The 72,089-nt window shown below is 36.7% G+C and overlaps 3 protein-coding genes across 5 annotated transcripts in view; all 3 read right to left on the bottom strand.

Moving 5' to 3' along the window:
- The window catches only part of kita (KIT proto-oncogene, receptor tyrosine kinase a), a 23,514-nt gene extending 21,969 nt beyond the window's left edge, over positions 1 to 1,545 (bottom strand). For all 3 annotated transcript variants that reach the window (XM_016294259.1, XM_016294260.1, XM_016294261.1), the window contains exon 1: positions 1,369 to 1,545. In XM_016294259.1, the coding sequence (XP_016149745.1) occupies positions 1,369 to 1,423 (55 nt within the window). In that variant the 5' untranslated portion in view covers positions 1,424 to 1,545. The remainder of the gene's footprint in view (positions 1 to 1,368) is intronic.
- Positions 1,546 to 21,823: 20,278 nt separating this feature from the next.
- LOC107601905 (platelet-derived growth factor receptor alpha-like) lies at positions 21,824 to 45,472 on the bottom strand. The gene is made up of 29 exons (XM_016294258.1): positions 45,265 to 45,472; positions 42,672 to 42,750; positions 42,190 to 42,450; positions 41,837 to 42,088; positions 41,275 to 41,426; positions 39,830 to 39,992; positions 39,501 to 39,687; positions 38,714 to 38,829; positions 38,300 to 38,590; positions 37,900 to 38,166; positions 37,071 to 37,201; positions 36,777 to 36,945; positions 36,472 to 36,661; positions 36,236 to 36,351; positions 34,885 to 35,011; positions 34,511 to 34,707; positions 33,696 to 33,790; positions 32,406 to 32,538; positions 31,939 to 32,043; positions 31,591 to 31,701; positions 31,219 to 31,372; positions 29,882 to 30,042; positions 28,836 to 28,951; positions 26,953 to 27,075; positions 26,688 to 26,799; positions 26,463 to 26,562; positions 26,260 to 26,365; positions 24,282 to 24,520; positions 21,824 to 23,444 (listed from the first exon to the last, which is right to left on the bottom strand). Exons 2-29 carry the CDS (start codon positions 42,727 to 42,729, stop codon positions 23,300 to 23,302), a joined length of 4,377 nt encoding a protein of 1,458 aa, XP_016149744.1. The 5' UTR covers positions 42,730 to 42,750; positions 45,265 to 45,472; the 3' UTR covers positions 21,824 to 23,299.
- An 8,024-nt stretch (positions 45,473 to 53,496) lies between these two features.
- On the bottom strand, positions 53,497 to 55,034 carry LOC107601899 (GS homeobox 2-like). The gene is made up of 2 exons (XM_016294250.1): positions 54,561 to 55,034; positions 53,497 to 54,282 (listed from the first exon to the last, which is right to left on the bottom strand). Exons 1-2 carry the CDS (start codon positions 54,934 to 54,936, stop codon positions 53,942 to 53,944), a joined length of 717 nt encoding a protein of 238 aa, XP_016149736.1. The 5' UTR covers positions 54,937 to 55,034; the 3' UTR covers positions 53,497 to 53,941.
- Positions 55,035 to 72,089: the final 17,055 nt, after the last annotated feature.

The following is a 72,089-nucleotide window of genomic DNA, read 5'->3' as shown; positions in this document are numbered from 1 at the left end:
TTTAGAACATCCATAAGGGCTTATCTGAGCACTACAAAAGACCATCTGACATGTCCTTGAGGTGCCAGCAAACGCAGGGAAAAAGTCAGGTTGCAGCATGCAAAACAACTTCCTCTGGCTTTTAGGAAATTACATGGAATTGCCGAGCGTTAACATGCAGCCTAACTGCCCATGCTGATAGGATAATAATAGAAAAACAATTGCAAACGCAAACTCATATTAAGGCAATAAAAATGGCATGTTCCAACAAAGTTGGACCATTTCAGTACCCTCGTAGCCTATCTCTGACAAATTCTTTAGGTTGTTCCATGGAGCTCAATTTGTTTAGTGCCCAATCTTACAGATTTCTATCACATTGTTGTTGCTAGGCTAATTTATGCGTGAGGTCCTTAATCAAGCGTTAAAAGGTGTTTGACGTACGTTACTGATTCTATCGTAAAGTTCTCAAGCTGCGCACTGTTGTTATGGATGCCTCCTCAGATTAACGCGCTGCAACTGAAATTGTGATTCTTTCTGGTTACGAAAACAAGATGCTTTAGCAATTTTGTAACTAAATCTGTTTAATATATTCTGTAAAACCCGCAAAATTCGTTTCGAAACATTTTGGGGGGTTCAATCCGGGAGAGTCAACCCCGTCTCCCCATTATATCCTAACTCTATAAAGTCAATCATATCAGTCAAGTGCGTTTTTAACCATCCATACTCTTTCCATCAGGTCTCTCACTAATTCTATCTAAAGCTTCGTATTCCTCCACTTGTTGCGGAGACAGGCACTCGCCAGTCTGAGTGATAAATAATTGAGAGCAGCGCGCGAGATCGGCTTTACATTCTCACCTGCGGCGCTCCGGATCGATATCTTGTTTCAATGATAGGTTCCTGTAACCGCTTAAATTGCTGGTATGAGCCTCCGCGCGGTAAGTGAAGAGGATATGATTCGCTGGGATTATCAGTGGAAATTCTGCTGCATTAGGATACTTTATTTCGTGGAGTTCCGACCTGACAGAACGTACCCCGAAGCGCGAAAGCTCCTTATGGAGAGCTTCATTATGTGGAAAATTAAGAGAACACGCATGGAGTCGTCTAATGTTAACAGCCAAACTCTGCTTCTATAAAGAGCCTGCATAAATCTAGAGTAGTTCAAAGTAAGAAGCAACAGGCAGGCCACACACATTATTCCCTAAAGGCACTCCGTTTTGTTTTGAGTAATACATAAAGAATAATTAAACAACCCCACTGCCTGTCATCTATAGGTGCATAGCTACAGCAAGTGCAGTACATCCCTACACCTCAATGAAAAACTTTCTGGAATCTTTCCTCTAAGCACAGTGAGACCATGAAAGGACCAATACATTATAATAGTCGCCCTACCTGGTTGGACGATTAACTGCAACAAAACAGTAAACAGAACGCAGTGATATTCCATTGTTATAATTCCATCTAGCTCATGTGTGTTAGTCTGGGAGCTCGATAATACCGCGGAACGGTCGCCAGCGGAGCGATCACTCCCGTCTTAAAGGGCCAGCGTTGTTTTCTACCCTGTACTCTGCGCGCTGGTCATGTGGAACGACGAGCGAACCTGGGCGGGGACAGGGAGGCAACATCAACAGTAATAGCGCTAGTCATACCTGAGACGCTCAAACGAGGTTAAGAGTGCCACAGGGTGACACGTGGTTTGTTAGAAGAAACTATGGCTAAGAAAAGCGGTTATCAGTGGCCTTCAAATTCAATAAAAGCTGCCTCTAACAAGGCTGAACTGGCAATGGTAAATTCCTAACAAAAATATTTAAATTGTCACAGACTTGCATGGAATGTTATTAGAGCAGAAAAATATCAACTTTTGCGCTTTTCAACTGGATAAAGAAAGTTTCTAACAAGCATTTTACAAACAAATGACACATTATCTTATCTCAGAAGAGCAATAATGTTTACAGCGTGAGGTGACAGGTGACTCATTTAGGCAGGTGGTATGTCTGTTGTTTATTCCTTTTCATAAAAAACACTGATTTATTTCTCTGTTGTCACTAAATGTGACAAACACATTGTGGTATTTATTAGTTTTGGAAGCAGCAAGATGAGTCTCATCTGTGCAGTCTTGCTACTTTAATTTAGCCTGAGAATGAAAGAAAGGAGACACAACTGAGTGGGTGCATATGATCATTGTTTTATGTGTTTGTTTGTCATTAATGTCCGTGAGAGGCTTTATATCTCTACTAATCTGATAGGAGATCCTTTATTGTGAACAATATTTGTATTGGCTTTCTAAAACACCAGTATTGTTCCTGTGTGCTTTCATTATTGCTCATCTTGTCTTAGATGCTGATTCTAACATATGACCCAATACTTTATGATGACTGTGACACCCCTTGACCTCCCTTTTACCCATCATTCACCACTGTTTCCTGATTATTTAGTTGTCTTTGCTGTATTCCCATTTGTTCATATAATCTTGTGATTTGTCATCATTCCAGCCTCAGAGATAAACACATTCGTTGTTTTCTTTTCAATTCAATACTGAATTGTCAAATCTGAAATGAAACTGAAATGAAAAGTTCAATAAGGCAAATAAAACTGTTAGGGAAGTGAAATGTATTCTAGAATGAGGATTACACCAATAACAGAACAAAACATAAAAACATGCCACATGACAAAATGTTTTAAACTAAGGATTGACAGGAAATATGTTAAACAAGAAAACTAAAAATGACACAAACAGGTTATGCGGCAAAATGAACAGAAGAAGCTTTAACAGAAGATTGTTTCAGCTGTAATACAATCAAAATTGTACAATCAAAATGATTGCACTTTGTGATATTACAAATGTTACACTTTATATAGGACATACTGGTGAAATGCCAGACTTTGTGAGAAAAAATAAATGTGATTATCACTAGCAATAGGGAAATAACCGAGTAACCAGAACTCTTCCACATTCTGTGACAGCAAAGACCCAATAAAACTCGCTAATTGCATAATTGATATGCCATTGTAATTCAATATATTTCCATTGGTTGATAAGCAACACTACGCTAGACAGTTGCAAAGATATTTCCTAGCACATTAGACAACACCACACTATGTTCTCTAACATTTTCATCATGAACAACCCAAGTTAAGGTAACAACCCAGGCTGTTTACGTGTGGGTATATAGTTACTCCATACTAAACTATAGTCACTCCACTTTACTGAAACCATAATATTTACCTTCTTATAAAAAAAAAAATCACATGAATCCAAGACCATGTATGCTTGCTAAGGTAAATAAATGTTTCCTTGAACTCCCTTTCCTTTTCCTCCCTACATTTGCTTATTTATCTTTTATCAAACTGCTAATCACCTTCCTCTTTTCATTTTCGTTTTTTTATTTATTTTTTATTGTCAGTCATTTGGTCTCAGAATATTCATTTTCTCTTTTCTGAACACAAACTCCTCTGCCATCCTTTCCTTTCATTCTTTTTCAGAATTATACATTCTGAAATATTCTGTATTGCTTTCCAGTGACGATTCTGTTTAATTTCAATATTCAATTACTACAATTTGGTAGTCATTTTAAGCTCGAACTTGGTGAGCGGAGTAAAAAAAAAAGTAAACTTCTGGACCCAAAAATATCTCTTTGAAGTTTCTTCATGTTCATCCTTCATGCTTCATGTTGTTTCACCTAAAGCAATTTTTAGGGAAATAAGATAATGGCAGTTCCAATTGAGGTGTATTGCGGTGCCAAACAAAGCAAACATTAAGCAAAGCAGTCATTTCAGAGAATTCACATGGTCATTCCCAGGTTGCTTTTACTTGTTTTAAAGGTTTGATTGAATAAACCATAAAGAAAGTGGGTTAGATGCTGCAGGCTTTCTTATTAATACAACATATCTTTCAGGATCTTCTGGCATCCAAGAGGCCGATGGCTTGTGCCTGGTCATGCTTGTCAAACCTCATGAGATGACTTTAAGCTCCTGGGCTCCCTGATTCATCTAATTCCCATGAACACAGTGACTGTATTTGCTTATGACTGCTGTGTTGAACTATAAGACAAAGCCTGACAGAAAAACGAGTCCGGGGGGTTGAGGGGTAAAGGTACACATGTGATAGGAGTATGAATTTGCCTGTAGTTACATATTGTCCATAATGTTATCATTTATTGTGAACTACTTTGCATTTGAACAGATATCTACAGTATATACGGTAGCTCTAAGAAACATAGAAGGAGATATTTATTTAAATGTCTAAGTTGCTTTTTTCTATTCAATGAAAGTAGTGCATTTCAAGTCATACGAGTACTTTGTGTGAAGAACAGACCAAGAGTTAAGTTATTATTCCCTGAAAATTGAAAGCAGTGGCCACCAAACACGTTATAGGCCTACTATAAATAATAAAGTCTTGCACATTTTGAAACACATGAGAAAATAATATAACAACATAATTTCTGGAATAAATATCCCTTTGAAATGTTCAGTTCCGCTTGTTTTGTTGTTTTAGTTCTAATTGTTTGCCAACATCAATTTGATCAAAGCAATAAAGGTGTTTTCCTAATAGAAGAACAAGCTTTAGAAAGTTCTTCAAGTCATTGCCTCAAAGGCAACCATTGATCAGCTTCATCTCAGCTGTGAAAAAAAGCCTGAACCTCAACCGATGATCTGCGGCTTTAGATTTGCTCTCTCAGGCTATTTTGGGACAACTCCTAAAATTTTGTTCAAGAGCACACTTCTGTTTAAAATGAACTAACATAGCCTACAGCAAGGTTAAAGAGCACCTGTTTCAAAAGCCAAATGAGTGTCTGTATTTGTAGGAAACACACTTTTGTTTTGGCCTGCAAGATGCATTATATGAAAAGTCTGCAAAGAGGTGCAGTTAAAAAGTGCATATAGTATTTATCTTCCTCTCCATCTCTCTCAGCCATTTCAAGGTTTATTAGCTCTACAAGTATGCTTTTAATGTCAAACCACCCGTAATTGATTATCAACATTATTAGACAAATACTGTGCACATAAAATATGTAAAACTGATAGTTGACTCTTAATTCTACAGTGCCCCTAAAGTGACATCTGCAGAAAAACGTGGAACGAGTAGTGGAATAAGAATGGAAATAAATAAAGCTTTACTTAATTGCGAGAAAACTATGAGAGCATAAGAAACATAGTGAGTGGGTGGAAGATATTTCACATGAGCTCTAGTAAACTATATACATTAAAAGGAGATGCCACACACAGACATTTCTCTCGCTCATGCATTTCGCACACACAAATAGTTCCATTTTTTTCAGACGAGCTGCATCAGAAACAGGTGTAATACCAGTACTGGGTGTACATTACATTACTACATTGCTTGGCAAACGATTGGTATACGATTTGTCATTTTCTTAAAAAAAAAAAAAATATATATATATACGTCTTGCACTAGCTTTGCATGCATCACATAATCACGTTGGAAAGGTCACGCGTGGTTAGTTCTTCATCTGTTTACTTCAGTTCAAAAAGGTAGGGTATAGAGGACGAAAAACTCCATATCATTTGTTTCTCCAACTACAAAATCATCCGTCATTGTTGTTTTACCTTTTTTTGTAAAGGGCATTTGACTTTCTTATTTTTTTGTTTTAGAAAATGACCGATCATTTTGCTAGATAAGACCTTTATTTTCTCGACTGGGATCGTGTAGAGCCCTTTGAAGCTGCATCGAAACTGCAATTTGGACCTTCATCCCGTTGATTCCCATTGAAGTCCACTATATGGAAAAAAATCCTGAAATGTTTTTCTCAAAAACCTTAATTTCTTTTCAGCTGAAGAATGAAAGACATGAACATCTTGGATCACATGGGGGTGAGTAAATAACAGGAAATTGTTATTTTGGAAGTGAACTAATCCTTTAATTATAATGTTGCCACAAGTTTATATAAGAATCCACTCTTGTCTGTACATTGTTATTTTTTCCTTTTCTTGTATAATTACTGTAACAACATCTCATGGCTTATTGCTACACACAGACAGATCACAATCTAACATTCTCTCTAAATGAATAAAGATATATCATAAAGAATTATTTGTTTTCATAATATTAATTCCAGTTTGTACACTGGGTCGGTACTTCCGCCTATGTCACGCATGACCTTTCCAACATGACTACGTAATGCAGGAAGTCGAGCTAGTGCAAGATGAGCATTTGTGGTTAAAAAGTATAGAAATTTTAATTTTTTTTTTAGAAAATGACCGATCATTTTGCTAGATAAGACCTTTATTTTCTCGACTGGGATCGTGTAGAGCCCTTTGAAGCTGCATCGAAACTGCAATTTGGACCTTCATCCCGTTGATTCCCATTGAAGTCCACTATATGGAAAAAAATCTTAATTTCTTTTCAGCTGAAGAATGAAAGACATGAACATCTTGGATCACATGGGGGTGAGTAAATAACAGGAAATTGTTATTTTGGAAGTGAACTAATCCTTTAATTATAATGTTGCCACAAGTTTATATAAGAATCCACTCTTGTCTGTACATTGTTATTTTTTCCTTTTCTTGTATAATTACTGTAACAACATCTCATGGCTTATTGCTACACACAGACAGATCACAATCTAACATTCTCTCTAAATGAATAAAGATATATCATAAAGAATTATTTGTTTTCATAATATTAATTCCAGCTGTATCCATTTTTAATTAATTAAATGATAACCATCCACCTCTTATCAGTTCCAACAGTGCAGGTCTCATTTCATGTCTCCCTCTCACGAATAGCCAATAAATGGGGTCAGGTGGTTAGCCTCAAGTGGAACATGATCTCCATCTAAATTAAATCAGATCACTTCAAACTATTACCCTCCTCAGAATGTCCCATAAATATTCGCTCATAACACCACTCTTTGATCCACCACCCAAACTCTCCTCAAATCACTTACAATAATCAGACACTCAAGGTACAACATGTACAGCCAAGGGGAAGTGTTTCTTCTGTTTAGGTAACAGTGATCTGTCATATCAACATCAGGCCTTCAGGTCCACCTGCATACATTGCGGATAATGTTTCATGATAAACGACGCCATCCTTTAAGATCCATTAAAGACAACATTTAAGTGGCATCACAAGAGAGTGCAATAAAATATTTAACAGACAACTTCCTTGTCCGATGTGACCAAATTTAAAACTTGTTCAAACTTGGTTGTTCAGCTCCCTGCAAACGACAATCCCACATGTCTTTCTGCCTCATACATTCACACACCCCAGCAATCTCGGACAGAGGCCCCTCTGTATGTGTTTACAGAGCCACCCAACACCATGCGTGTCCGCAGGCAAAGTACAGAAAGAAAAACTATTTTTATGTGAGCTAGTAGCTCTCTATCAAATGACACATGACTATGAAACAGATGTGTGTGTGTGTGTGTGTGTGTGTGTGTGTGTGTGTGAACTCAAGTAAGAAGAGTGTGTGTTGCCTCTTTGTGCTATCTTTCCAGTTGATGGAACGTAGATAAGATCCATCTTTGGTACCCTGTCACATTCACATATCTCTCATACTGCATATAAATACATTCCATCACATACCCGTTAACTGTGCTTTCACAAAGAGTTTTTATTTATTTATTTATTTTTTAAATGAATGGACAGTGAAGAAAGATTAGGAGGAGAGAAAGCGTGAGAAAGATGAGATTCGAACCAAGGTCTTTGTCAGACCCATATAAGCTCAATTATTTTTGCCAGTGCTATCACCGTTTCCAAACCAGCCAGAAATGGAGAACCAGACTTCCAGAGCTTGTTAGGGTTCAGCCCAGCACATGTGATATAGTGAACATTTTCCCCAGGGCAAGTCTCCTGCCTGCTCCTGTCCACGAGGCAGACGACATGAAGACTCCTCATTGTTCACACCCTCTGCCCAAATGGGGGTTAAGATATTTGTGCTCCCCTCTTTCGTCTCGTCATACAAAATAAATGGGCTAATAAGCAGAGAAAGACAAAATGGTACGGCAGGGGTGGTGCTGACATGTATTTTTAGTTGAGGTTACTTGCGTAGAAGAATTTTGTGTGACATTTTTAAATGTTTCTGTGAGAAAAAGGCTTGCTGTGGTTTACGTATCTATTTAGCAGACAATGCTGTACAGAAAAACTCTAACAATATTTTAATGATTACAACCAACAAAACAATACAAACAAAATGTGAATTTTTTATATACATTTTATTTCACATTTTCTTTAAGGCATTTAAGATTATTCAGCTATAACTCAGTTCTAATAACAACAATAATGAAATAATAATATATGAAATAAGCCAAACACACTTTGTGACACTATACTTCTCTTTCTAACCATAAAATGCATTCCACTGTCACGCATTTATTTTTTTAAAGATTTCACACCGTTACTGTAATGTAACTTACAATGCATTATATAATTTAGAATCATTTTGCACGACAACTTGACCGACAGTATTTAAAAATGAGTCATTGCAAAAATAAATTTTTGTCTTGTTTTCCAATACAAACATTTCAGCATTTACCTGAGAAGCAAAATGTCATAAAATAGGTTGCGTTTTGGGGTAAGAAAAATAAACGGATGTTTCCCTTACCTTTATTTTTCTTAAGTTTAGGTCAACGCCTCTATGGCACGATAGAAACTTTACAGAGGTTTCACTTACTGTTTTTCTAATCTAATCAGAAACTAACAATTGTTTACTGAAAGAATATTATACAGTACCTGTAGCATGCAAGTAGTTTATTCAAGTGTTTATATTAGATCAGGAACTCAACGATAACAGAGACACTGCCATGATTTCTCATTTGATTCCATGAATCTCACTGGTAATGTGAAGCATAATTTGTTTGGAGCACTTCCTCCAATTCTGTATCTATTGCTAGCTTGTACGATACAGTTCTGTGTTTATTTTGGTGGTTATAAAGCTGTCACCATGTCCCTGATAAGGGCAGTTAACACGTCAGGTCTGCTGTGAGAGAAAAGAAGTTTAGTTTCACATGCACATACATCTGTATTGGAAGAGGTGTCAGTAGTATTCAATAAAGTCCCATTATAAGATCACTTATGTTGAGGTCAAACTTCACAAACTTTAAGTGTGAACACAGAATATTTTGTCAAATATCACTAAAGAACAAGAAGTCTTACTGATAAAGCGGTCTGGGCTATTATGCTCTTTTTCAGAGGTGTGACAAGCTTCTGCAGATATTAAATGTACAATTTCAACACCTTTCATGAATAGTGTTTGATAGGGAACACGCCATTTAAAAAAAAAAGCAAAATAAAAGTTTTTAGAGCTTTTTATTGGGTTCAGAATCTTGCTTTTCCTCTGAAGCCTTTTCCACAGACCTCAGTACATTACCACATTTGGTGAATATGTTTATTCAAAGCAACTTAATTTGCATTATAAATATTACATTAGTCTATGCATTCCCTGGGACACAAACCCACAGATCTAGCAACATGCACTAACACTAGATCTACAGAAATACTATTGAGCTATTGAGTACAGTTCACCAGTATCTAAATCGCTACTTTTATTTAAGTATTCTTTCAGCAAACTTATTCGGGATAAATTCTGGAATGTAATGCCCACTTTTCATGCTTCAGTAAAATCCCAATGGAAAAATCTAGACATTTTTTTCAAGCTTAATATAATTTTTCACTCTGAAATATAGACTATTAAAAAAAAAAGTTGGTAACTTAACTTCTTAAAATTAGTAAGTGCTTTAGGTATGATTAATAACAATTAATATGCCATTAATCTAGGTTAATTCATACATATAAAAGTGTTCATTGTTAGTGCATATTTGTTACATTTTATAAAAATAATCAATATTAACGATCTGAACCATATGGTAAAGTGTTACAGAGGAGTCTTGAGTGGTAAATTCTTGTCTGAATGCCACACTTACTATAGCAGCCTAAAAGAAAAGGACATTCCCTATTTTGTAGTCTGCATTGGAACATAATCTAACCTCTACACTGTTTTGACGGCTGCAATAACAACCAGATCTGAATTTGCTACGGTGGTGTGGTGGTTTCATCACAAGCCCAACTTTGATGAATCATGCCATTATACGTTGTCTCAAACAATAAGGGAGGCTAAATGGGAAAAGAGCTGCTGGGGGTCAATCGGTTAAGAGCTTCCAGCTCATCAGTGCATCGATTTACCATCCTCACCCACAGTTGTATTTAAATGAATATCAGCAGGGGTGTTGATGACAGTCTTTCATGATTGCTCGTGCATCATATCACGATGACAGAACAGCGAGAACTATGTCTTCAAATCCTCCCATTAACTTCAGTCACCAAAGAACTGTTGAAAGAGCTTTGTTTTACTGCATACATATAAAGAAATGCAAAAGAAAGATGATACATAGGAACAATTAATCGGGTTGGAGAGATAGTTGCGGATTTATTCACTCTTTTTGTTAATGTTCACCTCACCTTAATACTCTTCCTTTTTCTTCCTCTGTCTCTCACACATACATACAGTAGACGAAATGCAAAAGAGGAACTACTCTATTTCATATTATCACTTTATTAGGGTTAAACATTTACTCAACCCCCACACTCATGGCCACAAAAGATATTTTTATAGGAGCTTTTGAAAGTCAAAGTCTCATCAAATGGAATACAAAAATAACAGGTTCTGAACTCTAATTCCTCTGCCATAATTATAGTCAACAAACTATGGAAGCTTGTTTCCACCATGGGATTTAAAAAAATGACTTTTTATTTCACACTTCAGACATTTTTCTCATAATTTTGAGTTTCTATCTCACAATTCAGACTTGTTTGCAATTTTGAGAAAAAAAGGTATAAATTGAGGTATAAATTCTGAGAACAAAATTCTGAATTGTGAAAAAAAACCTTGCAAATTGTGAGAACCAAGATTAGAGTTGTGAGATAAAAAGTTAAACAAACATTTATTGCCTACTCTTTTAGGAATACTGTGCATGTAGACATTTTACTACTTATTTGCCACATATTTCACACACATAGTTGGGAAGCAAGAATAATAATATGCATGGAAAGTGCCACCCCAGACTCATGCCATATTGAGCTATAATGCAACTGTGTGATGCTTAAACTTACCGAATAATGTACTAAAAGAGCCTCAGAGCCACAGTGCAAGCCTTTTCAGTTAAATCAACCTACTAATGGCTTACTTATGGTTGTTTTTGAATATTAAACTACGATTGGAGAAAATAATTTATCATTACAAAAACTGCAAAGTTAAATTTAATTGAACTTAAAGCTTTAATTTATGCATAACAAATATTTTAGACTTGTACTCCACTTTCAGATTACCATGCAACAGATGGACAATGCTCATGTTTATTCAATAAATTAAAGAGAAGAAAATGGATTTTCCTTCAAATCCAGAGCTTCAGCCTTGCTGTCACAGCAGTTCTACAGATTCCATGCTTCTGCTTCCATGCAGTGAGGATTAGGGGAAAAACACACTGAAAACAATGAAAAAACTGTTAATCAGATAATCATTAATAAAAACCAAAGCCACTATGTGAGCTGTGAATCAATCACTTATTCACACACATTCTGGCTGATGACCCCGATAATTTTCAACATGCTCAATGATTCATGCATTCAGTAAAGCTAGCTCAACATGGTCCAAGCACAGATTTAAACAGAACTATCTGATAGCACAATTATTGTTTCCTTTGATTGTGTTTCCTTTCCAATGTGACTAAACTCTCCTATTTTTTTACAATTGCCATTCCCATCAGTTCCCATATGTGGGGGTGCAGAAAACAATTTCTCTGTTGTAAAACTGTGATGGTGATCTTTATGAGAAACGGAGTTCTCTCAACACCATGCTGAGTTTCTTTATCTGGCTTCAGTCAGACAGGGATGTCATTTCAAAACATGTCTACAAGCTACATATGCACGAGATGTGTAAATCACACATGCTTTCCTCAATACAATGCGTCTTCGCCAAGTGTTTTGACATTGAAATGACCAATGCTAAAGTGAATTAGGAAATCATATTTCCTAATTTAATTATGGATATGAAAAGAGTACAAAAAAGCGTTTCCTTCATAAAACATGTGAAATATTGTTTGGAAGGGTGAAGCTTCTTTCTGCAGCTGCAGAAGTTACCAATTTTGAGCATATCTGGCTAGTGAGGCTGTTTCAGATGAACAAAACTTATTTTTTAAAGCCAGACTGGAAATTGAAATTTGAAGAGAAGCAGTTTTGCCAAGAAAACAATATCTCTAAGAGAGTTGAAACATCTCAAAATATTTTGAAAGGCCTCAAAAAGAAGTAAATGATAAAAGGGGACAGAGAGGTCAACAGTTTAAAAAAGGTGAGAAAAGATTAAACTGAAGTTCACCTGCTTAGATCCCAATTTCATTTCATGGAAAGACTGGGCAGATGAAGATCTCACGGTAAGAACCCGGTTTGTTGTCTGAGATGAATGAGAGAAAAGAGGATGTGACGGATCAGAGGAAACCTCAGCGCCAAACTGCAAACTCATCTCAGCACAGGCAGATGCTAAAGCACTAGCATTGCTGCAATAGCTTGGTTCTAAGTTCTGACGCTATAGATGCCATTCTGCCTGTCTAATGCTAACAACTTTAGCATGCAAAATCATTTGTTTCTGTCTGTAGTGAATGTGAGCAACACACCAGAGAAATTTTAGGGATTGCAGTAGGGACAATAACATTTTAGATCCATTTGTTCATACACTTTTACTAAAATGCATACGATGTTGAAGACTGTGAAGCTAGGAATTCAAGACGATACAGTAGCAAATTAAAAATATATAGCAAACCTCAAATCCTTGATTATTTATATCATTGCAAAATATAATTTTTTTTTACTAGCGATATATATATATATATATAAACTCAAATACACATGACACATCCTTCACTGATTTTTTTTCAGTGTAGTATAGCTCCCAATTTAAAGTTGCATATACTGTATATATTTTATTCACATGCATACAGTACACTCGCGATACACAAGCGATATATAGCAAATTTAAACTTGATTGTTTATATCCTTGCAAAATGTAAACTATATTATTGTCCAGCACTAATCTGCTAAATGCGACTATAAGCCATAAAGAAATTTAAATTATTGTAATATATTATTACTCAGGTCATCCTTACCATTACTATACCACATGATTCACTATATCAAATGAGAACTTAAGAGTCACTCACATTGTAAAATGGCTATCATATATTAAAAAAAAGCAGACCACAAAAGATGATAAAGCGGCTGATGTACGTACGCGCGCGCACACGCACACATAAAGTGCTCTACTGCCTTCAGCTTCAGTCTGTGAGAACTCACATGATATTCATGCACACAAACGCACACATATAAACCAGAATGGGAGGAGCCTCAGGTCAATGTCCCAGAATGCAACAATAAGCCGCAGTGTTTGAGCAGCTCAAGCACTGTCTCTAGATAGATGGCTTGTGAAGCCAAAGGCCTGACTTCAGTGGTGTACTGAGAATACCTGCAAGCTCTTCCTCCTTTCCCTGAAACCACACATATGAGAGCTGGATGTGAAAGGATTATTTGTTATTGTTTTCTATGATTACTATATTTCGTTTACAGTGGATTTGCACGCCATGCTTTTACTCTCATGTTCTGCTTTGGGTTTGAGAAACCCCCAAGGTCACTGTCACTGATACTTTGTGACTTTTCAGAGTCTTATGATAACCGATTATGAACAAAATGGCAATTCACGAGTTCGCCTGCCCATACAGTACTGATGGTTAATGGTAAACCACCATGGTGAACTTGGCTTGCTGTCCTTAATGGAGGCTCGAACCCGAGGCTCGGCTTGAGCGCTGAGTTCAACCCCCCCACTGTGGTACTATCTAGCGGGAGAAAAACAGAAATTGAGGAGGAGATGGGGAGGCGGAGGGATGCTGGAAGAATTGACGCTGGGACGATGATGATTGATTGACAGGACTGAATGATTAGGCTCCTCCCAAACCTATGTTTGGAACTTAATTTTGATAACACACTTCAGTGGTCCTTCATGATTATTGACAAAACATTAATTTTCGGATGATACGATTCTCTGACTGTAAACACTTCAGTAATATAGATCTGACATTCTGACACAATCTCATTTGAACGCTAGGGTTCACATAAGCACAAGCACATTTTTGAAAGAAGTCTCTAATGCTCACCAAGGCTGCATTTATTTGATCAAAAATACAGTAAACCCGTAAGAAGGTGAGATTTGTACAAGGTAAAATAACTATTTTTGATTTTATTGTATTTGAAATGTGATTTATTCCTGTGATTAATTTTCAGCAGCCCTTCAGTTACTGACCCCAAACTTTATATTTATTGGTAAAAGAGTCGGAATGACCATCTGGTAACTTACATTACTTCTGATCCTTGACCTCAGTATGTAAAGTTCAGCAGAAGGGATGGGAAGAAGGCAGAAAAAGAAGCAGAAAAGTGCTGGGTAGTCTGCTCCAAGCATTTCAGGCTAACTGCTATGTGCTCATTTGTAATTATTATAATTGTAAAAGGGCATCTACAAAAAATAGAGAGAAATAATCCCCCTCATTTCATTATTGTCAGTGTTAAAACAGTATGAATAATGCTGGTCTTATGATGGTTTGAAACAATGTGAGAGAGAGTAATTAACGACAGAATAACAATTTTTGGGTGAACTATCCCTTTAAAAAAGTGGCAAGGTTACATAGGGACAATATGTGAGGATGTTTGAGAAAAATTGAGAGGGACAGAGAGGGACATAGATAAATAAAAAGAGAGACATGAGGAAACATGACAAAATGTAATTATATTCCCTAGGAACTAAACTCAAGTTTGACTTTATAGCCTTTGGCCTGGATTTGACATGAGGAATTCTTGCAGTTAACTGCTCTTTGCAAAAAGAGAAGAGTTTGTACTATGGGACGTCACTTTTGATCAGATTTAGACCTCATCAAACAAGGACAGCTAGTGGTAGACAATTGACCCCTTGACATGAAGTATTTGTAGAATCATATTGCATTGACCTTCATAGCTGTCTCACTGTGGAGGTCCACTAGTTTTTCCAATGTGGAAAATGTTCTTAACTTGTGAGGACACTTTGAGAAAGGTTATGATCACTTTTTGCTCAAAATGATTAGCCGTTTTGATGCATAGCCATACATAAAGCACTTTTTGAACACTATTTTTAATGAGTTTTTATTTAAAAACATTTCACCCATAAAGAAATCTAAAAAATCTGCAAAAATGTCAACAATTCTGTGTTTTTCTGTTAATATGGGGTGCTGTGTGTACATTAATGAGGAAAAAAAAATAACTGAAATGATTTTAGCAAATGGCTGCAATATAACAAAGAGTGAAAAATTTAAAGGGGTCTGAATACTTTCCGTACCCACTGTATATTTTTAAATCAATTACACTTGCTTAAGAAAAAAAAAGACTGTAGTCATATCAGAAGTTGTTTTATCAAAATATATTAATAACATTCACTTTTTCTTTTTACTCTTCTATTATTATATAAAGCAAGGCAGAAAAATCATCCTTTAGTGAGCAAAAGGAAAGGAAAGAATAACCTGAGTGAACTTCACTTGTTTGCAGCTGTAACCATGGCCAAATGTTGTCATTTTTTGGCTGTCAATGTGTCTTGTATCACTAAATTGTAATCAAAAATACCTTTGTAAAATTGAGATTCAAAAAGGAATTATTCCTTTTTACTCCCTGCATGTATATCTGTGTGTAAAGGAGAAGGAGTGTTTGTTTCTCAGCTTATGCTTTGCCTGTAGCACACATTCACATGACAGAGAAAAGCTTGATCTTAGATCATAAGACCCAATAGTTCCTTTATTAGTCTCTCTACCTACTTTTTTAGCTAAATTACAGCACAAAAAGAGAAAACCCCATGGTATTTGAGTGTAGATAAATGTGTTTTGTACTCATGTGTACATAATGCCTGCCTCCCATTTGTTTTACTTGTTCTTAAGGCAGTTGATTTGTTCACTTAACCAGGATGTCTAAAGATATGCACCAGGTGACAACCTGCTGAAAACTGGCCAAACATTTCTTACCTGCCAACATGTCGTATTGTGACTGGATTAGTGTAGAAAAAAAGGTTAATAATGTTTACTGAGCAATTATGGATTAATAGTATCAAGCATCCATAAGATTTGCTGTGAAAACAAGCCATCATTATAGTTAAAACAACATTTTGACTGACACAAAATGCCTTATTTTGGTAATTTGCTGGCAAATATCTCGAATAACAGAATATAAATATAAAGCATGTATGCCTACTGGAAGATATGACAAAATGTATGCAAAAAATCCAACTTTTGAACAGTTCTCCTAACTAATGTAAAAATGTAGATTAAACAAAATAATTTTTAGTAACAGGAGCCAGTTTATTATTTTGTGTGAAATGAACACGAATACTCTAAACATGTTGCTAGCAAAAGTTGTTTTGTTTACCTTAATTGGATACCCGAGTATTTGTTCACAACGTATCCAAATGTCCTCCCAACTTTCCATATTGAGTCATCTGAACAAACAATTTTACACTGAACAATATTGTGCAAGTTCCCAGCATTGCAGCTTGAAACAATTTTGTGGCAAGTACTATTAAGAAATTATCATTGTTTTACTTTTTACTGGCTTAATTTATGCTGCTGCTGCCACTGTTAGGTTGCAGTCATATGGATCAGAGTTCATATTTTTACTGAATCGCCATTTGTTCATCATCACCATCTGAAAAGTGTGAGGTATATGTGGATTTCATGGCATTTATCAATTAGCATAAATGTTTACCTTTAGTTTTAAGAGGCAGATAATACCTATATCCTGTAGTGGGCTTTGAAATGAAACCTAAAGATAAAAAGAGGATTGTAGATCCATGCATTGCTAAATTGCATAGCTTTTTTTTTTTTTTTACAGTGTGTGCATTACTAATGACACTATATAATTTGTGAGTGTAAATGTAAAAATGTACCACAGGTTCTGTCAAAATACCAGTTATTGTTAATCAATGATTTTTACAGAAGTAACAACAATAACAAAAAAGTACCAAAATATCCAGCAGTATTAACATAGATTTTTGACATGGTTCCTGTTTTAGGATGTTACTAGGTAATACTATCGTTTTTTAGACATTTACCTTGATATTTGGTGAACCATTTAGATACCAAAATAGGCTACATGAATGTTGTCACCATTCCATACAACCATTTTATCATCTTAATACTTTTTTAGGGAATTGTATGCAACTATGGTAAAGTTACCATATGTAAATTCCTAAACCTAAAGCTTATTTTCTCAAGCTTCAGATAAGACAGTGCTGAGGAAAGAGCTGCTTTCCCGCGCACCTTTGGTCAGTTTTCAATTTGTATTTTGTTGCGGCTGTTATTGTCTGAGTGATAAATCAATCAAGGTATCACTTACAGAAATGGCGTTTTAATCTAGATGCGATACCCTGTTCAAACAACAAGAGCGGTCTGAGCACCGGGCCATGGAGACGGGCTGGTAACGAGAGACGGGCTCCGGGGAGGTTGCGGGGTCCAAAGACGAATAACACAGCACAAAAGCCCATCCGAACCCTCTCTGAGCGATATTCTCTCGACCGAGCCAAGCGATGAGAGGTGATGAGAGAGCAGAGCTATTAAAGCGAGGATTCAGTTACACCTGAAAGACAGAGAGATTACTAATATGATTATCCTTCACATGCATCTGCAGCCAAATACATCATAAATTCAATTCTACCCCACTGCTTTCGCATAAAGCACAACAAACCAAACCAATATCTTATTTCACTTCATTGCTCTCTACGGATTGAGTTCAATTGCATGCTCTTCGATACGTGTTACACTTGCGAGAAAGCGCCAGGCATTGGCCTACAGTATTTTAATCAATCGATCCAAATATTCTTGCAGAGATTGTTTTCTTTTGTAGTTTTTCATTTTCAAACAACTGAACATGCAAATGCCTCATGAATATATGACAGCTGAGCTCAGTCCCCAAAAGTACCGCTGGCAGGTAAACACATATGGTGAGGTCATGTTTAAAAGACCTGTTGAACTCACTTGTTCACCCATTCATGCCATGAGTTTAGCTACGCTAAGTGAACTAGCTCAAGCTTTATTTTGAGCGATGATGTCATCCTTAGGCAGGTCTGGACTGGGAGGCAGGATGATTGTTGAATGATGGAACAATTAGGTGGGAATATAACTGTCATCAAGAAGATACTGTGAGAAAATGGTTATACACATAGTTGATTTTCACCACCACTTTAATGAGAGATGCATAGGTGTGGCTAATATGACTATTTTTGAGTGAAGTTATGATATTTGTTTATGTATCTGAGGAAGCTTTGCAGTTCGAGCATGAAAAATTCAGTAGACTGATGAGCCTCCATATCGGTCTTTAATTCCTAAATCTACAAGAATACCAAATATAATTATTATATACGGACTATATGAAAAGGAATGTATGAAGTTCTTTCCTGACACATTAGGGAAATGTCATAATTATGAGATAAAATTGAGATACGAAGTCATAGTCATGATATAAATAGTAGACATTTCGAGATACTAAGACATAATGAGTAGGGATGCACGATATATCGGCCACCATATCGGTATCGGCCAAAATTTTCATATCGGTGCATCCCTAATAATGAGATACAAAAAGATACAACTATGAGATACTAAGTCATAATTATGAGATAAAAATTGAAACCATGAGATTGTCATAATGACAAGTCAAAATAATGACATAAAATGTTAAAATTATGAAACTACGATAACTTTAAGATAAAATGTATAAATTATGAAATAAGAAAGCCATCATAATTATGGCTTTTTATGTCATAATCATGTCATTTTTTAAATTTGATCTCATAATTATGATTTAGTATCTGAATTTTTTTACTTTATATATCATAACTATGGCTTAGTATCTCACAATGTTGACATTTTATCTCATAATTATTTATAATTTTATCTCAACTTATGTCATAACTGTTTTTGTCATGATTTCAACATTTTGTAGAATTTCAACCTATGCTATAATTATGACTTTAGGCCTGTATCTCATCATCATCATCACTGTCATAATTTTAACTTTTTAAATCATAATTATGATTTACCAAACTATGATAGTTTTTATGTAGTCCATGGGCGTCCATTCTATTTGAAAACAAATCTCTATCTCTTTCTGGTCAATTCCCATACTCTCCTTCTCACACACGAGAACCACCTCATGCCTCTTTTACATAGAACTGTCAAGTGATACTATGCAGCTTTGTAGTTTGCATATGTAAGCACACATGCACAGGTTTTCTGGAAGCACCTCCCATTCCCTGGAAGGCAAAAGCAGAATGTTCTTTTCATATTACACCAGATAAAGACTCTGTACTGCACTGAGCCTCAGAAAAATCATTGATAATGAGAAGATTTTTTGGAATGTAGCATGATAATGCAGTAGTCTACTGTTCGTACAGTATATGTATAGTTAGGGTGAGGCAAATATTATGACCTCATGGTTGGAGTATCCTATTCAGTGTTTAACCAACTCACAATGCAAAAACGTGATTAAAGCTGAAATAAAAATGCACACAGGGCCCTTTAAAAACCAATGTCATCAGGCATCACGTATAGCACATTTCCTATCTAAAATGTGTGCAAGAGCTTGCTGCAAAGGGCCCTTTACGATGACCTTTACGGAAGTGCAGCCACTGGACACTTTCCACCAGACCATGAAAAACAATACATAATTCTCCTCACAGGCTATGCACTTTAAATAAAATCTGTTTGCACAAAATAATGAAGCAATAAACCATTTTACATAATAATAAAAACATTGTAAATAGTCTCCTGTCCTCTACATCTCAGTTGTAGGCTACATCACTATTTCCTGGGCCCCTCCAGAGATATCCTTTAAAGGGTTTTTCCCCAAGTAGGCCTAGGGATGACTAGGCTACTTTCAAACCACTCAACTTTTAAATAAACACCGTTTCACAGTACCCATATCGCATCTATCATACACCCTCTCGCGTTCTCTATCTTAATCCACACATTTGCATATCCTGTTGTTGTAAAACCAGAAACTCACTCAATGTTTAACTTTGGTATCACAAGGTAATGCAAAGGCGGCGCCACTAGAATTCCAGCTGTAACAACGTTTAAACAAACCACGCAAAGGACAGAGAAAAGTGCGCGCTGACACGCTCACGCACGCACACATTCACTTACAGGTGATGTTATTGCGCTCTTTAGTGGCCACATGATCTCACTACAACATCATTAGTAGAACTCCAAGACATTTGAACTTAACATTTGACTTACTTATACACCGCTTACATAATTTGCATCATATGTAGAGGAGACCGGGACAAGGTGTCACACTTTTTACTCATGGTGGATTTACAGTCAGTGTCTGTGTAGTAATCTTCAAAACGTCAATTTGTTTTATATATCTTTTATTTTTAAATTTTATTTATTTAATCATTTTCTTTAATCTTATTTTTTTTTATCGTGATTGTAAAGAAAAATTAAAAGTTACATAATTATGAAACGCAAAAAATGTACTGAACAGCAATATATATATATAATAAAATACCTACCTACCTGTTGGTTGTTTTGATCAACAAAGACAACATTTAGTAAATACTGTAGGATAAAATGACATATTCAGCTGACAGGCATTCTTTAAAAAGGTAAGTCTTGTCTGAATGCATATGCAGGTATGGTTTTATTGTGCTATAGCAATATTCCAGATATTGGAATTTTGTTTATGTGATATAATGCACCAAATATTCCTGAGTCAAGAATGTACTGTAAACTCTTGAGCAGGGGTGATTCTAGGATTTTTTAAATGGGGTGGCACGGGGGGGACCAAGAACCGGTGCGGGGGGCCCATGGGAAAAGTCATGTGTCACAAGTGGGATGACACCGTATCGAACCGTATCGTGCCGTACCATGCAGTGGAAAAGCGCCATTAGATAGCCATTGTAAACCATAACAGAATCCATTGGCATGTTGTGTTCTACAATGCAAATGTAGTAATGAAGGCCTCACCCTTACCCCAGCAGGGGCGATTCTAGGATTTTTTTAGTGGGGTGGCACAGGGGGGACCAAGAACCAGTCATGGGGGCCCATGGTAAAAGTCATGTCATGTGTCACAAGTGGGATGACATAAAAATGGCACTGCACAAGTGCCTGGACAACGCATCTCTCTTTTTATAAATAAAAACCATGGAACAGACAATAATTGTTCTCAACTTCTTTTATTGTCCAAACAGACTGTGTGTGTGTTCTGTCTTAGAATAGCTGTATTCTGCGGTTTTTGTACTGGCTATCAAACAATCGAACAAACTCATCCATGTCTTATTAAAACCCCACATTTGTGCATTTACCATGCGTTACTGCAGACTATTTGGGAAAGTGATTGTGCCTTTAAATAAGTGGGGGCTAAGCATATTTTGTGGGGGGTCGGTACCATCCCTTGCCACCCCTTTAGACACGCCCCTGCTCCTGAGTCATTTATCTTTTATCAGAGCATGATTTAATAAAAAAATTAAAATCAATCAACTACAGAGTTCATTAAATCTCATTTATTGAAATATAAATCTTTTCAATGTACATGGTCATAATGCATATTATAGTAAAAGAATAACATCTGTTAAAGGGAATAACTACCTAGAATTACACATATTGTACCATAGAATATACTTCATACCTCTCCTCTGTTTCCCCTCTTCCTGCACAAGAACATTCACTCTACTGTCTCTTTAGAAAACATTAACCTTCTTTTTTCCGCACAGACAAATTTTGAACATCTACACACACACACACAAAGCAGAACAAAGAAATGATAGAATAACATTAAAAAAAAGAGTTTTAAAAAGTGCAACAGTTTTAATATACATCTCCTCTCGACGTGCCTGTGAAACAGACCACAACAGAGGGTGAAGACGGGGGGCAGGCAGTGATATGCTGAAGTCCTGATATACAATGATACACATTTACAATGAACAGTGATGTATAACATCAAAGTAAAAATCTAAATGACGTGTCTCTAAGATGCTTCAAGACTACAGGATTTGGCTATCTGTACATCTACAGCGTGATTTTCAATTGCTTTGCTTTAGGGAGGTCACATAAATCTTCACAAGCAGCAAACTACCACGTCTGTCAGGGCATGATTATCTACATTATCTTATTTGGTTTAATGCTCACATATAAAATCTAATGCACAGGAAGGTAAAACTTGGAGCAGAATCTGAGGAAACAGAAAAAGGTACCGACTTTCAAACATGAGCAAGTAATTTAACTGAACTGCAAAGTCTTTCCTCATTACTAGACTGGCGTATAAACTTTGCAAACTATGACAGTGTGAAACTTCATGAAACAAGTCATTACATTTGAATCATCTTTTACAAAAGCATAGCTTTGAATATCAGTAATGCCTCAGACTGACATAACAGTTCAGCAAAAACTTTGGCCAGACATAAAGATGTTTTAAATAGAGTCATATCAGCATCTTATAAAGGTTGAAGTCACAAAAATACATGCGACTCACAGCTCAAAACACAGTTGCCATTTTCTTCATTTAGGACTACATAATTTCTCCCTACCCAACCCAGTATTCACAAATAACATATCCATACTATCCAAACAAAAACTATCCAGTACAAAAATAAATTTCAAACTGCCACACTTACTGAGATATTGACAATATATGATCAGTTACATTAAACCTATATGTGCTGTTTAGTTGGTGGACTAGATCCTGTAAAATTGTGGGAGTGAGGCGAAAAAAATGGGCCTGATTCAAAACAGAGGCCATGTTGACTCAGTTGTACTGGTTTTTAAATGTCTGTAGTGGTTTTTTGTAGCTCAGATGGATTCATTTAAAAGGTAGCAGTTGTGAAACCACTCAGGTCATTGATATGATTATAAATGACATGCTTATATTGCTGATCGGAATGCCCGTCAAAATAAAGTTCATACAATCCACTCAAACACATACACAAACACAATACAAACATACAGAAATGATATACAAAACAAATATGTCCTCCACTTCCCTTCCTCATTGGTCTTAGCTCCATTAGAGTCACTTAAACACTCACTGAGGCCCATCAAGAGCGCTCATGGAGTCATGTGGTCCACTGCTCATTCCTCCAGACCTGTAGAGGGCGAGGCCTATTCCAAAAACATCAATGACATTCACACATCAAAGTTTTTTTTTCTGAAGGCTCCAAGAAAGTGAGGTGAGGAAGATATGGCAGAAGGATGCAGAGAGAGATTTGTGAACTTGGAATGAATCAGAGGAATGTTTGTCTCTCTCTCTTTTCCTTGCTCACAGGAAACTGTCCTCCACCAGGTATCCTGAGTCCAAGCACATCTCGTCCAGGAAGGTGATGTCCTCCAGGGTCTCTCCCTCACGCTTCGTCATGGAGCTGCTAGAGCCTGTCTCTATTGCGCTTTCCTCCGACGTCTGAGAGCTACAGAGAAAAAGCGAAGACAATTTAGTAATTCAAAGACTCCCTGACCACGACTTTCAAGTAAGAACTTGTTAAAATTCAAATAAAAAAGCAAACACAAAAAAAAATGAATTTTTCAGAATAATATTTGTGTAAAATTATATATATATTGATATATTCATAATATATATCAAAATAGAAAACAGTTATTTCTAATTGTAATAATATTTCACAATATTTCTGTATTTACTGTTTTTATGAGAGACTTTCAAACACATATACAATATATATATATATATATATATATATATATACACACACACACATATATACACATACATACAGTATATATATGGAGTCTGTAAGATTTTGTAATGTGTTTGAAAAAAGTAAATACATAAATATTGTAAATTATTATTATTACAATTTAAAATAACTTTTCTATTTTGATATATTTCAAAATGCAGTTTATTCCTGTAATGGTAAAGCTGCATTTTCGGCAGCCATTACTCCAGCTTTCAGTGTCACTTGATCCTAATATTTGGTGCTGAATATTTCTAATTATCAATGTTGAATGTGCTGCTTAATATTTTTGGGGAAACTGTGATATATTTATTTCTGGATTGTTGTAACATTATAAATGTCTTTACTGTCACTTTTGTTGGATGGAATGAATCAGAGGAATGTTATCAATTTAATGCGTCCTTGCTGAATAAAAATATTAATTTCTTAAAAACAATAATAAAAATGTACTAACCCCAGATGTTTAAATAATACTGTATATGTCCAAAATCCTCTTGAATCATCATCCTAACACATCAGATTGAGAATGAGATGTATAATGGATTGGTGGGCTACCTGTGGCGGTTCCTCTTGCTGTAGTCTTCATTTGACAGCGGGTCGAGGTCCGGCAGAGGAATGATGTAGCCGCTGTCAGAGCTGAGTCTCTGTTCATCAAAGCCGCTCTCGCGGTCCTTCATTTTGCCCTGGTTCTTGTAGAGCACACCCATGTACGCATCATCATTGTCAATGCACTGCACCCGAGTCACAGCGGGGTGATCACTCTTCAGGAAGTCATGATTCACGCGTTCATAGCACTGCACACCAAGAGAAATATAAATACCATATAAAAAGTTATAAATGGATAATATTCAATTAATATTTAATACAAAAAATAATATAATGAAAATATGAAAGTTCAGCTGAGTATTACAGCATGTGCCCTAACAATATAATAAACCAAAATAGATAAAAGAGTTTATGAATAGGCTTTACGTTAAAAAGACTGTAGCTGTAAATGAAACGTTAATCTCAAATTAAGCTTGCAATTCACTGTTCTAAGGTAACGCATTGTACTGAAGGAAATGAGGGAGAAATTGAATAATTTCTGGCAGTTGTAAATAGCACTTCAACACCACCATAAACACTGCTCAACCCGAAGTTCTGCCCCATTTCTGCGAGCGTTCTGTGGTAACTTGAGGGCTTACTGGCCCATTTGCGAACCGCATTTCCCACCACACCCCTGCCCAAGGTGCTATAACAGGAGCTAGTTATTCCCTGGGCCATGTGACTCTGGGAAGCAGAGTTTTGAAGTACCACGTGTGGTGTCTGTTTAATAGAGCAATTATGGCTAGCTGGCGGACGCTAACCGTATGCTCCTGGTCATTAGCACTGCGGGGTTTTGCCTTGCTGGGGCGTTAGCCAGCTGGAGCACTGCTGTGCTAATCTCTGTTAGCAGTCTGGCTGTGTTGGCAATACACTTTGCCGAGGCCTCAAAGCCCAGATTGACACACTGCATTTAAGCTACAGGAAGTGGGAAGCCATTTCCACCATACTTTTATCTGGGCCATTTATTAGGGCATGGCGGGATATTTTATTATAGTTTAGAAAATGTTTCATTTTCTATTATAGTTTTCAATTTCATTTTAGGTGAGTATAAGTAGCATTTATTTCATTTGGTTCATTTTACTATTCTAAATGTAAATTTCATTTCAGTATAGTTTTATCTATTTAAGATGTATTTGTCCCTACATTTTTTTAAAATAAATATCAGTCAGTCAGATCCTGTCTATCCTGGAAGGAAATAATTACTATCATTTATCAGATTTTTTTTTTTATTAGTTTTTGTCCACACTGTCGTGGAGATTTATAGGTTCAGAGTTTTTTATATTTTGTGCCAGTTTGTATTTTTTTTTCTTCAAATGTTTTTATTTTATTTAGAGAATATTTTTATTTAAAAGAACTTATATTAAAATACTTTTTATTTATGTTATAATTATAGTACAAATATTTTAGTAAGAGAAATGTAAATAGTTTAAATAAATGACTGAAATTATTAATTATTGTGGTGGTGTCTATTTAAGATTTATTCACCCCTAAACATCTCATACAGAAAGCTATGTTTTTTTTTGGTATATATCAGTCAGATACCCCCTTCCTGTGGTGGTCCTTTTTGCCAAAATACATGAATTAGATGTTTTTGTGGAACAAATTAATTACTACATCAGATTTTTTTAACTTAGTTTTTGTAAAAATTGTAGTGCACATTTGACAATTTCATATCTTTTTTTTCCCCAAATCATTGTTTATAAAAACATTTTATATAAAATAAAAATACATTAAAAATACTTTTATTATGCTATAATTATAGCACAAACATTTTTATATAACACTGAGAAATTTAAATAGATTTAGTAAATAATTGTATTTATATATATATATATATTCTCCTGAAAAACAATTTCATCCCAAATAAAACTGAAACCATTTGATAGTGATAAACATAGAAAGCAAGAACAGAGAAACTTGAAATCGTGTGTTCATGTTGCAGGCTTACCCTCTTATATCCTGAGGGCAGCAGAGACGTCACCATATCACTCAGGCTGTGGAAAGATGGTCTCTTCTCTGGGTTACTGTTCCAACACTTCATCATAAGCTCATAGCTGCACATAGACAAACAAAAACACACTGATTAGACATCTGCACCAATTAAAGCCAAGCACAGCAACACAGTCACGCATACTTTGAGATGGAACGTACACATCACTGGAAGCATGCTCGGGTTTCACCATTCGGTATCCACTCTTGATCTTGTTGTAGAAGTTGGAATCCACAACCATACCTGGATAAGGAGTCCCTCCTACAGCAACAACAGAAACATAAGGTATTTTTGGTAACTAAAACATGGAATAAATAAAATGTGTTGGAAACGTTGGAAAGTTTGGAGATAACTTCTAAACAAATTGATGGTGACAAGAAACATACCAAGAGAGAAGATCTCCCATAATAAGATGCCATAAGACCAGACGTCACTAAGTGTAGTGTACAAGTTATCAAAGATACTCTCAGGGGCCATCCATTTTACTGGAAGGAAAGTCTGTGTGTGAGAGAGAGAGAAAAAAGTAGAAGTATTAGAGGACAGTAATTCCAGCTCTTCTTTCCAAAGAAGGTCACGTTAAAACACTGAAAATATCCATAATCTAAGACGAATAATCAAGAACACCGCATTATGACTAAGACAAGCACTCACACTTCCTTTGGAGACGTAGTTGTTATCATGCATGATGTCTCTGGCCAGTCCAAAGTCACAGATCTTCACTATCTTGCCTTGAGACAGCAGGACATTACGTGCAGCCAAGTCTCTGTGTACACACTGTGAGAAATAGAGAGAAAAAGACACAGAGAGAACTAAACGAGTGAGCGTGTGTTACAGAGACATTCAATTCGGTTTTAGTGGGCTGTATTATATAGAACGATTATTTATTTGAGATATCTCTGGATATCTGAAGTGGTAAAATATATTTATTTATCTTTTTCTATGTCTCTCCTCCCCATGTAGTCTAACCCAGTCTTTTCAAGCCTTTTTTTATGTCATGTACCCTTATAACTAGGGCTGCACAATTAATCGAATTTCTAATCGCAATTACAATTATGGATGCCACAATTACGTAATCGTTCAAAGCGGCAATTAATCGTTCAAAGTCCACTTATGTTATTCTGCAAGCTTAAGATATGTTTTAGTATAACATTATAATACCATTCATATTTTTTTTGTAATTTAAAGAAGAAATCAATCCGATGTATATTTGACATTTGAGGCTTAATACAATAGAAAAGCACTAAAAGTTTTTCAGTTAGAGTGTTTTCAGCTTTGTTTATTTTCATATAAAAATACGGCATGCAGTTGCATCAAACAATGGTATAAACATCATTCAATGTAAATTGTGATAATCGTGATTAATAATCGCAATTACAATTATGGATGCCACAATTACGTAATCGTTCAAAGCGGCAATTAATCGTTCAAAGTCCACTTATGTTATTCTGCAAGCTTAAGATATGTTTTAGTATAACATTATAATACCATTCATATTTTTTTTGTAATTTAAAGAAGAAATCAATCCGATGTATATTTGACATTTGAGGCTTAATACAATAGAAAAGCACTAAAAGTTTTTCAGTTAGAGTGTTTTCAGCTTTGTTTATTTTCATATAAAAATACGGCATGCAGTTGCATCAAACAATGGTATAAACATCATTCAATGTAAATTGTGATAATCGTAATTAATAATCGCAATTACAATTTCAAGGGAACAATCGACAATTATGATTTTTGTCATAATCGTGCAGCCCTACTTATAACCCCAACAAAAAACTAAAATACTCCATAATCAATGCATTATCAAAACAAATGTTCATTTTACATCTTTATACTGTACATCATGTATATCACTTTGTATTATCATTAATATTAAGACATTTTAAACCACTTAGTAAACCAAGTATCTACACAAATATACAAAAATGGCACACATAATACATTTTTCTTTTATTTATTTTCTCTTCTTTTTTTTAATTACAAGAAGTTTAATAAATCTGTTAAAAATTTTAATATTATTTTATTATTGACCTTGTAGAATCTGCTTAAGTACACCCTGGTTGGGAATCACAGCCTTTCCTCAGCTCAATCCCACCCTTGATATTCTTCAAGGGTGGTCTGGAAGTCCACTTTTGTAAGATGAGATTTAGTAAACCCCCTGTTACCAAATTTTAAACACAAGACGTCTAATTAATACTTACTATAACATAACATGAAACGATAACATAATTTCCAATGCTTGGCCTCTGTCCTGAGAGGCTTTATTTTACCAAGGAGGTTCTGCAAACCCTCAATCCTATGAATTTTAACCATATAGCCACAGTGCATACAGGCAACCATTTTCTCAAATATAGTAACCTGCCATCAGATCACCTCCTCCACAAAGACTTTCAGAATCACTTTAATGTTATGTCTCAGTGTTTTGTCTAAACTGCAGAACTGTATGTATAAGTGAGATCAAAAGTGGTTTATGCAAATGTTTATAGACAAAACCAACAGAGGCAGTTTTGCTGCACAAACAGGATTTAACTTACGTTCTTAGAGGCCAAGAACTCCATCCCTCGAGCCACCTGATAGGTGAAACTGAGGAGGTCCACTGCCGTCAGGCCCTCATTGGTGTCATCTGAGAGAAGGTTCTCAAGTTCACTCTCTGTTGTTCACACAAAAACATTCTGAATTAGCACTGAATGCTGAAAATGATCTTGTGTGTGTGTGTGTGTGTAAAGTCTGAGGAATGGCAGGCAGATGTATGCATTAAGACGTTTGTGCTACAATTACCCTCTGTAATTGTAGGGTGCACAGACTGCAGTGACATGGGTGGACCTCTGCTATCACTAGCTAGACATCAGTGTGTGTGTGTGTGTGTCCTATAACCACCAGCCAAGCCAAACCAGACTACAGTATGCCAAACCGACCTGAGTATGTGCAGCAAGCGAGGGACAGACCGAAAAATAAAGTGCCGAAGGGAAAAAATCAGGACAATAAAGAATGAGAAAACAGGAAAAGGAATGAGGTGGAGATGTGATTTAAGGATAGTTCACCCCAAAATAAAAAATTCTGTCATCATTTCCTTACCTTCATTTCATTCCAAACCCATTTGACTTTTCTTTTTCCATTAACCATGAGGAGAAAATAGTTTTTCATGCTCTTTTCAGTGCATTTATAATGAACTAGAGCTTTTGAATTTCAAATCTTGGCATTCTTTCCTCTGCTTGACAAGAGTTCATAATTTGTGAATGAATCAGTCTTTAGAATCGGACCTTTTCAATGAATCACTTGATTGAACTAACCCTGTAAAACCGGTTCCTCGTACAAAGCTGTCGAATGGCTTGCAATACAGAACACAAGCTAGTCTTAATTATACTTTTATGGTGCTTTTGCATTCATTTGTAAGGCTTGAAAGCTTCAGCGCTTCATTGTAACTGGAAGGAAAAGAGCAACCAGCACATTCTTCGAAATATCTGCTTTTGTGTTCCACAGAAGAATGAATGTCATGCCGGTTTGTAACGACATGAGGATGAGTAAATGATGACTGAATTGTAATTTTTGGGTAATTATCTATTTAAGAGAGTTTTCTCACCGTTGAACTGTCTGTGAGAGGGAGGATGGTCATAGTCTGATCTCTGGATGGGGGAGTATTTTGAGGATTCACTCATTTCCAGCATGGGGACGTACTGCATGGTGTCTGCCTGCTTCATGTCCATATAATCACCTTTCCCCTCAAAAGACAGGATGACGTAGCTGCACACACATAAATACAGAAATAGTAAGTCAGGGGAGAAAGTAATGCTGTGTAAGGTCACTCTAGCCAAATTAAAACACTCACACTATCTGTACTATCAGTCATGCTAACAAATCATTAAATAATTTTAGAGTAGGTCATCAGAAAGATCTGATGTGAAAGTGAAAGTAAAGAGATTAGATCACCAGTCATCTTAATGTGGCTTACTACATAGTAACCACTTGAGTATTTTCTGAAAAGTGGCAAAGGTTTGTTTTGTTTTATAACCTAGCCAGCAACTTAATTATGCTGCTTCCTAAAATGCACTATATTGCCAAAAGTATTGGGACACCCCTTCTAATGAACAGGTTTGACTACTTTAGTAATTTCCATGAGTACAAATCTTAATGTTTAAGCATATAATGATATTCTAGGGAACTGTGTGCTTCTAATTTTATAGCAACAGTTTGAACATGACCCTTTTCTTTTCTAACATGACAGTGCATCTCTGTATAAGGCAAGGTTAAAAAAGAAATGATTTATTCAGTCAGTGTGGAAGAACTTGACTGGTCTGCAGAAAGCCAAGTCCTAGTCCCTGCTGAACACCTCTGGTGTGACTTTAAATGCAGACCTTGAGCCAAAAACTCATCATCAAACACCAATGCCTTTTAGACACTTCCAAGACTGTTGCAACAGAGATGGAAATACAATTTTTAAATACATGAATTATGTTTCCATCTTTGTTGCCACAGTTTTGGAAGTGTTTTTTCTGTTCTAAAGAAGGGAGTGTCCCAATACATTTGGCAATATAGTGTATGTCATTTTGGCCAAATTTTAAGGAAGCTCTGCATATATCCTTCTTATAGCAGTGTTGTTATTGGTAACTAATACTAAAAATATTAGAAATGTTATAGTTAACTAAAGATAGCTGCCTTTATGAAAAGGCAACATTTGTAGGAAACTCACTCTCTACCTCTTTACTTGTCTGTTGTCTCTCTCCTCTCATAAATGACTTCACTTACTCAATTAGACTGAAATCCTGACAATATTAATCTTAAATCAGATTAAAGAGCAAGAAAAAAATTTCCTAACAACATATTTGGACCTAAAATGCCATTTTTATGTTTGATTTTTATGATTCACTCATTTGAATGAATTCTGTTTTTTTGTGTGTGTGGGTGTGTGTGTTGGCTGACCTCCTGCTACTCTCATCAGCTGGGTTGATGCCAAAGATGTCTAGCTCTTTCTTGCCCTTTTCTGTGTGGCGGCTGAGAAACCCATCTCTGTTCTTATGCAGGTAATTCACCAGGTCTCCATAGAAACAATACTCTGTGATAATGTAGATTGGTCCTGAGGGACAAAAAGAGAAAGAGTGAGAGCAGTGTTAATAAAACTGGTCTAATCTTATCAGAGACTTGTAAAATGTCTAAAAGCAGGCGGTTAAAGTTCTACATTGCACTTAACTCTGGCTGTTAAAACGCCACACTATAAACACCCACGAACCAAGAAGACACCACCCTAGAGACCAAGTGTTTGTGTTTGTTATCTGTGTGTTTGTGCATTTTCACCTGATTTGGTGCACGCTCCCAGAAGGTTGACAATGTTTAGGTGAGGGCCCAGGTGGGTCATAATTTTCAGCTCTGACATCAAAGCCTGTTTCTCACTGGAGCGTGCTGTCGCTGAGAAAGCAATCATATTAACCACTTAAATGCACTCTTAAAAATAAAGCTTCCATTAGGGGGTTTTCAAATGGATGCCAAAGAAGAACCATTTTGGGTTCCTCAAAGAACTTTTCAGTGAGTGGTTCTTAAAAAACCATTATATTCTTAGTGTGAAAAACATTTGAACAATCAAAAGAACCTCAGCTGCCATGCATTTTATACATGCAACTACTAGTTAAACTTCAGTTAACTCACGTTTAAGCATTTTCACTGCCACTTTCATCACAGGTTGAGAACGACTGAGTCCATAAGCAGTGCCTTCCACCACTTTCCCAAATGCTCCTGAGCCCAGGACACGACCTGCAACACACACACACACACACACACACATAGCCACAAACTTGAACTCATTTGCATAGCCAGAGGATGCCACTGAAATATTACCTAGTCTAAAAAAGCATGTAAACTCAAATCGTTTCCTGTAACTTTCAGTATTACCACAGTGGTTGTGTGTGCTCTGAGTCAAAAACCTCAATCAATCTGTACAGTCACCACACAAGGCTCCTAAATAAGATCTGCGCAGTAGATTGTGATGATGTCATATTAGGACGGGCTAACAAGATGACCACAATCCCATCAAGTACATAACCACAACAAAGTGAACCACACTGAATCCACAGGACAGGATCATGGTCGACTGATTCACTATAAATGTGACTCACCCAGTACAAGTGAATCCCGAGGGAACTCCCAGCGGGAGTCATATGGAAGTTGCATGGGGTCGACATAGATGTACTCGTGACCGTCCGGACTGACTGATTCAATCACACGCCATCTGATCTCATAACGTGGTTTCTGTAAAGAGGTGTACAAGGAGAGAGTAATTCTCATGTGGTTAGTAACAGAGCTTTCGGATACTGGAGGAAGGTCAGGCTGTTCCACACTCAGGCTGAGAGGGGAGAAGTGTCATTCACTCACAAGCAATATGACAAGATGTTCAATCGACAGTCTCATTTCAGCCCTCACAGATGCGAACATGACTGTGCTGATGCATCATGCTATTCATGCCTCAAATGTGTATGAGTGACTACAAGGCTGAATGTGAAAGAGTGAATTTGGTGATTTGTGAATGTGTGCGAGTAAGTGAATGACTGAGTAGTAAAGAGAGTGGGTGAGTAAGTGAGTTAATGGTTGAGTGAGTGAGTGAATTACTAAATTGGAGAGTAACTGAGTGAATGAGTGAGTGAATGAATGAATGAACAAATGAAGTGGCTGAGTGAAAGGGTGAATAAGTCAATGAGTAAATCTGACACTTTGCAAAAGTTTGGTAAGGTTTGTAATGTTTTTAAAACAAGTCTTATGCTCACCAATGCTTTATTTATTTGATCAAAATACTGTAAAAACAGTATCTAAGATAACTGCTTTCTTATTTAATATATTTCAAAATTGAAATTATTTCTGTGATAGCAAAGCTGAATTTTCAGCAGCCATTTCTCCAGTCTTCAGTGTCACATGATCCCTCAGAAATCATTTGGTGCTCAAGAAACATTTCTTATTATTATCAATGTTGGCAACAGTTGTGCCACGTCATAATTTTTTGGAAAAATATATTTTTGTAAAAAGAATATTTGAAAGAACAGAATTTATTTGGAAATTAAATTGTCACATTATAAATGTCTTAACTGTCGCTTTTGATCAATTGAATGATTCCTTGTTGAAAAATTCAGTTATTAGAAAAATCTTACTGATAAGTATGGATAAATGAACAAGCGTTTAAATGGGTGAGAAAGTTAGTGAGTAAATGTGAGTGAGTAAATGAGTTTGGAAATGATTGAATCGGTGAGTTAATGAGTAAATGCCAGTGAGTGAATGAGTGACTGAGTCAATGAGTTAGTATGAATAAATGAGTAAATGGGCAAGAGAATGAGTCAATGTAAATAAGTGAGTGAATGAGAGTAACTAAGTCAATGTAGTGAGTGAGTGAGTGAGTGGATGAATGAGTGAGTGAGTACCTGTTTCCAGATAATGACCAGCACAATGAGTGAGATGATGACAATGACCAGCAGCACCAGAACAGCAGCAGCCACAGTGAGCTCCGAGCGCGGACCTGAACACACCAGCAGCAGCAGCAATGAGGAAGAGGAGGGTGGAGATATGGAAAGATATGGTACAAAACTAAACTCTGACAACTGCCAAAACAAAACTTTTCTTAATGAGCTACAGCTTAACTTACATACCTAATAATGTCATCATAATAGTATAAATTATTTGAACTGCATCTCTCTCGTATGCTGTATTAATCAAGGTGCCCAGTGTGAGCAATTTATTTAAACGGTAACTTAGTGAAGCAAAACCCCTGCCAACAGAAACTAGTGTAAACACATATGGATTTGTTTCTAAAGACCATGGACGGTCCACCTGAGGAATCTATCACAGGAAAAAGACGTGGGGAGCCTGACAAGACAGGCACGGTTTACAAAATGAGGCTAACAGATGTAAAGACTACTAAAGTAGTGTTTGCTGAATTTAAAGAACCATGATGAACAGATAATCACACACAAACACATAAATACAGAGATGTTTCCTTACAATGACTGAAACCTAGCCTCCGTTCAGATCTACTGCCAGCAATTCACCCCTAAATAAACTGTACACCTGTGATTCAAATTAGTTGCAAATCAGCTTGAAACTTTGTTTGCTTTGTCTACCCAAGACAAACAGTGACACTAAAGAGATTCACAGCACTTCAAATCAATGGGCTGCTCAATAAAATCAACTCCTAAAATTAAAAAAGAAATCTCTAATGAGACAAACACGGGCCTCTTACCATTTGACACGAGTTTAATCTCTCGTGAAACAGCGCCCATGTCATTCCTGGCCAGACAGCGTACAGCAATTGTGCTCTCAAGATGGTGGAAGATGATGTGACTTTCAATGTTGTTGTCCACATCCATTTGCAGTTCCACTGTGATGTCCGTAGAGTTGATCGGAAGTGGCATCCACTGGGAGGAATCGTTGGCACAGCTGGTGGAAGAAGGAAAAGTGAGCTCAGCATAATGTCATTATGGTGACTTGACTTTAATCTCTAGGGATGAGACTGTGTCATCTACTTTGGACTGCTTTTATAGAAGGAAAGGGTGAAAAATGAGGACTGAATACCTGTAGGGTAGCAGAATGAAACAAAAAAAGAGGAATGCTTACTGTTTAATGTTTTTACAGATATACAAGTCCACATCAGGGGCGGGGGAGCCACCAGCAGTACACACCACTTCCTGACCTCCAGCAGAGCCGTGGTGGATATCCATCAGGTCCACAATCACAGGGGGAACTGTAAGAAGAGAAACCATTTTACTTTCTAATTTCACTGGCCCTACCAAATTGTTTCTTCAGCAAGGATGCATTACATTGATCTAAAGTGACAGTAAAGATATTGAGAATGTTACAATATATATATATATATATATATATGTATAAAATAAATGCTCGAAACTTTTGAACTTTCTATTCATCAAAGAATCCTGGAAATATGCATCATAGCTCACACAAAAATATTAAGCAGCACTGTTTTCAACACAGAAGCATTAGAAACATTTCTTGAGCATATTCGAATAATTTCTGAAGGATCATGTGACACTGCAAGAGTAATGGACGCTGAACATTCAGCTTTTGCCATCCCAGTAAAAAATTGCATTTTAAAATAAATTTAATTATAAAATACTTTAAAAAAATGTTTTAAATAATATTTCACAGTGGTTCACTATATTTTGATGAAATAAATGCAGCCTTAGTGAGTTTCTTTCATCTTTGAAATCATTTTACTGAACCAAAACTTTTTGACCAGAAGTTTATTTTTTAGCCTATGCATCAGAAAGATACTTCCTAAATATCTGAAATATAAATATTTTTATATTTTTCATGAATGTTTTATTTACAAAAATATATAATATACCACAAATAATTTATTAGTTTTTTTCATTTGATACAATATAGTGCAACACAAACAAATATAATGTCAAATTGAGGCTATGACTTCATACGCACAGTTTTGTTACAAAATGATGCAAAACATTGGTTTGTTTGATGCTTCATAAAACAGGTTTTATGACAGACGTTATAATTTAATATCTTATGTATCTTAGAGCCTTCATTTTTGAGCCTTTAATTGAGTTTGATGCAAAAAAATTCTGGATATTATCAGTCAATTTTTTTTACATAGTTAAGTACTGAAAACTACCATTTTGAAACAATACGCTTTAACTTGATATAATTACTTTCAGTATTTTCCACACTCCTGGTTAGGACAAATACAGTACATAAGAAAACCAACACTCATACTGTAAGCACATGTAGCTACACATTGCTTGACAAAGATCCTCCAGTTGACAACAAGAAAAACTTAAACAAATGTATGTAAAGAGTGGTTAAGAAAGATATAGAGGTGCACCGAGATAAACAAACATGAAGCAGAGGCAAAAGCAAACGCATGCAAATATAGGTAAACAAAGGTGTGACAAAAACAACCTGCAGCTACAGAAAAAAGAAAAGGTCCCACCTTTAACCTGAAGGTAGAAACTGTTGCTGGCAGTCTGGCTGCCTGTTTCAGCCCTGATGGTATAGTTCCCACTGTCCTCTGCTTTAGCCCTGATCAGGGTCAACACGCCTTGGTAACTGAACAAACAACACGACAGCTTTAAGGCAACACTTTTAAAAGAGATATTGATGTGATACATTTTTTTCTATTTAAGCACAAATATAAAATTTGATATTTGAAAAAGTTTTTTTAGTCACCTGGACTCATCGATTTTTAGGAGGTTGGTGGTGATCTCTGCAGCAACATCTCCCAGGACCGATCCATCCTTTAACCATGTGACTTTGGGGGCAGGGAAAGACTGTATGTCCACCCTGAACTCTCGCACCTCGTCCAGCCTAGTAGTCTCCACTGGACCAATCACTGGATTTATGTGCACAAACTCATGATCTGCACACAAAGACCAAAAGGGCAGATTAGGACTGCAACTGAATCACTGTGAGAATGTAATCATGTGTGCATTGAAAATCATGTGTATCTGTGTGAGTGTATGTGATCACTGTACCATAGACTGTAATAGTGAGCTGTTTGGTTTGGCTCTCATTGCTCTTAACATCAGTGATGGAGCAAGCATAGACGCCACTGTCTTTTGGTGAGGCATTAGTCACTGTCAGAGTATAATGGATCTCAAGATCTCGCTTATTCTCCTTTACTGTCTTTACTCCTCGACCCGCCTAAGAGAGAACGACAGAGGGAGAATATAAATATATTTAAAATATATTTATTTTGAATTCGTTTAATATTGATTTTGAGGAAATGTGATGTAAATGTGTTCTTTTTTATTCTGTTTCTGTCTCACCAGTTTCCCGGGGTATTTCCAGTGGTCCTCCAGTATCTCACTGTTTCTGGCTATACAGTCAACAGTGATGGTCTCACCTATCAGCAGAGCTTTCTTCTCTGCTCTCAGCTCGACTTGCACATCAGACCCTCCTGAAAGACAATATAATGAATGCATGTTAAGGTGGTTTAATGCATGGCAGGGAATTATTCAAATTCATTCTTTCACAAAATACAGTGAGAAACAATACATCTATGTCCCTACAAGACTAACACATCACACACATTACAGTAGGCATATGAATAACAACACAACAATAAAATACATAATATATAATAATTACAGTAATATATATATATATATATATATATATATATATATATATACTTAGTAAATGTACATTTATGTCTCTAACTCAATAGCAAAAACTTTTGTTGTTTTTTAAGCTTAAAAATGAGAAAAACATTTTTTTTTATTTTACCGTTAAAACAGACCAATTACAGGTAGAAGGCTATATACAAATGAGTTAACTACATTTAATCAGCCTTGTCATGTTTATTCAAGTAAAATATTTATAACATACTGTATATATATATCTTTTTTTTTCTTATATATTAAACACGATAATTAAATAATTGTACTTAGTGAATATAATTCCCGAATTAAGTTTCTTTTTCTGTCGCAATGACAAATGATTTTTTAACCCTAACCCTAAGCTTAAAAAACATGTTTTAAGGATATTTAGTTTAAGAATATGTTTATTTTTAACTGTAAAATAAAGTAAAGTACTGACAAACACAATAATTTCTGCATTGTCACCTGCCATTCACACAATCAAATTCATTCTCACCTGTCCAGCCGTGAACGATGTACTCTATGCTGTCATGCGTCTGTCCGTTAGTGAGGGCCCTGCAGACATACGTCCCAGCGCTAAAGAGGCCAATGAATCCTCTCTTGCTGTCATAAACACTAGGCAGAACCTGACTGGTCTCAATGTGAATCAGAGAGACGCTGGCACTGGGGTCCGTCACACGGCACGGAATCTCCATTTCTTCATGACTCGTCAGCACATGGTTTTCAAAAGGGGTCATGGATGGCACAAACGGCGTTTCTGGATCTGTGTATGTTTTTGGAAAGAAATTCAATATCAGTTTGCCACGTACAAAGGGCTTCATACTAACTATATAGTATATAATTTTTTTCAAACGTTACTGTGTCAATCTGGCTTGTGTAAAAAAACAAATCAGTACCTGGCACATAAATATAGATGGAGGTCTCTTCAGTGTTGTTGCTGGAGTCATAGTAGCAGATGTATTTTCCTGTATGGGCGGCCGTCGCATTGCCAGCAGTCACAGTGGAGATGAAGAGTCCTTTTTTTTCAGTGTCGAACTGATCGTGGAGATAAACAGGGCTGAACCAGGAAAGCTCGGCCTGACCTCGACATGTGAGTCGGAAAGTGGAGTGGAGAGACACTTCCATGCTGTCCCTCTGGGGCCACATGACTGGAGCCAGCACTGACTGTGGCAGCTCTGGGTACATGGCTGATCACGACATGAACAAGTATTTACATTTCTCATAAAAACTCATATATATTGCAGCTTTAGATTTGGGTTTCTGAATCATCGTGGGAACGTCATACATTTTGCTGTTTGATTTAATTATACCTTCAACTAGCAGTTTGAATGAAAATCTTGAAGTCCTGGAACCAGTGGATGCAACAATCTCATAGACGCCACTGTCCTCCTCTATGGGGTGACGGAGAACCAGAATATTCTCATACCTTTGTAAGAAAAAGACATGATCATTACAATTGTTTCAGTGGTATTATGAAACTGGTGACACTTATAATAAGGTTTAGATTGTTAACAGTGGTTAATTCATTAACTAGCATGAACTAACAATACTTCGTTCATGATAGCTGTACTTTATGACCACAATACAACAATATTTTGTTTTACAGCATTTATGAATCTAGGTCAATCTAGGTATATATATATATATATATATATATATATATATATACATAAATTGATGAATGAATATTTAACAATTAAAATTAACCTAAATAAATATCTTTAAATACATTTTACAGTATTTATTTAGGTTAATGTTCATTTTTAAATATTAAAAATATTTTTGTTATAACATTTATTTTGTCGCTAATTTTTTTAATAAAAAATACTTTTTACAGTATTTATCTATTTATGTTAAGTATTAAAAATAATTTTACAGCTTATTCATTTATTTAATATACTTTATTTGGGTATTCAAGTAAAATGTTCGCAATATCTTATTGAAGAAATATATCAGTACATTATGATACACTGTATTTCATAAAAATATGATCAATAATAACGTTTTTTTTTAAGATAAAACATTACTATTGTCAACAGAACGACTAATATTGGTTTATGAAATATGAAATTTCTATGTCTATTTTATGAATTCTACCTGAGGCCTTCCAGATGAGTGGTCTTGGTGGAGATGTAGCTGTCATCCAGCTGAAGGCCATCTTTAAACCACCTGACCTTTGGCTCAGGGTCAGCATCAATGTAAATAGTGAACTCTTTTTCCTCCAGAAGCGACACAACCACCACTGGCCCAATGCCATTAGATATTACTTCCACAAAAGAGCTCTCTAAAGGTCAGAAGAAAGAAAGAAAGAAAGAAAGAACATTGATTTATTGTCTACTCCACATCTGTTCAGCCCATCTCCGTTTACTGGTTTTAATGGTGAAAGCAGAGGTGTGTAGAGTCAAGTGAGAAAGAGAAGTGCACACCGTGGACTGTGATTCCCAGGATGAGAGATTTGGTTTGTCCAGTGAATTGGTTGGTAACAGCACACTCATAGCGCCCAGTGTCTGCCACAGAGGCTTTTGGGATGTTGAGGATGTACTGAACCTTGTCTGGGAAAGTTAACTTCATTGGAACAGCATCTCTGGCCTAAATAGTGTAATAACGAGGAGAGAAAAATAAAGAGCAGTATTACACACATTGTGTTTATTATAGATACACATGTGGAATGATGACAGCATGACAGGGATCAATTGCAATTTTTCTTTTCTTTCTTTACTTTTTTTCTTTTTCTTTTTAAAATTCTATTTCATTAACTCTACTTTTCTATGCAAAGATGTACTTTAGTGTCTAAAACATGTCTATGTCCATATTTCAGCCTGCTGGAGATAAATCAGCTCTACACGAGTCTTTTAAAGTGCCGTACTCATCACAAACAAACACAGAAGAACCCAGAACGGCTCCGGTCCAGACAAGGTCTTGGAGCGTCTCTACACAATTACACGCTGCTTTAAAAAAAATCTGCACATCTTTCCACCAAACACACATAAAAACTAACTAACTGGCATGGATTTTTTTCCCACAACCAAATAAACACATTGTCAAATACACACAGAAATGACAACTAAAACTAACTATAACTAAATAACCAACAAACTAGCATCTTTTGATTTGGAATTCACGTTTGCAAATGCACAAAAAAACAAGACAAAACACCTAACTTACTAACATCTTTTGATTTGAAACTCATTGTTCATAAACCATACAAAAACTACATCAGCCAACTATCTACCTAACACCAAAATTACATCAACTAAAACGAACTACCTAACTAACCAACAAACTGACTTGCATCTTTTGATTTGAAACTCATTGTTCATCAATCTTACAATCAGCTAACTATCTACCTAACACAACCATTACATCAACTAAAACTAATTACCTAACAAACAAACAAATTGACTTACTAATATCTTTTGATTTGGAATTGACATTAATCATCAAACACACAAAAAATATGACCTAAAACTATCTATCAGGCATCTGTTATTTTAGAAAAACCCTTCATTAAACATGGTAGTACAGGCAGACCTCTGTGGTCTTGTGAATCCCAAACACAAGACCACAGAGGGCTCACAGAGGTGAGAAACGTACATCTGTCTTCAACACTCACAGGACATTCGGGTCATAGGTCAAAGTACATAGTAAATTAGTCTCACTCCTTTCCTTTGATGTTTCTACCTTAACTTTTGTAAATTTTTGCATTTCCCTCCAACCAACTATATAAAGAACGAGAGAATACTGCCCCAGAATATGCCTCTGCACCACACCAAAAGTCTTCAGTTATGTTTCAAAAATTTGTTTAGTTTATATTAGTGAAGTACAAAACAGAGAAGGAAAGAGCGAAACACAAAACAGATGAGGGTCTTGCCTGTTTCTGGGGATGCAGCCACTGCTGGTGGAAAGCCTTCCCAGTAGGCGTCTCACAGGTAAGATTGACAGCATCCCCCTCTTTCACATCCTCCATACTGGCACTCAGCTTTATGTTGAAGCTCTTCTCTTCATCATCATCATCTTTGACATCTTCAATACAACACAAATCATTCATAACACATGAACGATGCTGCAATTAAACTCATTTTGCTTACTAGTCTTCTAATTCAAATAAAAACATGTGTGAGTGAAATCAGGGTCAGTTGCTCGATGTCCAAAACCAATGCAGATACACCCAATCACTCTTTTTCTCTTGCTTGATGTTTAAGCTGTGCCTTAAAAAAAAAGGCTATGAATGTTCTTCTCATGAGTAACTTGTAGAGTATGATGATCCAATATGAAGCAAGTGTGCGTCAGATCTCACACCTGCAGCCCACCCCAACTCAAAATGTCCTAATGACCTAATGTTTCACTTTTCTTTGTCAAAAACAATCAATTATACTGTTTGAAATTTTAATAAAACCCTCTAAATGTTTAATTATTTGTGTTGCGTTACTTACCCGTGTCATTTGTCACATTATAAACGATGCTCTGCACTGCTTTGCCATTCACACTCGTCTCGCAAACATAGTGACCTGCTGATAATACACCGAAAAAGCCGATTCTGTGGTCGTAAAGTATAGAAACTTCATCCCCACTCTGCAGGTTTCTGAGAATCACTTGAGAATGTGGGTTTGTAGCGCGGCAGGGGATAGTTGTGCCTATCTCATCTGTCTCAACAGCAGGTTCAGACACGAATGGAACCTCAGGATCTGTGGAACAAGAAGTGGGAGTCCGTTTTACAAATGCAACATGTACTAATTATTTTATATATATATATATATATATTTAGTAGTCCTGAACAATAATGTACCTAGAACAAAAATGTAGATATCAGTGTCTTTTTCATGTTGATCCTCATAAAAACAGGTGTAGTATCCTGTGTTAGAGGCCTCAGCATCAGTGATCACCAAAGTGCTGTGATTAAATCCGGACTGCACTTCACTGTTGGGCGGTAAAGGCTCGACCCATGTCACTCTCCTCTCTCCGGAGCAAGTGATGGTGAACTCAGAATGAGGTTTGAGAATAAATTCCTTTTGATCTGAATTAATAACCGGCCAAGGTTTTGAAACATCTGCAGGGAAATATTTAATGTATTTGATTAATTATAGCTTATACCTTTAAATTACAGTGGCACATATACATTTACATGAAATGAAAAAAAAAAAATCAAAATAAATAAATACTACTAAAAATGTTTAAAAACGAAAAAGAAACAACTATACATACACACAAATATATATATATGTGCATACATATATATACATTTTTCTCGATTTTTTTACTTCCACATACCTGAAAATACCCCTAGTAAGACAATCCCCAAAACGAGATGTGTCTCCAGGAGCCTCATGGTCACTTAGATCGTGCTCAGCTGAAAGGGGAGAAAATATGAAAATCGATTATACAAACAGACAGAAAATGAAAATGACAAAGAAAAAAACCCAAACATGTAAAACAGCCAATTTCTGTGTCAGTTCTGAGTTGTACTGTAGCTATTGATCTCTTGTGGTTAATCCAGTATAAAAGATGAACCTCTATTCAGTAATAGCTCAGGTAGCCTAGGGAGACCATTGAATAATCGGCAGCAGAAAGTTTTGGAAAGGTTCAGTGCCAAGACATAAAGGGTCTTTAAAGAGTCTGGACGCGGTTCAGTCAGTAAAGACGCCAGACTCTTTGTCGGCGGAGCGCTTGGATAGTTCGCTTCGGCTTTGTTTGACCACCAGGTGGAGACACAGTACACATTTTCCCGAGGAGACGACCGCATCGAGTACAATCAACGGATACGGGTTTTCAATGTTCCACACGTAGAAAACATGGTATTTTCGGGCTACATTCGTACAGCTGTGACATTTTAAATCCTGAAACATAAGTAGGCATATACAGCAAAACATAAGATATAACAACAGCTCACATGGATACAAATCAGTAGGCCTATTAAGATTACTGCGCCTATCTCTTGACTACTCAATAATATTAATATATCTAGGCCTATGTGCGGGCAATGTGTGGGATTAACTGTTTCCTTTATTTTAAATCTACATTTTTTTCGCGGTATAAATTCATTTGTTAAATTAAATTTGGTCAGCTGAATTTAAATTGGCATTCAAACTTTTCAGAATTTTGAGATTACAGTGCGTAAATTAGATTACAGTCCTGCAGCACACTTTGTTGCATTCTGTCTTTGTTTCTTTTGATTTCAAAAGTCTCGTCACTGGTTTAAGCGCTTGTTTTGGTACATTTCTAATCAGACATTCCGCGCGCGCGTGTTTTATCTCTGTCTGTCTGATCCTCGGACCCCTGGGTTCCATCAGCGCTTCAGCAGACAGTCAATGCCACTTAATTTGAAGTGGTCGGCTCTGTTAAAACTCAGTTATCCTGAAGAAATGCACCAATTATTTAATTTAGTCCTCTTCAAAAAAAAAAAATTATTATAAAAAAAAAATAATTTAAATAAATAAAACCAAGGTAATTAACCGATGAAATCATGTCCAGTTATTTTGTAAGATAAGTAGTTCCGCAAGGTCTACTTCAAAGTGAAGGAAACAACTCTTTTTACAGCCAAGAGAAGACTGCAGCTCTGCCGTTTGCCCATGTCAGCCCTCTCAAGCTAATTATCCTTGGTGAATCCGGGGGTGTTGAGTAAGACTGTAATTAGTCGACCCCTTTCTATGCTGCAATTTGGGAATCCATTGGATTGCCGTGGGAATCAATTGTGGAATGACAGACGAGTGCGCTTTTGGTACCGCTCATCTGTCCAGCGGTGACTGGAGCGCTCATTTCGGCCCGCACTTTTCTCCGCGCACCCCCATCGCCAGGCGCCCACACACAGATGCGCAATTGGCTGCCAAACACAACCGATCCGCTGCGCTTGACACTTTCGGCCAACAGCTGAACGAGGGGTGCCCTCCAACACCCAGTTAGCTACTTCACGCGTAAAAGCGATTTCCATGGGAATAAAAGAAAGCGGTCTAAAGACAGTCTGTCGAGGTGAAGTTGTTGAGTACAGTTGTAGTCGCTGCAGAGAAAAATATATTTTTTCTTTAATTTCATCCAGTTTCAGCCTTATTTTAGTCAAAGCAAAGCAACACGGTCTCCTTGATCCTTGGTAAATAGTACCTAAATTACATTAAGTTAATCCATATGTGAGAGAAGTTCCCCATTCATGCAGATTCCTCATCGACTCGGACTTCAGCGGAGAAGGCGGTAAAAAAGTTTTCTAAACTCCTCAATCGTGCTTTGACTCCATCGCTCCGCAAAAAACAAATCTCCATTCCGCAGACTAACCCAACGCATGGTATTCCAGTATGGTTATGGGCATCCCATTTAAATCTTGATGGGTAAACAAGTCTACAAATCTAGTCCGAAATGTGTTTGCCATTAGATGCCAGTACTGCGCCTCTCCCCGGGCTGAGACACCCCCAGCTGCGCGCCTGCGGCTCCAACTGAGATCCAGCACAACCAGGCTTTGACTTTACTGGTGATAATGCGATTCCGTTGGAAAAGAGTCCATAATCCTGCCCGATGCAAAAGTGTCAAGAAGCAAAGTTGAAAAAAATCCATTAATTTTTTTCTGAGACGAAAACGAATGATTGACGTGTCCATTGTGAGCGTTGATGGAAAAATATTAAAATCCCCGTGTCATTTAAAAGTAAAACAATTTAGCGAGTTGATATAAAGGCCAAATTGTATTTTTTTTTTACTGAAAACTAATTAATAAAAAAAAATGCAATTGTTAAAAAAGAAATAAAAGAACATCTTTAATTAGTCTAATCCTGAATAAGTGCAATTATGCTGAGAGGTTCAAATGTTTTTGAACGTCTGAGGGAAACTTTGCATGAAAGAAAATACAAAAGAAACTAATTAAACTCATTTAAACATACAATACCTTTTTAATCCCTTTTGGTTGTTCCCTTTGATAAAAGAACAGCCACAGTGAATGGCAAAGTTCTTGTAAAATACTCTAATCAGCCCAATGGTCCTCAGTTGTAAAGCAGTAGTAATCCTCTCCCTTGTGCTGCGCTACTCCGTCCTGCTCCACGGCTACTCACACAAATGCGCCTCTGCAACAGCAACCTGTAATTGATTCAATGTTACAGTCCATCCTTCCCAGAGAACTAATCATCTGGCTCAAAGTAAATAACTCTCAGAAACGGCCCCTCCTCTGCCCCATGCGGCCTTTCAAAATAAGAGTCCTTTTTTGAGTCACACTGCAGCTCCGAAGAGGAGTCAGATTTCTCCGTGCTCTGCAGTTCTGAAGGAGGTGCATGAAAAGAGGTTGAGCAGGGAAGAAAAGGACCATATGTTTTTTGTAAGTCCAAGAGGGGCCCTTTTGGAATAAAGGGATCTTTTTGTGGGGACAATGAAGTCAAGTGACCCATTAAAAGTGTTTTTATAGAGGCTTAGGTAGGAAAGAAATCAAAGAATTGGGAATGCACAATTACATTCAGTTACTCGATTAACCTTGTCATTACGCTCCATTCTTCACGTTCAGCTTTTAGTTGATTGCGCTTTTCAGTTGTAGTTGTTGCTGCTGCAGTAGCTATGTGCACTTTGTTTTATGCATATTAATTTAAGACGACTTTCATTTGTGGTTCTCCTGTGATTTCTGCAAGGACGTTCAACGTTTCAGTTTATTCAGGCTTCATTTCTAATTGTACGCCACTATGTATATATATATATATATGTCAATAATATCTGGGATTTTCAGATAATATTTTTTTTGAAGAGTGCAGTGTGATCGTGAAATGGTTCATTCAGTAGAGAAATTGCAAAATTGGGGGTCCACCAAAAGCACGAGCTGACACATGCAAGGGGGCGCTCTAACATAAGAAACAAATTCAACCGGTTTCTCTCCCTGTATATAATTTATTACAGCTTACTTTTAAACAAACGTTTAACAAAAAATACAGTAACACATTACCACTCGTGAAAATTTATATAGGGTTCATCTGTATTCGATATCTGAAAGTTGTGGAAAAGTCCCACAAAGACAAAGTTGCCAGTAACTCTTCTCCTGTTTTTGCCCTTCGGCTTTTCTTTAAGACATACCAGACTGAGATAATGGCTCATTATGAATTAGTACTCTACGCGTCCCTGCACACGGTGATTCGACGCTCTCTGTGCAGATGACTGACCCGGTATGTGGTGAGTGAAGCCCCGGGGCAGGCTTGGCCCCCCACTAGCCCTCTCCGTTCTTCCTGCAGCCGGTCCAGAGGAGCCCGCCTTGCAGCTCACCCTCGCAGAGAAACACACATCTCCAGTTGCCCAGCACAATTATTTCCACATGTTCGTGCCGCCCGGCCGCTCAAAAGAACAGAGTCCTTTGTTCTGGAAACAAAAGACTCTAATCTCTGAGACTAAAACTGAAGCCTTCAGAAACAGCGCGGGATACCTTGATCGGTGCTTTAGTTTGGAATCGTTTAAATGCATTGAAGTGAGCAAAAGATTGGCAACCAATACGCGCAATTATGCGGGTCTAATTCGACTGACTGTAGTTCGTTATTGTTTGCTTAAGATGCATGCATTAAAAGTATTTTAATTTCAGACTTATGCAGACATGTGGACTTTACCAAATGGAGGTATTTGATATGAGAATATTCTGAATCACTTTATATGATCAACACAGCTGAAGTCAGGATATATGCACTTTTCAACCAACCGTAAAAACAAACAAAAAACATCTGCAGTTAATTTTTCCAGTTTTCTAATTGACTTGTAATTTTTATTTAATAAAATCATTAAATACATACTGCAATTTGTATGTAAATTCAGCGATAATTCAGTGAAATCATTTCAGTTCAAAAGAATGTCCAGTATGGGACGAATGCGCGAGCGGGAGGGAGAATCTCTCTCAGCTACGGGACACCAGGACTTTAGTCTATGTCCTCTCAGTATGTCTGACGCCAAGATGAAGAAATCGTTTTCACAGGAACATGCACATCCAGCGAGAGTTTTATCTGTAATGTCTGAGTGAAGAAATGCGGTGTGAGTTTTAAGTCTAGTCTCTCTTCAGAGAGATATAACCACATGGTGGCGTATAGGTCCGTCGGTGGGACAGCCTGTATCCATCTCTCTCCTGTCATTACAGTTCAAACCTATTAAGTAAGAGAGAGAAAGAGAATCGGAGAGAGCGAATTAAAGCCCCCTGGGAGTAATAAAAATGGAATCGAAGTACAAACCACATCAAAACAAATGGATTTAACTTTATTAGCACTATAACGACTTATAAATATAGGGTGCAATAACAGCAAAGATTTGAGGTTTGACATTTTGACATGCATACGTTGTTTCACAGAAAAAATAAGAAAAACACAGACTTGTAATTTTTAGCACATTCTGCTTTCACTATGTTACAACGTTGTCAACTGATTTTACACAGTAACCAGCAGTAACGAAGGTTCAGTTCCACTTTGGTGTTAATTTTCAGTCTCAGAAACATAAAAATCATTAACCGTGAAAATATGCAAAGCTTATGAAGAACAGAAAATGCCTTTAGAAGGATTCATTAGATCAAAATGGAGAGAAAAAAAGATACTTTATGCATTCCAACTCCAAAAGAAAAAGCTTTCTCTGTTATCTGTGCTGATATGGAGTCAACCTTTTTGAATGGTCAGTTGTCACTGGCTCTGACGCGCTGTTTTCACACACGCGCTGTCCAGCGTGCTGAAGCTCGCCGTTTTCTTCTTTATCGGCTATATATCTGTGGGCGTGGGGCCGGGCAGAAGCGCTACTGCTCTGCGCGGAGGAAAAATGTATAATGAATGCTGCTGGTGAACCTTGAACGCAAACACTGAGTCAGTAAAGGCGCTTAGCACAGGAGCGTGTAAAATGTTAAAGTAAATACTTAGGACACGCTTTCTCGGTGGGCGTTGGTTGCCTAGAAATCTGAAATGTCAAGGCAAAAGTGAAACAATTATTTTACTTTTTTTTTCTTCTCTCAAATTATTGGGTGAGGGAATTGCCCTGTTATTTTCTGTCGTTATGGGTCAATAAAAGTAACCCTCTTGTTTTTGTCCAGATTTTCATGGTCATCTGTTTTTTTCCCTCCCAAAAGTGTGGGTTAGAGTTCCAGATCCTCAACACTGTTTAGTTTAAAAGGAAAACTATGAGCTGAAGAGTGATAGCTGTTGGTCTTTAGGCCAATTTAAATGCAGCTTAGTTTGCAACAGGATATTCTAAGGACACGCATCAAATTTCGTAAAGTTTCGCCTATAGGTGGCGCTATAACCGAAAATGCATGCTGATTACAGCAACTTTTCGATCGCGGAAGTTGAAATTGTAGCATTTCTTTGCAGCAAGTACTATCATAGCATAAGTCAATGAAACATATTAAACATAAAATAATTTGATAAATACCCAAAATGACTGCCAACAGCTGATCAAAATTCAGCAGCCGATTATTTAAATTACAAACGACCTATAGTATTTACTATTAAACAGCAACTTGACATCTTTACTATTTAAAATGCCCCCGCTATTCCATTCTCCATAGGGCCTCATATTTCATGTATTGACTAATTGTACTGTACTGACTATTACAACTAATCACTAAAAGTGGCAAACGCACAAGATATTCTTCAAATATGTATGCTTTTTAGTAGGGGTGCTCCGATTGATCGGCTACCGATCACTATCGGCCGATAATCACGTTGGGATGATTGATCGGGGGTCTCTAAAAGGCCGATCTCAAAAAAGCAATCTCAAGCTGATGACGCTGCCGTGAGAGGTTTGGCACGACATGCAGTGGCACCGTCTCAGTCTCTGTCTGGGGCGGGTGAAATAATTATAATGCTGAAGGTGAGGTACTCACTCGGCCCGGCAGTGCGTTCAGGAGCGGTGAGTCTGCAGCAGTGCAGAGATCGTTTCCGCACCGAGTCTATTTTATAATAGCCCTGAATTAAAGTAACAGCACATTGTTTGCAGTAAATATGAACATGGATTGACACGCAAATGTAGTAATTACACCATAAATGCATATTATTAAAGTCTACTGTGTTTCACAGTCAACACATATGGCTTTTTGGCTAGGTTTAAAGGGAAAGAGCACTTTTAGATAAAGAAGGCAATAATAGATGGCACTGGTGGAGGTAGGAAAACAAAGTTCTTTATGAACTGCAGGATTGCTTGTAAAAGATTTAAATGCAAAAGGAAAGGCAGTAGAGCTGACTATTTCTGTCAATGGTAAGTTTATGATAACGTAAGAAAAGTAGTTTAAATATTTTGCCAATTGCTTGGTCAACTTAATGTATAAATCTAGAAGTAAATGCAAAAGTAAAAAGCATTGAATAATGTGTTGCTTATATTTATTGTGTTTAAACATTTATTACTGTACTGTGTAAAAAAATAATTGCAATGCTGAAAAAGCATTTTCAGTGACAATGTTTGGATTTGAAATCAAAATAATGGATAAATGTTGTGTTTGTGGTAAACAGCCATGGATCAGTAGTCTGTGTGAAAGCTGCTGCCCCACTCACAAGAGTCACCTAAGAGGGGAAGTCCCCCCACTTTCAAAATGAAATTCAGGCCCTGAATAAATGTCTAAAAATCCTGATTGGAGTATCACTATAAATAGTTATAAATGATAAAAAGAAGGCTTTAAAAAGATCGGTATCGGTGATCGGTATGGCAGATACTGCTTTCTGTGATCGGCGATCAGTGATCGGCCTCAAAAATCCTGATTGAAGCACCCCTACTTTTTAGTATAAAATTCAGACTGAATTGAAGCTCATATTTTGGTCTTGCTCTTGATTGATCAAATCTTTACACTCTAAGTCAGTAAAATAGGGCACAATGTTCATAAAGGAATTTCTGTGTTGATTTTTCACACGTGATGTCAGTATGTTGAATCATTATGCAATGTTTTTAAATATCGTTCATTCAGGATTAGTGTTATGGCATCAAAGGGGATCAAATTAGTGTTTTGTACCTCAAAGGGGATCTTGTTAAAAATATTTTTTCCCCCTGCAGAGGAATTTCTGTGTTGATTTTTCACACGTGATGTCAGTATGTTGAATCATCATGCAATGTTTTGAAATATCGTTCATTCAGGATTAGTGTTATGGCATCAAAGGGGATCAAATTAGTGTTTTGTACCTCAAAGGGGATCTTGTTAAAAATATTTTTTCCCCCTGCATTTCCAAAAGCCGAGGCCTGCAGTTTATGTGCTTTGGCTCCTCTTGTGTTTGTTCTTGCAGAAATAATTCCTTAAAATAGATGTTCAAAGTACTCAATACTTGTTTAGAGAGACAAAATACAACATTTACAAATGATTACAATGATAGGCATTGATACATTTCTGCATTCATTCTGATTATTTACAGCCCTCAAGTATGCTTTCCAACCCTTATATAATCAACAAACAGTCAGTAGAGAGAAAGGAAAGACATTTTATTTGTTTATTCTCCAATCATCTATCTATCTATCTATCTATCTATCTATCTATCTATCTATCTATCTATCTATCTATCTATCTATCTATCTATCTATCTATCTATCTATCTATCTATCTATCTATCTATCTATGTTTTAAGTCCTTGAGCTGGCCAAAGTAATGAATAATATTCTGTCCTCTAACATTGTGTGACGGATATAATATAATCATATATTATCTCATTCAATGCTGACCTCTTTTTACAACGGCTGTACATTCTCATCCAGCAAAGCCACTAAGCACACTTGTTAATACTGTGGGCACGCTCGGGAGCGCAACAATGGGACGCCTTAAAGAGGAGCTGACACGTCTCAGAAAGGGCCCATTCTAGAGAGCCCGACAAAAGCACTCGGGACATATTGTGTGATGACCGAGTTCCCACTAAATTAAGTCACCATGGACAGCACTGATGGGACACGTGTCTAGAATTCACAGTTCCATCATCTTTGAAACAATCGGTTTTGGACGGAAAGCCCAAACGCTGTTCTCGAGCTCAAGAGTTCACGTTAACGACGTTTTTCAGCATTTCACTTCGCAGTTTAAACTATTAAAAAAGCGGTTTCCGCGACTGAAGACAAAACAGGTTTCGGAGGCATTCATTGCCCGAGTGCCCCACTTCTCTCAAGGCGAAAGCAGCTGCAAGCACTTAAAAGGGGCTTCTATTAATTGCTCTTTGTCATGCATAATTGCCCATTTTGCGACAGTGCGTATAATCTTTTAAAAGCTGAGCCGTACTTTGTTTCCATGTAATATTTGGTTTTAAGCATCGGATTCTCTAATATATCTGGTGTTCAACTGCACCACCCGTCCAATTGATATTACATGCCATAACACCAAAAAGAAAGCTTGCATTACCTTGCCTCACAACCTGAATGTGAAGCTTAATACAATTTTCTAAAGAGTACAGAACAGGCTAACTGCCTACCTAAATAAACAGCTAAAAAAATTCATGTACAACCAAGAAGACCTAGATTTGTTTCTAGGTTTGTTTATTTTTTAGTAACTCTGTTCAAATTAACGTGTCATTTTAAAGTTTTCAAGTTCCAAACTCGAGACTTAAATCTGATATTAATAAAGTGACAAGTATCTGGGGTCAACCGTGTCACGTCTGAAAAACCGGAGTCAGTTCTGAAACGGCTGAAAACTCTTTTGTCGGGGGGTCTTTCTCTCTCACACCTGCGAGGGGTGAAGTCTAATTCGATTAATAAGAAATTCAATATATATTCATTAGGTGCCTTCCCTCGATAATATATGATCGTGAAGCGAGACGTGAAAGGAGGCCATTTATTCCCCCTCTGAAAGGACCTGCGTGGGACCAAAATTTCACCTGCTTCCCCTCTCAATTAGGAATGTATCCCGAACTCTGACGGAACACGAGTTAAATTAAGCGTTCGCTAATTTCCTATCACCCCTCCTACGTAATCCCTCAATTTTCAGCATGCCCCCTCAATTTGGCCCAAGTTGAAAGGTTCAAATAGTGCCTAATGAAACAGTGACTAAATCGTTTTCTCGCGCGCGGAGGAACCCTGTAGACGTCTCGTGAAAGGCCTTGAGCTCGCCGCCGTCGGGGGTCCGCCGGCTAAATGCGAATTCCTGGCAGGACAATCTAACCTGTCAAAGCCTTTGGCCAGCTCTGCGTAGCTTTTTTCCCTCGCTCGTATTGAAGGAATTGCTACATAAGCAACCAACGTGGGACAAAAACTGCAATTAAACTCCTTTCGGATTAATTTAACAGGGGGACAACCGTCTCTTGAAAAGCACACACAGAATAGGGTCGACGTATAATTGACTATCACCTGGCTCGTGAGATACAAATCCTCTCTTATAAGCCTTTTGTGGCCTGTGCACTAGTAGGGAATATACGAGAAGAACACTGGAAAATAAGTGAAAATGCATCTCATATGTTTAACTGATCCTTAAACACCAAGTGAGACTGCGCAGTTAAATTAAAGCTCTGAATAAGCACCCTTAAGGTAACAATTAACTAATAAAAATTCAAAAACTAAAATAAACTGCATGTAGGCTAACAAATAAGTTTCACATATAGTGTTACACTTCAGGAGGCTTTTAAGGAAGGAGTTTCTCCTGTTCTCTTTGAAAAGGATTCAAGGGGTCTGAAGGCTCTGAAGTGTTTTCTTAATAAAACAAATGCGGATGGCGTCTTGCTAATACACATTTAAAACAATTTGTCACGTGTTTATACTATGATACAACAAACTCTGAACTTAAGTTTGTCTCCCAAAGTCCTATTCAAAAAAAAAAAGAAAAAAAGATGGGGTTGAACTGGACTGTATTTTACATTTGAGAAGGCTAGAAAATACCAATGTCTCAAACCTGGAAAAGTTTTTATCCCAACCCAACTTTCTCCATCCTTATCATAGGTAAAACTTATCAATGAAACATTGTTTTACTATCTATCTATCTATCTATCTATCTATCTATCTATCTATCTATCTATCTATCTATCTATCTATCTATCTATCTATCTATCTATCTATCTATCATTTCATTATGTGGCCATATTAATGTTTATGTATTTTCATTTGTGAAATATTTAAACAGGTGCCTTGCTCCAGTATAGGAAAATTAATACAGAACTCATATGAATTTCAGAACTCAAAGTGTAGTTAGAGAAGTAATTTTATTTAAATAAATACAAATATACACATTTTCTTTAATATGCACATAAAATTCAGGTGAAAAAAAAATCACAGTTTCTCAGTAGTCTAGGACAGGTTGGAATAACAGTCTGCGTATTTACAATATCACACAGGGAGTGTTTTATCTTCTCTATATATCCAACATTTATTCGTCAAAGAACAGGGAAGACGGCATGGATTATCCGTGGTCGTTTCAAAAACGTTTTCACTTAAACTGTAAAAACGTATTTTACTTGCATCTATTATTTCACAGTTTGTCATACGGATAAGACAAATAACTGACTTGAGTGTCAGGGTAAAACAATACTTTAAGAGGAAAGAGGGAGGAATTGGTAGTCGCTAAACTTCCATACACTTCGGGCTATGGAAATATGGAAGACAGTGTCCCATAAATTCAGCCGTTTCAACGGATCCGTACGTTTAAACGTGCCATGCAGGGTACCAAACTTAAGTCTATGATGTTCGCGACGCCCCTAGATAGGTGAAGTCTCCTTCTCCTCTGTTGCTGACACAGGTGACAGAGATTCTTCGTCTTCCGAGCGCGGATAGTGTGAGTGGCTGCCCGAGCATTTGCATCCTGCGTGAGCGCTCCGCTGCGTACCTTTGCCTTCTTTCTTGTGTTTAACGCGGCGGTTTTGGAACCATATTTTCACCTGTTTCTCTGACAGGTTTAAATATGTGGCTATTTCGATCCTGCGTAAGCGGGAGAGGTACATGTTAGATGAGAATTCGCGCTCCAACTCAAGCAGCTGAGTGCTGGTGAAGGCAGTGCGCATCCGTTTGCCGTTCTGTATGTGGCTGTTGTCAGACGCACCTGGAGGAGAAAAAATAAAGAAACTCTTAAAATCACGTCAGTGCCAACCAAATTTGCGAAATAATTCAACGAATGCCATTAATATATCATTCGGTGTATTTGAGAAGTAAATGTGCCAAAACATCAACATGATTATTAAAATATAAAGTCGATAAAAAGTAAAATAAAACAAGGTAAAATGCGTGAAGACTGACTTTTGAATTATATAAACTGCCAAATAGTCAAGCGTCTCGTCATAAGGAGTAACAGGTGTACAGCTTGCGCGCGCACTCACTCACCTAGAGACAGACAGTGATACCTCCGAGGGTCAGTGACGCTGTAGCTTGTGGGCGGGTGTCCGTGTCCCGGGTGCGCTAACGCGGGGCTCTGTTGGTGTGCTACCCTCTGACAGAAAGCCGCGTCACCAGCGGAGAAGCCCTGTCCCTTCAGCAGTGGGATTCCGCCGCGGGGAGAGTGGATATGCGAGGTTACGCAAATCGGACAGACACAGAAGGTGCCGGTCTTCCGGGACGGGCAAACGGGCGCAGTGACGCTCATCACTCCGGGAGAGTGCATGCCAATGGGGATGAGAAAGTCCTGTCCCGTGTGCTCGCTGAGAGCCGGGCGAGCGGGATCCTTGATAATCAAAGAGTCTACGTAGAAAGACCTCGACATGATCGCTTCTGTCTGCGTGTGATGCTGATGGTGTCAGTGATACCACACTGATGGCGTTGCTCCAAGGACTTGCGCAGTACACAGTGGTCTTAACACTGTTCTAGAGCCCTCGGGAGCTGGCTTATGTTTGATAGTTCAACAAAAGGGACCCCGGAGAGGGCCGGCCCTAACGTCACCCACGTGCGCTCACGGCCTAGGGGCTTTAGTACCTCTGGTGTCCCGAGACACGTGATGCCCATGAGAGCCTCCAATCAAATATTTTCCCATACAGTCTTGTTAGCTCGCGTGTGTGCGATCCTTGACAGGCAAAGTGGCACAACAGCTCTGACAAGTGCGCCTACTGAGATATCAACAATTATCCCTTTATAATTCTGGTCTAATATACTGTATTATTATTTAGATTTCCAAATGATATTGAAGAAAGGCAGGCCTATATATTTCTCACATAAACTGAGCTTGTCTGTGTCAACATGAAAGTAACGTTCTTCATTTTAGATGGCAAATTACACCTCAGTATAGAAATAACTCAAGAGATTATTGGCCAAAAGCCATGTCTATAAGAATGTAACAATCGCCCCTCATCCATGGTTCTTTTATGTTTACATACTGTATTAGAGCTTCCTTGACCTAACCTTAAATTTAATAGACGAGGCATCCACATATTTGTATGTTTACAACTAACAATATGCTACATGAACATTTCCCCCCGTCTATTCAACTGTATTTATTTATTACTATCAGGGCTGGAAATGGGGCGGAGTCCGGGGAGTGAATTTCGAGGGGGGTGTTTCACTTCCAAATGGTTCGGTTTATTTGGAAATTAAAGTGATTTCTATATTTTATCCATTCAAAAGACTACGAAAGCGATCCCAGTTCTGCACATAAACGTAGCGCAGTGTTTATGGTTCGCTTCTCCATCGCTGCGCGTCCTGCTCCACACAGAACAGATCATCAAAGCGGACTGATTTTTGTCATTCATTGTAACAAAGTATTGGCTAGAGACGATGTCAATAATAGATTCAGTGTGCAGTGTAGAGATCTTTATTAATTAAAATGGAAGTTTGTGAGATAGCGATGAACTAAGGAGGGCAACAGCTTTTTAATGATCATAAAGAGAGTTTGCAAATGTGAAATTGAATTTATACAACAGTTTTATACATTTTTGATTTTATACAAAAGTTAATATTAAGTGACTTACATTTTAGGAACACTGTTGTCTATTTTGCTCTATTTCGTCAACAAAAATATAGTTCAAAAACAAAGTCACAGCTGCGCCGCTGCGCATCTATAGTCTTTGGAACAGCGCTGTTTCGTTTTTGACTGAATCTTTGCTTTTGAGCAAATCTAGTGAGTCAATGATTCAATGACCCATTCATAAAGAGAGTCACTTGCTTCGATCCTAAATGAATCAGCCAATACTATAGTAATTTATAGTAAATACTATAGTGTTTTTGAACCATACTATAGTAAAGTACTTGAATTAATTTGTTGTGGTAATTCTATAGTTGCTGTGGTAATATAACAACTGTAGTAATATAAACAAATTACTTTATGCAATACTGTTTTCTACAACTAGCGTATATTATACTACAATACACTACAGTTTACTGCAATAAAAACTAAAGTATACTACAGTACTTATTTCAGTTTATCAGTTCACTATAGTTAATACTACAGTATGCTGTAGCATTCATTAACAAAGTGTTTTAAATACTACAGTATAATACACTTTACTATAGTATGGTTCAAAAACACCAAAACTGATTTTTTTCATGTGGGTTTGAATGAATCGATTGAATGAATGATTCAGTAACAAAGACAGTGACTTGCTGCCACCTAGTGGCGGTTTCAGTTTCATTTTTAAAGTATAAATAGAGTCATTTAAATAATTTAAATTTCTATATTCAAGACATTATATTTAAAAATTAATCTAATAACATTGTTATTATGAGATGCATTAATCCCACCTCTGAATCTTGTCAAAAATTCTATAAATATGCCTTGATGCCACATTTGTACTCTTCTGTGCAAAGACGAATTGCTTATGCTGATTTCATTTGACTGGTAACTTATTCTTCCTGATTGTATCTTAATATTATAATTGAATTTATTGTTTAATTAAAACTTTTGATAAAAGTTTATAAACCTAAATTTTTTGGCACAAAAGATGACATACCCAAGTTGGAGTGAAAGTAATGCTGTCAATCTATACGCGCCTGTGTATGTAGGCTGCAATTATCTAAGCTCACACTCAATTACAGGGCTGACACCTGAGCTTTTCAATAACATGCAAAACAGTAAAATCAGCTCTCCGGCTTTATTATGGATGTTAAGATAGAATTGAAAGTCTACTAATGATGATTGAGGCCAAAGTTCAAGCGCCGTAATGACGATTTCATATCAGCATGTAGTGCTAGTATCATCAAGAGAAGACGCTGCCGGGTGCTTTGCTTTCATATGCATTTAATTGCTGAAATCAGCGGCAAGTCTCATTCTTAAACGAGGTAGAATATGACTTGGGCTGAATTGGGGAGGCGAAAAAACAAACACATCTGTCATTCTGGCTGTAATTGTTGTAATGGAGGAAACATGGCGTATGAGACATGAGAGAAGAGGGTGAGAGAGACAGAGATGAATGACAACCCATGCGGAATGATTCACGGCGCGCGCCCTTCATACCGTCCATTCTTCAATATTATTTTTTCCCTCCATAATTCTTCACGATACAATGTCATTGTCTATTAAGTAATCCAACAAATGAGCACCTTTATGAGTCTGTAATGAGCTCTAATTGCCACGACTAGCCGGGCCACGTGGAAGGATTTAAGACTTAAGCCGTCGGGTACTGTGCACACAGTGTTACCTAGCCATTACTTTCATAATTCAAGGGGAAAATTAGACCATTTAAGGAAAAGATTCCTTTGATTCCTTTCATTCTGCTCCGGGTGATAGGAATACATCTTTTTCTGCTTGGGTTAAGACGGAAAGTCTAACAGACGTGTAGGGCCTGTTTCAAAGAGAAGTGATTGTGGTTGAATAACGCAGATATTGGGGATAACATGTTGCAAATACACTAATCAGTATTTAAACACATTTCAGTCGTCCTTTATAGTGTTGGCCAGTTAGTGCCTATACGAAGCCTGGGTTCTAGCTTAAATCAACTGCAAGTTTACATTGCAGTTCATTACAGTTTAGACAAGTATTGAGTAAAATAAATCCTTAACCTCTTCTATTCTCCTCAGGTCTTCGTTACGCTATAAATAGGTTACAACATCGTGTTTGGTATTGGAACTAAGGCAAATGATATAGTCAAGAACATCTAAAGAAAAATAATGTTTTGTTTTTTTTTTACCATTCGGTATTATTTTTTTTATAAGGCCTATTTCACATTTTGCCCCTTACTATGTGCTACAGCAAAGGCCACATGGGGAAAAAAGCCCACTGGATGTAATTTTCTGCCAAAGCACTAAAACTACATAACTTTCATAAACACCTGTTTAATACTTCCACAAACTCTTTTGCATAAGTGGAGGTGAATGGATTTGTTGTGATGGTGGTTGTGCAAAAAGAGTCCAAACTGACTGCTCTAGTCACAATGGAGTTTATTTTTTGACATACAAGTGTATGAATACTCACTGTATGAATAAAGTTGTTATAAAATAGCCTTTATGAGCTATTATGAAGGGCAAAAATCAAATAAACCAAGAGTAATTGACAGCGTCTGCTGAACTTTTCCAAAATTCTGTAACATTTCGTTAGCATTATTGAATAAAATATTTTTTTCTATATGCCAAGATGAGTCTTGAAGGTTTATTCTATTTGTATTCTATTTGTATTCCTGTTGTAATCTAATTAAAAATGCATGCATTTTTAATGGATTTCAATTCAAGGATCAGATGTGGGTGCAGTTCCATAGGAATATAATTCGTTTATGTGAGTTAATGTGCAACTACTGGGAGAGACTAAATAATAAAAAAGCCGTTATTATTAGCATTTATATTATATTTACATCAAATGCGAGTAGCCTATCTCTAATGTGTTGAAAATGAACACAGTTGTCAGCGTATATGGTGGCAAAAGCTCTCGCCTTTAGTTCCGTGCAATATTGCACTATAAGCGGTCCATAACTGCCGTATTGCATAAGTGTCATTCATTTGTGTCAACGTCTCCTCACAAAAGTTGCATTGTGGCGCAAGGGGCCAGCCTGCGGCCCATCCCGACTGATACAGTGGGTGATTCCCCCCATTCCCAGTAACTAAGCAACACACGGTGAATACTGAAAACTGAAAAGAAACACTCGGGTTTTCAATATAGTCTTCAATAGCAAGGGGGAAATGAACAATGATCCCGCAGACAACATAATGCGGCGCAGTGACTTTTCATTGCCAATTATCTCCTTCATCTGAATAGCAGCTGCAGGGCCTGCTCTTCATTTCATCGTTTTGGGGGCTGAGTGGGGGGCTTAAATTCAATTGCCTGTGTGTGTCAAAATCTAATTTATGTCTTAATGACAGATACGATTTTTATGAAAAGGAGCCAGAGCCACACACATAGGAATTTCTACAGCAAATTGGAACTGTTGCTTATTCCCAACGTTTTTCTTTACGGATAAACGACAAGATATATTTAGAGAGTTTATTTCTCAATAAACACACAAAGAATGGGTGAGACCGAAGGAGAAGCCATGTAAACAGCGCGCAATTAGGTGAGGCCAGAAAACAAGATAAATGCCGACAGATTCGGTGATGCTGAACTCAACGTTAGCCACAGAAACTCCTCTAACCTCATTAAAAGAATCCTCTCTCTCATCACCTTATTAGAGCGCACAACTCTTCCTAATAGCCAACAGTTCTTTCCAAACGAATAGGCAAACATTCATGACTAAACCACAACAGGCGAGAGGGACCAAATAGCCCTTATGCCGATTGCGTTTCTCTTGATATGCTGAAATAAAATGTGGTAAATATGTAAGGTCTTAATCAAAGGGCCATAGAGAGCTGCAGAGTAATATCCAAAACACTCTTTTAAAATATATAGCGATGTACTTGGGAGGTCCGGTGCTGTACATTAGCCACAATAGATGTTTACTGGTGCGAGATAAATATGACCATATTATAGTAATCAAATGTATTCCATGTTTTTCCAATTTAATTCCCATTTTGTTTTAAATAATTATAAATTTAAATAAACTTTATTTAGCATCTGAATTTAATATAATGCCTTTAAGTTAAAGGTCACATATTTTCCACATTTCTGGAGTTTTATTTTAAGTCTTGATGTCCTATACGTCGTATGATGTCGTATGGTATAAGTACCAAAAACCATCTCAATATATTTTTACAGCTCCTCTCTCAGAAGCTCTGCAAAGAACAGGTCGATTTTGGCCTGTCTAATTAATATTCATGAGCCTCTCTTCTGATTGGCCTGTTGTTTTCTGAGTGATGCACGGCCAGGCCAACCACAGGTAACTAGGGTCATGTATGCTGTAGCCTGCTGTGGATTGGTGATACTCACAAGTAAGATCAATAGAAACACCGGTAATGATGGTCACTGCTGAAAGAAATTACATGTTTGAGCCGAACTCAGACCCCGAATCGGCGACGACAAGAGACAACCAACCACCTCCTCAAACGCGCTTACAACAGGATGTTTTAGAATGGTAATTCATGTTTTTTTTTTTCAAACGCCGAATGCAGTAAATACAAACCTGACCAGCCGAGCGTTTGCGATCACGTGAACATGAAGAAACTTGTACAAATGTGGATGGGTGACATGAATGGAAATGATTCCAGATTGGCAATGTAGTATTTGGTTTCTGTATTCTGTACTATATTTTCCTGCGCTCAAACCTGCCAATCTAAACGCCGTGTATGGCGTTTGAGGTCATTTGTGAATTAGCATAGACTTATAGTCTAAATAAAACAATTTGCAACTGTTACTATTATTACACTTGTATACAAAACTTTGTATTATGCTTGTTATAGAGTGTGTGACGTCATGTGCACTACGGTTGACGCGGTTGTCACGGCGACCGTCACAGCCCTACTGTGCAAAGAAGTAGTTTCCTGACATCCAGACTGAACAGCGTTTTCTCGACATGTTTCCGTGTTGTTGTTGCTCAGCAATGGCATGGACGCGATGTTGTCTGGGGGTTTGGCAAAAGGAGAGTGGGACGGTGGGCGGTGCTCGGGGTGGTGACTGAAGGCGGTGACTGTGTAGTTCTGACGTCACCTTTTTACGCAAGTCACAATGGTTTGTGAAAAATCACAGCTACTTTATGCAGGCAGTGTAGTATGGTAGTTGGTAGTTACATAGCACCTAGACCTCAGTTATCATGAAAAAAAGCCAGGACATTTCAGTTTTGATAATATTGGACCTTTAACATTTAATCTCTTGTAGAAGCAGTTTTGTACAAGCATAAATTGTAACAAGCAGTTGTTGAAATCCCTTTTTTAATTATCTCCAGTGACTTAATATAGTCTATCTGAATCAAAATATCAGTAAACATATATTTAGTTTTAGTCATTAAATTATTGTGCCAAATTTAGTAGCTTTTTGTCAGTAAAATGCATCTGAAAAAATAAATAAAATATAGTTTTATGAATTATATGAAAAATGTATATATTATCATATTTTCAGAATATTACTAAACATCCAGTTTGTAACATAAGATGTGCTTACTGTTTAAAGGTTATAAAAGATGCATGCACCTAATAAATACAATTACCAATTCAGTTTACCACAGATCTTAAAAAAAGGCAGTTTAACTCCATTAGCAAATTTTTTATTTATTTATTTTGCAGAAGTATCTGTATTTCAATATCTGATAGTATTGTTAGTTTATATTTAATTTTAATTAATTTTAAAAATACAAAGCCAAGAAAATAAAATCACATAATGGAGGAAGAATAGTCCTGTTCCCTTTGTCAGAAATGAATTATACTTCTTACTGTCAGGAATTAACTAGAAAGTTATCAGAGCACAGATTCGGCAGACACTGATGTGTTTCATTATTCTGATGAGGGTTTTCTCTGTTCACTCTCTTGTGAGCAGATGCACACGTTATTGATTGACTCTATCATGACTGGAGTGTGAGTGTGGTGTTTTTCTGTCAATTACAGTAATGTTTATCATGGCTCATCATCATACGTCATTGTTATGCACTTTTACACACACACACACACACACACACACACACACACACACCACTCTCCCCAGATTGCCCTCTTACTAGGGAGTACTAGTTGACTTTAATGGCTGCCATCAACCCTGCCCTCTCTCACACTCTCTTTCCCCCCATCACTTCCTTTCTGGATGAACAGGGCACACATATTATAAATGAGTGTATGCTGCAATTTTCAGATATGATCTGCTGTCTTCTCTTACTGTGTTAGTTATGTGGATGGTTTTTAGAGATTAGTTTAAGAGAAGAGATCATCAGTGTCAAAATATTGCTATAAATTGGGATCAGGCCATCCAGAGCCCATTTGGTCAATGTTAGGAGCATCATTTTGCTTTGTCAATCTCCGACTGACTGTCATTACTTTCTTGCTTGTTTGTGTTTATTTTTGGTACTGTTATAATACTGTTCCCTCTATGTATTGCTAGCACCACCAAAACCCCCTCAATCCTCTTAACAAATACTTAGGAAAACATACCTCTATTACAGCCAATGAGATTCTTGGAATGTATATGCAAAACAAATACTTAAGAGTTTTTAATATTTAATAACACTGCTAAATGCAACCTTGAGCAAATCCCAAAATAAATATCCATTTTCCTAATGTACATTATAATACCTAAATTCACTTGTAGCTTTAAAAATGATTGATTTCAGTTTTTGATTTTATTTATTAAGACAAAATAGTACAGATTTTTAATGTAGGCCATTTATCAGTTTTAAGCCATAACAAAATATAATATATAATTATTGACTTATCAGTATCAGCCAATTGCAATATCCTGAATTGTAATGTTTTACATGTTAAACATGTTAATTAAAATTAAAATCAACCTAATTAACCTAAAATCTCTTTGTGCTTTGCACACCTATAATGTTATGTCTCAGATATCTTTTCTAATAAACCCTCTCTTATATATCCTAAAGTTCAGATAATTAAAACATATCTTTTTACAGCAGTGTGGGGCTTTACAAACCGAGTTCTGCTCTGTTTGTACATTTAATCCAGTTCCCAAGTCTAGCCTGGCCTATCGTGCATCAGTGGGTCGAACTGCTTATTGAGTCATCTGAGGTTCTCTGTGTTTACATACACATCAGCCTACTGTACACTAGTAACCTGTGTGTTCTATAGGCATCGCTTTGAAGCCAGGATAAGCTCTGCAATGAATTGAGCTGTGCAGGATAATAAGCCAAATCTAGGGTAAGTTACTGAAGTGCTTGTGTTTTTAGCATTGTGTGTGAAATACAGTAATAATTACTCTACAGCTGCATACAGACATCTTAATGCTACCTAGATTACAGATTTTATCCTCAAAGCTATTGGTTTATTCCATCAGCCTACGGTACACTAGTAACCTGTGTGTTCTATAGGCATCGCTTTGAAGCCAGGATAAGCTCTGCAATGAATTGAGCTGTGCAGGATAATAAGCCAAATCTAGGGTAAGTTACTGAAGTGCTTGTGTTTTTAGCATTGTGTGTGAAATACAGTAATAATTACTCTACAGACATCTTAATGCTACCTAGATTACAGATTTTATCCTCAAAGCTATTGGTTTATTAATTTGAAGCATTCTTGTTCCCGATTTTCAAAACACATGGTTGCATAAGGTTCACAAATAGAAATCGATGCAAATGTAGAAGATTGTTAGATAGCAAAGCAACAGTTATAACTCTAATGGAGCTTATTAAACAACAGAGGCGTAACTGGATGAAACACCTGACTTAACCCGATACTGTGAAAGAAAAACAAAGTTTGGGTTGAAATTTTCCTTTGTCTAAAATAGACTTAATATTAAAGAAATATTGCAGTTGAGCTCAGTCAACAGCATTCACAAATAAATGAATAAATAAATAAATACAAATTTTCCCTTTTTTTCTTAAAAAATAAGCAACATTTTGGGATGCAGTCAGGCACTCACTGTTTCTCACAGTTTTCGTAGTATAGTCAAAAGATGTAAACAATATGTATGTTAACATAATTTTAGTGCGAATAACAGCTTACTGACATTTTTTTTGGTGTAATGTTATATATAATTTCACAACTTTATTGCCATGACAGTATAACGACAAACCCTAAATCGACCATGAAAATGATGAGAACAGCTTTACAGCTCAAATAATAGTTTTTTTTACATTTATAAAAAATTAATTGACAAGTTGATTGAGCTGATCTTGAATTAACCCATAGTATTTATTTTTACCTATTTATTTTCTAAATGCATGTTATTGAGTTTATTGTGAACAATTCATCCATTACATGTTTAATTTTGTTGACAGTTAAGTTTTTTATCAAAATATCGTAACTTTCATAACTATCATAACTATCTTCCAGTAAAGCGACAGACTTCCCTCTGGCGATGTGTGCTGTTTATCTACCTTCATCTGATCAACAACTGATTAATAAAGCCAAGTCCCAACCCTACAATTTTTTTTTCTTTTTAGATAATCCATTTTACTCTAATATATATCACTATATGGAAGAAGAAAAAATTCTCGCCATTGCATCAAAACCTTAAAAATTCAATGTACACGATTTACAACTGACCACAACTTGATTGGATGTTCTTCATTCCAGTGTTAAATTGTTTACTTTTAAACTTCCCTATAACGCTAAAACCACCATCAATCTTTTGATCAGTGTATAAACTGTTAGCTAGCATGCACATATTGCCAAAAGACTAATATTTAGAAAACACTTTAATCTCCCACTCTGTGCTTTTCCAGTGCAACATTCACCCACACTACACCTCAACAACACTCCAACATGCTATGCTACAAGTATCCATTCAAGCCATGCTAAAATGCACCAAAACAATCTGAATACTCCTATAAAAGTTGTGATTGTTGTGGCGGTCCAATTAATTTGTGTGGGGAAAAGCACTCTACAGTCTGGGGTGCACTTCATGTAGCTGGATGAAAAAAGGACTAATTGAATTATCACAAGTCTTTTAGGTCTCAAATATGAGCTTAAGGATAAGGAAGCTTTTTAATTCTGTATGGAAAGCTTCCAGCAGTGTTTCAGCCACCTCAGGATAAGGTGTATTCCCTGTGTCTCATTAATTGTGGCAGTTTTGTGCTTCCCTGTGTCATAAATAGCCCAGAGGACCTTAATGTTGTGCATGTACAGAGAGGAGTGGGTAGATCTGAAAGGGCTGTGCTGTGCTCCTCTCTCTCGCACTCTGTCCTGTTTAACTAGAGCTGAAGAGACTTTCAAGTGTGTCTGTGTCTTTGTGTTGCCTTAGTCCATTTGTGTCTGTGCGTGTGTGAGTGTTTTGGAGGTAGGGGTCTGAAATTTGTATGCAAGCGAGTTGGAGTCCCCCTCTTTCCCACTAGAATTTGTATCCCCTCACCTGCTCGCTGCAGCGACTCTAGTTCAAGTCAAGCAAACTAATATGGATGCACGTGCGAGGCACTTCGCAGCACCTGCACGAGTCTCCTCCATCTCTGTCCCTTCCTCTCTATATCTTTCATTTGCTCTCTCTTTCTAAGGTCACTACCTGATTCCTCTGGCTCTGTTTTTTACTGAATCGTACAGTTTCATCCTATGTGAGAGTTGAGTGTCAAATCATTTAATCCTTTTTGTTGTATAGAATCAATTACTTCAACGGTTAGTAAATAAATTTCACCTGTGTGTGTGTGTAATGTTTTTTAATGTATAATGTAATTTATATAAAATATGTCCCATAATAACAACAATATTTATTATTATTTTTATTATTATGAAAGAAAGAAAGAAAGAAAGAAAGAAAGAAAGAAAGAAAGAAAGAAAGAAAGAAATTAAAAGTACAAGAAATGTACAACACACAAACTTTCAAGTTTAGGAGATAAACAAAAATAGCAAAATTAGGAGTAATGGTAATGATACCATTAATAATAATAATGATAATAATAATAATGCAATAAGATAAAATGTTATGTTATTCCCATTAAACAAACAAAGAAATACATTTGGAAGTACAAGCAATGTAATCCACATAACCGTTGAATATTTCTGTCTTGAATATTTCAGAAGAAAAAAAAAATATCAGAAAAAAAAATCTAATAATAATAATAGGGCTTTCATCAAATCGATTAATTGTGATTAATCACATTCAAAAAAGTTTGTGTTTACATTATATGTGTGTATACTTATGTATATAAACACACACACACACACATAGATAATAGTGCTGATTAAAAAAATTAATTGCCAATTTTTCATTTGGAAGTACAAGCAATGTAATCCACATAACCGTTGAATATTTCTGTCTTGAATATTTCAGAAGAAAAAAAAAATATCAGAAAAAAAAAATCTAATAATAATAATAATAATAGGGCTTTCATCAAATCGATTAATTGTGATTAATCACATTCAAAAAAGTTTGTGTTTACATTATATGTGTGTATACTTATGTATATAAACACACACACACACACACATAGATAATAGTGCTGTCAATCGATTAAAAAAATTAATTGCCAATTTTGTCCTGAAATTAATCGCGATTAAAGTTTTTAAATATACTTTTATATTGCAATAACTTCGCATTCAATCTTCAAATTAATGTACAAACAACATAAAGACAGTATATTTTTAATATTTGTTTAATGGCATCTTTTTTTATGACGGAAATTGTTTTTCCCCCTTATATTTAACCATTGACTAGCCATTCAGCATTACAATATAATTGAGAGCTATCAATTTGAACATTTATTAGACTTAAAAAAATAACTTATAATTTAAGTGATCTTAAAACAATCTTCACATAAACCCATTATAATAAATGTAGTTTAGCTACCTGTGCCCTTCAGCAGAAATATACAGAAATTGAATAAAGCTATCAAACACTAAATTCTAAATTAAATATAGATGAATCCTTAAAGTTATAAAAGTGATTGATTTCTTCTTTTTGTTCTTTGATGAACAGACATCACAGCAGCTGGGTTATTAGGTTATTTGGCTGCTACTTCTTTAAGAGCTGCCGCTGCTGAACGTGACGCGGATCTGACAAGCAGCGTTATTTTCTCTCAACTCTCTTTACCCTTTCTGACCCACTTCAGGTCTTCTAATGAGTTGAATCGGGTGTGTTAGATGAGGGAGACAGTGCTGGGCTGCTCCAGGACAGTTTTGAAAACCATTTCAGAGATGTTTTCTTAAATGTGACTCATACATAATATATTAAATGTATGCACAGTTTTAAGGCAGCTTTAAATCGCCTTTTTGGTAACTTCATGACTTAACTGACCACGACATTGCATGCACGTAGTTTCATTCGCACTTTGTGTGTGCAATTGAAGAGCACGCGCTCCAAACACAGTACCGTTTCCGCGCTCGTTTGACTCATGCCTGGCGCTGAGGTGAAGATGGAGCACGCTCCTGAAACGTCTCCCGTTTGATGTGGTCATAAAGACGTTCTGCATCTAAATGAATGCACTTCTTGTCAAGAAAAAAGTGGTGACCAACCGTGGCCCCGCTCCTGCGTTAAATATATTTAACACGTTAAGCAAAAAAATGAATCGCTTGCGTTAACGCGCTCATTTTGACACCACTTATATATAATTATATTAAACACAAATATATAATTGTTTTCATATTTATATATAATGTATATTATATATAAATAAATATATTACATATATTTTCTATATACCGTATACATATAAATATACACAGTACACACACATATATTATGCAAACAAACTTTTATTTTGGAATGCGATTAATTGATTTGACAGCACTAACTAATAATAATAATAATATTTTACCTTTTTATCTATCCTTAGCACTTGCTATTTATTTCTGTAATTTATCATAACTTAAGCATGTCTATTTTGTGAAAAGACTTGAATAGCATATCTGCTTTGACTTGGGACATGAAAAAATAATTTACTTCTTACCGCTTGTCTCTACTATTACCATGTGTGAAGTATTCACAGAAAAAAGTCAAATAAAATAAAAATTCAGAAAAAGAGAGCCTCAGGACCACCTTGACCTTTGACCCTTGGCTTCTGACTTATGGCCCTTAGTGTTGTGTTAACTATCCTGATGACAGGAGCGGCTGAAAAGCAGAGGGAACATTAACAGATTTATCCTGAGAGAGAATCACAGAGTAAGGAGATATTTTTCACCCAATGACAAGTGGATGGAAGGACGGGAGTGAACTATGGGTAAATGATATCACCGACAGGGAGGCAAAGAGAGAGAGAGACCATGGAAGATGGGAATGGGGATATAAAATTTGAGAGATGGACACACAGAAAAGACTGCAAATGCTGAGACGGGACACTGGAGGAGAATGCAGAAAGAAGACAAACTTTCAGAGTTAGTGAGCGAGTGTCTATCCGGCCGAATACGCAGGCATTCAAAGGGGTCAAACCCCATTGAGCCTCTAAAATGCTGTCACGATAATCCAAGGCAAAGATCTTAGCCAGTCTTTCAAACAACTCTGGAATTTTTTACGCTTTCTCCTCCCTTTTCTTTCCACCCCTGTTTTGTCTCCCTCCCGCCCCACGTCCATCCTCAAATCTCTCTACCCCAGTATTCACAAAGTCATTAATGAGACATTCAAGGCTTGTCGGCCAGAGACATTGTGTGTCAAAGAGCGAGAGACAGAGCGAGAGAGCGCATCAAAGAAAGGAAAAGGGGAGTAAAGAGGGAAAGCAAACAGTGGAGAGGGCCCAAATGTACTCCCAGCTGAAAGCAGTTAGATCATGTTCTTTTCATGGTCCGATTAGAATCAAATCGATCCCTCAGCACCACCACCCCCTCCAACCACACACACACACACTTCTCTAAGCAACTCCAAAGAGCTCTTCCAACAAGTTCACGCTGCAGCCAGACGTCCACCTGAATGGTAATCAAGCTGCCCTGCTGAAATGTGATTGTAAATGGGACGTGGGTTAGAAAAACAGATACAAAAAGACAGAGACAGACAGAGAGCAAAACAGAAGAGTTGGGAAATGTCTCTACTTGATTGTATCCAAAATGCCACATTTACAATCAGCAAATGATCTGATAATGATATTACAGTTTTGTTTAGGGACGCACAATATATTGATATCATTTAAATTATCAGCCAATATTTCTGTTCTTTTTTTATGTGTATATTTAATACAGGATATTTAATTGTGTTGTTAATTTCCACTATTTTATGTACTGTAGATACATACTGTCATCTAATAATCACTCAAAGTTCATCTTTAAAAACTCCCTCCAATTATTTAATAACACTGTTAAATGTAATATTTAGAAAATCTCACAATGAATATCCATTTTGATACCGTACATTATAATGCTAATGCCTATATTCACTTGTAGCATTTAAAAGGATTGATTTTAAGTTTTAAATTTTTTTTAAATATTTTTTACTTTTGTATTGTTTATTCTTAAATATAGATCTTAAATAAAGATTAGACATCAAATAATTATACATTGCCTAAAAATGTAATAATAATAATAATAATAATAATAATAATACATCAAATAATTAAAAATAGAGTATAGCAAATATTTTTTAAAGAAAAAAAAGAATTGCATATAAAAATATGCAAAAGAAAGATAAAATACAGAAAAGCTGTTTTTTAAATTTTGTTAATATTGGTATTTTTCCGGTTATTGGTTATGGCAAGAAAATAATTAATTGTTAATTATTAATAATTAATAATTAACCATTCATTGGTTTTAGCAAAATATTATAATATTGGTGCACCTCTATTTTCATCTTAATGACTTTTCTTAAAGCCATTTGTAAATGTGTTGGATATATCCAAACACACGCAAACTATACTTTATAAATGGCTTTATTTTAGAAAAAAATTTAAATAAAATAAAAAAATTGAAATGTTGGTACAGACACAATGGATGGCTGGAGCCTAGAGATCTAAGAACGTGACATTGTATTGTTTAGCTGGTATTGCATACAGGGTGATTTAGTCGAGTGGGCATTTTAGAAATGCATTGGAAGGATTTCGTGCACGAGTGTTTTTGTATCGTGGAAATTTCGTGTGCAAGTGGCATTGTGGCAGAAAAATTTAGTGGTTTAGTAACGTGCTTGGGGTCTTTTTAATGAATAAGGTAGAATTGTGCGAGGGGTATTTAGTGTCATAGTACCAAGTGCTATTAGACTCACTCAACCAATAGATGACACTAACATTCTCTTAGCAGCTGCAGACACTTCAGCGAGAGCATCTAGAGAGGGAGCATTCACAGAGGTACGTGGGCCGTTGATGAAGTTTGTATGGGCGTAAGAGGACAGGGCACTGCCGATTCCTGACGGTGGGGTTTTTTCTGCAAGCGTTGTTGGTACACGCCACGGGGAGGGTTCATGAGGATAGTGTGTAGTGCAGATGTCTCTAACTTCGACACTTGCAGCTGGGCCAACAGCGAGCACCCCTGTGCTTTCATTCATATTTAATTAAATATTCAAATTTCTATAGAAGTACAGCATTTGTGGCGTAATGTTGATTACCACAAAAAATTATTTAAATATTATCCACGTGTCCCTCCTTTTCTTTAAAAAAAAAACTGGGTTGTTGTGAGGTATTTTCAATGTAAAATGAGGCTAATCCATAAACATTTAAATACGTACTGTTTCACTACTATAGCCACAAGATGTGGTGTGAAAAAATCACTTTTCTGTGTAAAATTGCATTAAACATTGACAATGACAACAGAACACCATAAACCCTAAAACAACTGTATAAATGATGCTTTACACAACTATACAGCTCAAATAATACAAATATTTCAGGCCTGTTCACACAGTATACACGGTATAGAATAAGTATAACATTTGAATAATCTAATTCAATGAGAATAGTGAAGTTCACACCACAACAAAATATGTAAAATTATGCACAATATATAACACAATACAAAATTATGACACAGAGGAACAATATTGTTGAAATCTTTTGAAATCTTTTCTTTTTTGAATAATATATATATATATATATATATATATATATACATATATTGTATATGCCTATATATATATATATATATATATACACACAGCATTTAAAGTGGCAAACTGCAGCACACCCTTATGATAAACAGAATGTTATTGTCCATTGGTGTGGATGCTAATATAGTTATTATAGTTATCGTTCTTGGTGTGAATGGCCCTTTAAACAAAATAATTAATGTGGTTTTATTATTTAATTATTATAAATTAATTATATAAATAATTATAATCAATTAATTATAAAAAAATATATATTTATAATTGTATTATATAATTATAAGCTTCACATTTTTTTTTGCTTTTAAATCCTCTAAAAACTGGCCCCACTCACTTCCATTGTAAGCTCCTCTCACCGAAACCTCTATTTTTGTTTTTCTCTAAAGAGAACTAGAGATGAGTGATTTTTGTGTGAGTAGAAACAAACAACAACAAAAAAACTGTCATTTGAGATTAACTTGTTTTTTTCTTTTAATCTTAAAAGATAAAAAAAGCAACAAATATAGCCGGCCAGTTGATCTCTCTGGTTACTGTTTAACTGCTGTGCAGCTGCTCTGTAAGTGAGTGGGTGGGACCACCCTGTGGTCTGTTACATTGACACCTCTCTCTCCATCTCTCCAGTCTTCCCCTTTTCACCTTACGCTCGCATTCATTCACTCTGCAGCTGCATCACCCGACCACTTTCTCTCAGCCAAACTCTCGCTCTCTCTGTCTGTATTTGTCTCATCCAGTCCAGAAGATGGATGGAAGAGGTTCTAAAACAGGCCAACAATAGTCGCTAGCGCAAGGTGAGCTCTTGCAGCTGTGCTAACTGGCTAGCATGAACGTCACAGTATGGCAACAGTATGCTTTTGTTCTGGCTCACAGCCTGAAAAGGGCCATGGGGGGGTTTGCATGGCGCACTGGCGCTGGGTCATTTTTCTCTCAATGTGCCAGTGCTACCCTTCTGCCCCTGCCTCGCTCCTTCCACAGCTGTGTGTGTGCGCTAGCGATAGCGGGAGGAAATGCGAGGGCATGGGGATGATGGAATA

The sequence above is a fragment of the Sinocyclocheilus grahami genome, unplaced genomic scaffold (assembly GCF_001515645.1).
Source record: "Sinocyclocheilus grahami isolate Dianchi unplaced genomic scaffold, SAMN03320097.WGS_v1.1 scaffold314.1, whole genome shotgun sequence".
Classification (NCBI taxonomy): domain Eukaryota; kingdom Metazoa; phylum Chordata; class Actinopteri; order Cypriniformes; family Cyprinidae; genus Sinocyclocheilus; species Sinocyclocheilus grahami.
Note: the sequence above shows the minus strand (reverse complement) of the source record. Positions and strands in the feature narration are given on the sequence as shown.

What these genes read in the sequence shown, in the direction of transcription:
- LOC107601905 (XM_016294258.1), bottom strand. Translation starts at nt 42,729, where the DNA reads ATGAGGCTCCTGGAGACACATCTCGTTTTGGGGATTGTCTTACTAGGG. An exon ending in CCTGGGAATCACAGTCCACG is followed by an intron (nt 39,688 to 39,829) that starts GTGTGCACTTCT and finishes TCTGACCTTTAG; the next exon opens with AGAGCTCTTTTGTGGAAGTA. An exon ending in TGGTCATTATCTGGAAACAG is followed by an intron (nt 32,539 to 33,695) that starts GTACTCACTCAC and finishes ACCTCTTTACAG; the next exon opens with AAACCACGTTATGAGATCAG.
- LOC107601899 (XM_016294250.1), bottom strand. Translation starts at nt 54,936, where the DNA reads ATGTCGAGGTCTTTCTACGTAGACTCTTTGATTATCAAGGATCCCGCT. An exon ending in GTATCACTGTCTGTCTCTAG is followed by an intron (nt 54,283 to 54,560) that starts GTGAGTGAGTGC and finishes TTTCTCCTCCAG; the next exon opens with GTGCGTCTGACAACAGCCAC.